The sequence below is a fragment of the Zootoca vivipara genome, chromosome 4 (assembly GCF_963506605.1).
Source record: "Zootoca vivipara chromosome 4, rZooViv1.1, whole genome shotgun sequence".
In the NCBI taxonomy this organism is placed as follows: domain Eukaryota; kingdom Metazoa; phylum Chordata; class Lepidosauria; order Squamata; family Lacertidae; genus Zootoca; species Zootoca vivipara.
In genome coordinates, this window is record NC_083279.1 from 74976857 (window position 1) to 75048448 (window position 71592).

Genomic DNA, 71592 nt, shown 5'->3' on the forward strand with positions numbered 1-71592 from the left:
CAGTGACATAGCATGGATAGGGCCACAGGGGCAGTTGCCCTAGGTGCAAAATTCTTAGGGGTGGGAAATTTCAAAAGAAAAAAAAAGTAGTAATGATAAATAAGAGCACACCCTCCCCCTCACACAGAAAATCTCCCAGTGTTTGCATGGGCGGTTTTGGATGACGGACAGCTGCTAGGGCACACTCTGCATGGGCTTTAGCTAGATACCCATTCCCGACCAATCCCCCGTCCCACTCTCCACCATCCTGGACGCTCACGGGGCACCACAGCTGCCACTCAGGTAGCTTATTGAGCTATTGCCCCTCCCTTCATTCCAGCCTATCATTCCACATATCAGCAGGTGGTACCAAGGATACTTGTCTTGCCCCAGGTTCTGGCAACCCACGCTACACCACTGAATATATGGCACAGAAGAGTGAGGCTGGTTCTCACAACACAATAAGCCAAATTGGCAGGGGTCTTTCCATCCCTGGCCCTTTTTGCTCCTGGCCATGTTGAGCTGAGTCAGAAGTTGTCCTAACATGTCATCCAAGTGTTGAGCGAGGAGATTTCAATCTCAAGCCCCAGTTTGGAAGGCATGCTAAGCCAAACCCTGGCACAGAAACGGAAAGGATTGAGGAGAACAAAGCAGCTGAGGGCTCCTCTCTGGGGGCCTGAATGTTTGCTCAGTTCCAGGAAGCCATATTTTGACTTACCACGTCATGTGAAAATGTTCTCCCTCTCTCTGTGTTTTTATTTGCTTCTCTATTATATCTTGTTGTCAACACATACTATGTTACAGTCATACATAAAATAATAAGAAAAAGATATAAAGCAAGAACAAATGATGATAATAATATTTCAATATTCCTCCAAAATTATTTCAATCCCATGGGAGAGGGTTACAAATGTGAACACCTTTGTCATGGGAGGTTAATCAAGGAAATGTTTGCTGAGTCATTTCCACTGGGCCTTGGCAAGCATGGAGACATCTCAAGCACAGTTAAGCATGTCAGCTAAATCACTACCGGTAAGTGCCAAACCCTGGCATTCTCTCAATTTGCCATTTCTGCAAGCCAAAAAGAATAACCGCTTTAAAAATAAACAAATCTCCATTTATTTGAGTCTCTCCTGGAAATGGCAGGAACAAGTCCAGCTTAACACTTAAATTGGGAAAAAACACACAAATACAATTCCTAAAATCTTGATACCAGTTAGACATTCCCCCCAGCTTCTGTGAATGCTCTGGCCAAGAGATTCTCACAGTTTGTCGAAAGTGAGGTTCCTTAGGAATTGACTACTCTGCAGCTTTCCACACACTAAGGTGCCCAGTGTTGCCTCAAAGGCTTTGCACTTGGTTGACTATACTTCCAACTACTTCAGCTACTCATTTGTTTAAGGCATTTTTATCTCACCATTCCTTCAAAGATCTCAGAGCAGAATACATGTTGGTCTCCCTCCTTTTTAATCATCAGCTGCCCTCAGTGGTGACACTTGCAGAGTGCCTTTCTCAGAGAAGTTTGCCTACCGCCTTGTTTATTACCATTTCAGGCCGCATGAATGTGCATGTGTGTGTTGTAAAGCGGAGGACTAAGCTGCAGTTTCCCAAATATTGCTGGACCACAACTCTCTGACCTCTGGCCAGGCTGGATGAGGCTGATGGGAGTTGGAGTCCAACAACATTTGGAGAACCATGTGTTTCCCATCCATATTTTAAACCACTTATCACATGTTGCAATTTTGGTTATATTCTTCTCTTTGTTGTTTTAATTGTAATTTCTCATCATTTATGTTTGTGAGCACCCGGAGAACAATGTGATTTGGTGGCTTTATAGAAATATAGTTAAGAATGAATGAATGAATGAAGAGAAGGGAGGGAGGAAGATTGCCTTGTGCAGTAGTTTAACAGAAAGTTACTAGACAAAAGTTGGAAGCGACTGTGTGGAAACCCGATCTTTTGTGCAGTTCCAAGTGTAGGTTGGAGGCTCATGAAACTTAAATCAAAGACCATGAATGTGTCCTCAAGGTGTCTTCAACTACAACACCATCATACCTGACCATTGGCCATATTGATAGCAGCTGATGAAAGTTGTAGTCCTAAACATTCAAAGGACACCAGGTTGAAGGAGACTGATGCAGTCCTACAGAATGGGAGGGACAGCCTCTGGCGGCAACCTCCCAGCCACCCTGGGTCCTGTACCACCTGAGCGAAGGTGATGTGGCTGACCACCCTTTCCCTGCTTACGTAGGAACTCGCTGCCCCAAGGTAAAAGGGGAATTTTAAATAAAATTATAAGGCTTCCCTTATCATCCCCAGTAGGGATGATTTAATTGGGAAGAGTTGGCATCAGTTGGCATTCTGCATCCTGGTCTCATATTCAGAAAGGCTAGGAAGGCTAATTTGTTTAATGTTTATGGAAAATATAAACAGTTGAGTCCTGTTAATTTCGTGCCTATTGTTGAGAAAATCTGGCCTTGGGTTTGTTCTCCCTCAACTGTTGTGGGTTTTACTATATACAATTCACATAGCTGTCACTTCCCTGGTTTATTATTCCTTTGCTTCTTTTAATTTCTTTCATACAACATGTCATCTCGTGCAGACACTTGCTAACCAAGGTGTTTATTTAATGTTTATGTATTCTAAATATTTAAGAATAAAAATCATTTCCAGACATTTCCCTGCCAGCATTTTCAGAGGCCAACCTAACAATACTTGTCTGTCTGATCCCAGACTTTTGTGTTTCAAGTTCCTTGTTTCAGGTGGGGTGGGGGGATCTATGGATCCCTCCCTCCACTCAAGAGAGCTTCACTGGAGTTGAAGGGTGAAAAGTCCATCAGCTCTATCCAGTGCTATAAATCTGTCTCTGGAATAACCAAGTTTGTCTTCATTCTGCATTCTGATAAGATGTCATTACAGGAGTTATTTTAATCAAATTTTCAGTTATTACATTAGTGCATACTTACATGGGGCTTCTCTCAGCTAGCATATGGTGCTTTAAGTCTTGTGGCGAGGAAGAGGATGGAAAACATTTGCTTTTTTAATTATCATTTTTTTGCTTTAAAAAATGGAACCTCCAGCCAGACAATAAAATGGTCTGGAAGCTTCAGCCAGTTCATAACTGTAAAATCCATTGCCTGTCTAAGTTGGGTCAACATAAGCACATCAATGCCCTAATTCTTTTATGATTTTATTATAAAAATGTTTGAATTGTTATATTGGGGACAACGTTTCCTATTTTGCAGAGGGCAACTCCCTATTTGAAGGACTCTCATATACTAGTCCTCTTTTGAAGAGCTGTCTGGTACAAGTATGGTTTTAAATTGAAAAACCATAGAAGGGAGAGTAGAGCCTGGATATTTTCAATCGCCAGCTGGGCTATAACCGTGTACCTATTGCCATGTACTCTGGTTCCACAATAGATACCAATTTTGCAGTTTCTTGAGCAATACTGCTGCTTGGTGCATTTCCCCTCCAACCATCTTCCATCTAGTTTGAAAATGTAAGCTACAGTTAAGCTGAAGTGTGTACATTTGAGAGAACAGCGGCATACTCTGAATGAAACCCAGTGCTTTAATGTTACCCAGTTTCATTGGACTCAACCTAGCTCAAGCACTTTAAATACAAGACGTACAAATATAATCTTGTACAGCTTTCATTTCATTTATTTTCATGGTGCTCAAGGAGGAAGAGTGCCTGGGAAATTCTGACCAAATGGTTTTATTTTCCCAAAGTAGGGTGGACTTCTGAGTCACAAGGCGTTGGGTGTGTGATGGAAGATTTAGAAGTCAGGGGAGGAGTCAAAGTTGGTCTCTTATGACTCTTGACAGAAATGAGCAAATGTACCAGTACTCTTGCATAATATTGCTTTTAATAAACTGACACCTCATTGCTGCGAAGGGTTTCCTGTGAGATGTGTTATGATGTGGATTAGCCTTCCAGGGCAAATGACATGGCTTGCAACATTTGAAAAGCAGAGATTATTCATTAAACCAGAGGTTGCCAATCTTTTGGCATTGGTGAGCATATCTGCAAACCGGAGAAACTGTTGTGGTCACCACAAGCGTAGTGCAATCCAAGCACACACCGCAAAATATTGGCTACAACAGAATGCTTATTTCATGCCTACTTTCAGACGTGGAAAGGCGGAACAGGGAGAACACACTGCAGACATCAGGGGAGGCATCTTGCAGGTGCATTAATTCCCATAGATGCCACATTGATGTTTCCTGCATTGAACAATATACTCTAGGGGACAGTCTGGTATTTGACAGGACCTAGACTTGGTGACCTAGTTAGACTCTATTGTATCTTGTTCCTCCACAATATGCCCAGAATCCATGTAGTGATCTGAATAATACTTCTGAAAAAAAGATTCTATCAAGCTGTCCAGCTATCCACATCTACTTTCCTCTAACAATAATGCTGAGAAAATGACCTGCATATATTGTTGACCAGAGAGCAAATAAAACTGTCTATAATCTGGCAAAAGTCGGAAATGTGCAACAGGCAGCAAGTTGGCCACTAGCATGGATTAAACCAGATACCCCCAAACTTTGGCCCTCCAGATGTTTTGGACTACAATTCCCATCTTCCCCGACCACTGGTCCTGTTAGCTAGGGATCATGGGAGTTGTAGGCCAATGTAGGCCAAAACATCTGGAGGGCCAAAGTTTGGGGATGCCTGGATTAAACCACGGGTAGGCAAACTAAAGCCCAGGGGTCGGATCTGGCCTAATCGCCTTTTAAATCCGGCCCGCGGATGGTCCGGGAATCAGTGTGTTCTTACATGAGTAGAATGTGTCCTTTTATTTAAAATGCATCTCTGGGTTATTTGTGGGGCATAGGAATTGGTTCATTTCCCCCCCCCCCAAAAAAAGTCTGCCCCCCCACAAGGTCTGAGGGACAGTGGACCCACCCCCTGCTTAAAAAGTTTGCTGACCCCTGGATTAAACTAAAAGTGGTTGTGTAGGCCACATTCCTACAAGTTAATTCATCAGGGGCCACATACTACCAATGGGTGGGTACAGAGTGGTAAGTGAGCAGGGCGGGAACCAGAAATGATTGTGGCTACTGCTACCCCTTTGAATTTCTCTGTCATGGGCCCTGAGGGCTGTGGTTGGCTGTGCAAGGAACGAGGAGTTGCCAACACAGATGAACCCGGGAAGGGATCCAGTGGTCTGAGAAGGTCTCTGGTTCTGATCCTTAGACTGGGAAAGCAACCTAACAATTCTCCCGGAAGGCTGAACCAGTCCTGTCTGTTCATGCCGGCACTGGCATCTCTGTGACCTGAGTGATGGAGGAGGCATTACTGCCCTCTCAGAGGAAGATGGAACAGGCAAGGAACAGGAGGGGCAGGAGTAGACATGATTTCTGTCAATGGTGGAGGTGGTGGCATGATAGTACCAAACCATGCCCCTCTCATTAAGTCAAGGTACCTTGTACCCTAAGGCCAGTGGCAGAGCTTCATGCTCTGGCACTTGGGGCGGGGGCTGGTGCCTGTTCTGGGGGCGCGCTTCCCGGAGGGCCATGGCGTGCCTCCCAGGGGCACGTCGCGCCTCCTGGAGAGGCATGACATGCATTCCGGGGGCGGGGCGGTGCTCCCCCCACTGTGACCTGCCCCCACTGCCCCTATCTTCCTACGCCCCTGCCTAAGGCCACTCAAGTTACAGTGGTACCTTGGGTTACAGACCCTTCAGGTTACAGATGCTTCAGGTTACAGACTCCGCTAACCCAGAAATAGTACCTCGGGGTAAGAACTTTGCTTCAGGATGAGAACAGAAATTATGCTCCAATGGCGTGGCGGCAGCAGGAGGCCCCATTAGCTAAAGTGGTACTTCAGGTTAAGAACAATTTCAGGTTAAGAATGGACCCCCAGAACGAATTAAGTTCTTAACCCGAGCTACCACTGTATTTGGGTGCCTGAGGCAGGCAATCCCAAAAGTGTCTTTTCCCATTTCTGGCAGTAAAATATTAACATATTTTAAATACATATAAACACTTGTGTGTGCATAGATAGATAGATAGGTAGGTAGGTAGGTGTCCAGATACTATGGTGTCCAGATCAAGTGAAGTAATATTACCACTCTATTTTGCCTTAGTAAGACCACACTTGGAATACTGTGTCCAGTTCTGGGCACCACAATTTAAGAAAGATGTTGACAAACCGGAACGTGGGCAGAGGAGGGCAACCAAGATGATCAACGGTCTGGAAACCAAGCCTTATGGGGAGGACCTGGGTCTGTTTAGCCTAGAAAAGAGGAGACTGAGAGGAGATATAATAGCCATCTTCAAATATCTCAAAGGCTGTCATATGAAAGATGGAGTGAGCTTGTTTTTTCCTGGCCTGGAGAGGAGGACCCAAATTACAAGAGAAGGAGATTCCGACTAAACAGCAGGAAAAACGTTCTGACAGTAAGAGCTGTTCAACAGAGGGACGGTCTCCCTTGGGAGACTGCGGACTCTTCTTCCTTGGAGGTTTCTAAGCACAGCTTGGATGGCTACCTGTGTGGATGAGATTCCTGCATTGCAGGGGCTTGGACTAGATGTCTCATGGGGTCCCTTCTAACTCTATAATAAATATTTCATAAGTTCCAGTCCTTTCAGTTGCCCAAACCCAGTAGCCTGAGGCGGCAGCCCCACTCTCTGCCTAATGGTAGAGCCGGGAGGGACTTTAGGGCTAGTGACTGCATGGCACAGGCGGTGGCGGAAGGGGGGTGGCGCCAGGGGAGAGACAGGGGCCACCCAAACAAAAGCGAAAGCACTCGCTTTGCTCCTCAGGGTCAGCCAAGCAGCCAGGAGGACCTCCCTCCTCCCTCCTGGCGCTGCCACCCCTCCCTCCCCCCCCCGTCCCTTCTCCCGCCTTCACGGGCCAGCCAGACTCCGCCAGCAGCCAGCAAGAGAGAGAGAGAGAAGGGATTCCTGGCCGGGTTCCAGGTCGGCGCACTAATACAAGCTGCGAGGCTCCCGCCTGACTGACGCCGGCGGAGGCTGCCTGCTCGCTTGCTGCTGCTGCTGCTGCTGCTTTCGCGCTGGCCCTTGCCGCCGCCGGGTTACTGCAGCCGCGTCCCTTTGCATGGTGAGTACTCTTGAGGTTTTTGTTTTTTTCTTTTAAGCGAGAGCAACTCGCTCCAGAGAAGTTGGGGCACCAGCAGCCGCCAGCAGGGAGACGGCGGGCTAGGGAGGAAAAGGAGAGGCGTTCGCCCCACGGGCAGGTAAGAAACTTAGGCTTTCCTTCCCCTGCCCTGCCAGAAACACAAAACTGGTTGGAGTTGGCATCTTCCCCTGCAGACTTTCTCCCCACCCCCGCCCGGGGTTTTCTTTTTTGATTTCCTTTCCTTTCTTTTTTTTGGCTCTTCGTCTGAGCTCTGCTCTCCCGACTTTTTGCTGTCTGCTCCCTTCCTCAGATGAGCTGCTGCTTGCAAGCTTTTCATGTTTCTTTTTTGCATTGCACTTCGTTTCATTAGAGGCGGGAGCTGCATCCTGCCTAACCTCGGCTCAGCAGAAGGTGCTAAGCCCTGAACCAGCCCCTCGAGGGGACTTGCGATGATGGTGCGTGTATATGTGTATCATGCGCGCGCGCGAGAACACAAACACACGGTCTCTCATTTGATCTTGCTAGACGAGACCCGTCTATCTTGTGCCTATAATGCATGCATAAAATACATGGAGAGATGCTTAGGCTGCCATCCTGTGCCCGCTTTATTGGGAGCAATCCCCGCTGACCTCGGTGGCCCATACTTCTGAGTAGACATGCCTAGCATCGCACGCATGGTTAGCCTGCTCTCTCCCGTGGCGGGCTGCAACCCTGCGCGCACCTACTCGAGAGTAAGTCGCAGTGAGCGCAGCGGCAGCCCCCGCTATCAACAGAAGGGCGCGCGAAGCGCTCTGGAACCGGAATCACCAACAAAACAGTATAGTGTAAACTGACCGCGCGGTGACATCGCCCTTGTCTATTATTAACCTGCTGCCACTGCTCCTTCCTTGTTGGCATCGTTGTAGAAGCTCACACTATTTGTGCCAATAAAGGGAATGTGCTAAGGACGAACCTCTCTCACTCTTTGCGCCGGAATAATTCTGTTTTATCTTCCCCTCCCGCTCGCTCCCTCCTCACTTCGCTACTCTCTTAAGTTTACAACGTGAGGTCCTTGCAGAAGGCGGTTGGGGGGGGGGAGAGAGACTAGAGACAGGAGACAAACTGACGCCAGCATTGTGATGGGAAGGAGGGTCGCCAGGCGAAACGTTTTCACGGCTGGTTAAACGCTGTCAAGCCTTCCTCAGTCTCTTTTATTTTGATTCCTCTCTCTCCTTTGCGAATCAAAAGTGAATCCGGTTCATTTTTTTTATTTCTTACGTGTTTTTAATAAAAAAAACCCCAACCTTTTAATTTCTTATGTTATGGATACATTTTGTTTAAGAAAATGTATCCGTACAGTCTCATCATCAGAAATAAAGGAGCACTTTAAAAACTACCCACATCATCATCATCATCATCAAAATAAAAGTGACTCTTTAAAAATGGAATAGATTTATTGTGCCATAAGGATAATACCCCCACCCCTTCCAACTTGGCATAGCTGCCAAGTTATCCCTTTTTTAAAGGGATTTTCCCTTATGCTGAATATGCTTCCTCGCGAGAAAAGGGAAAACTTGGCAGCTATGCTTCCAACCTGCTTGGCCCCAGTTTGAGGTTAAGATTTGCAGTATGATCTCATGCATGTCTACTCAGAAGTAAGCTTGCTCCCCGGTAGTTGTGTCCAACAGTGCATAGTTAAAACTATGGAACTCACTTCCAAAGGGGACTGACAGCCACCAACCTAGGTGGCTTTAAAAGAGAATTGGACAAAGAGATCACTATGGAAGACTTCTAGCCTTGATGGCTGTGCCCTGCCTCCACAGCTGGGAGGCAGCAATGCTTCTGAATTACCAGTTGCTGGAAACCACTGGACAAGAAAGTGGTCTTGTGCTCAAATGCTGTTTGTGGACAAGCATCTGCTTGGCCACTGTGAGAACAGGATGCTGGACTAGATGGGCCACTGGCCTGATCCAGCAGGCTCTTCTCAGTGTTATTACATTGCAGCCTGACGAGGTTACCCACCTAGAATTTGTCGCCATCTAAAGGGAATTTTGGGCCGAAGTGTAAAACATAACTTATTAAAATTAAATGGTCATGTCCAAGCCAAAGGCTTGCAAAGAATAAGCCACTGGCAGCCACTGATGGATGAAACCCAGAACTGGTGTTGTCCTGAGTAAAGTACCAGTTGAAGAGAAGGTAAATTGCAGGTGCCGTTGTGCTTTTTAAAAATATCCAACTTTATTCCTGTTACTGATATGTGTGGAAGTGACGAATTTGTAGTTACTAAGTGTTTTCAGGCTTGTTCCCAGCGCTAAACATTCAATTTCATAGTTAATAACTTTCCCCTTTCTACGAATAGTAATACATGCATAATCAAATGTTCATATTCTAAAGGGCAAAATCATATTCTAAGGTGGGGTAGCATGCCCTCAGGGAATGGATTTTCTCATAGCCTGGAAATGATATGCGTGTTTCTTGGAATGTAATCAGGTTTGTGACTGTCCAGGTAGGACGCTGCAGATAAGAGAGAGAGATGTCACAGTGAAGCCTGTAAATACATGCTTTTAAAAGGCAATCTTTAAGGATAAGCAGCTATTGTCTTCTGCAATGCAATCTAAAGGTACTGCTGTAAGATTATTTTAAGAGCAGTATATCCCAGAGCAATGGGTAGAACAATGGTCACCATTCAGATTATCTTTATAGTCCACCCACACAGAGCTCTTCTTTCTGATTTGATAATTGCCTCAGCTGCTGCCAAAGCTGCTGTTGTTGGGCTGATTTGTGTTTGACCTTTAAAATGAACATGCCTTCAACCGAATGTCTTAGTATGTTGTGTCTTCTTACCCTGCAATCCTGCATATGGTTTCCTGAGAATGAGCCCTACTGAAAACAATGGCATGTTCTGTTCCATAGCATGTTCTGTTCCATAAGTTATACGAGAGAACATTTGGTTAATCGGCTGCAGAAAATACACTTAATTTCAAATACTAGAGATAAGGTTCAGATATACTTTTTGTCATTTTTGGGTACTAATCCATGCGCTGGAACAGTTCACATTAATTTTAATGGAGCCCATGTTGAAAACAGTTCATTGTAGATTCCCAGTGGATTGTTCCCAATTTGATATCCTTCAGATGTCGTTGGACTACATCTCCCATCAGTCTCAACCAGCCTTTGAGTCCAGCAAAATCTGGAGGTCACCACACTGGTCACTCCTCTAATAGACTTCCTTGTATTGCTACATGGGGTTCAAAGCAGCCTGCAAATTATCCCCGCCTCTTGAATTACTGAACAATTAACAGGGAATCTAATCATATTTTATTTTGGGACACAGACTACGTTTGGGACACAGACTACGTTGGACACAGACTACTGACAGTTCCGCAGTGTGGGCCATATATTGTTCATTGGTAACACTGGTAATCTTGTCCCTTTTTTAAGTCAAAATGGGGATGTGAGCTTAAAAAATGCAATATTTATAGACTTTTGCCTCGAGCTGGGAGAACGTAATGCTGAGAAAAGCTGTGGAAACATATTGCGAACTTGCGGTTCATGACTAAGTTGTGTGGTGAGGACCACACTGTGATGAGTTCTCTTATTATGTGATGTTTCAGCTTCAGGGAAGGCAGGAGAAGGATGCGCTTACTCTGCTAATGACTCAACTGAATGGAGCGGTTCCAAGCTGCATCGCTGGCAGGATGATTTCTTATTACATGCAGCTGCTCTGGTCCTGGTCTTTCTCACACCTCCCCGAAAGTGGAGGTGTGTTCCTTGGGTGAAGGAACTCACACTTGGGCACACCTTGGAGTTAGGTGTTAAGCCAAATCTGAGTTGGGAGTAAACATGATGATAAGCAGAGGAGAGGGAAGGCCGACTTGCACTTCCTGTTTCACACGCTTGCCTACCTAATTCAAAATCCATTGTGCATTTCCTTGCATTAGGAATATGTCCTTAGTTTACTAGGAAAGAGATACGAGATAAAGAAATGCAGCGAAGGTGAAGTGCAGTTGTTCAGGCTCCAACTCTTCCACTGCCCCCTTTTAGTTGCGTCTGAAATAATTCTCAGTTTGTACCAAACTTATTTATTACATTGGGGGAAAAACAGGTCATTTTGGGTGGTCAAAGCAGCATGTATCTATCATCATTTTGTCCTGGTAAGTTAGGTCCATGGTTAGGTCTGTACGGCTTCATGGCTATATAGAGACTTGAACTTGCGGCTCCACAACTCTAGTCCATCACACAGTAATGACTTATGCCCCGCTGGCTGCCAGGACTTGGCTGTGCTCCTTGCAAAAGTCTTCACTTTCATTTTGGAAGCCTGAACTCTTGGAGAGATATAAAAACACCATTGTCCCCAGAGATTCAGTGTCTCCCAATCTGATGCTTTTATTCCAGTGCCTTAACTATTAACCACCCACTGCTTTTATGTCCAACTATAATGCAACTATAATGCAGTTTGACCAAACTGTGGGAGGCAGTGGAAGACAGGAGTGCCTGGTGTGCTCTGGTCCATGGGGTCATGAAGAGTCGGACACGACTAAATGACTAAACAACAACAATAATGCATGACTGAAACAAGTTTGCTAAGGCTCAGGAAGGACAATTTAATAACAAAATAAAGTAACAGTTTCCTTCTTGTTTGCAAGTTGAGAGGGGGCTGGGATGTTTCTTTCCTTATCTGTATCTCAAAGGTAGCCCAACCTCTTTCCTTTTGTTGCTGAAAATAATGATTCCTTGCTATCTCTTGGAAAGCCCCCTTTGCTAAATCAGTTCAGGCTGACCATCTCCTCAAATACTATAAATCTTGGTCCTTGGCTGGAAGGGAGCTAGACACTGCTATCAGTTCTTCATTTGCACCTTGATTGCTATCTGGGGTTAGTATCCAGTCACTGGTGAGCTCTATGAGAAGTGAATGTGTGATAGAAGAGATGAAAGGAGGAGGGTGTGCTTAGGTTTGTTGCTCCATCCTGATCAAATCATGCTTTGGAGGAAGAGGAATGTGGCATCTGAATAAAGTCTGATTCAGGGGTAACTCTAAAGTATGGTTCAGTGTTGCATGCATGCACCCTGGGCTTCTGGCCTCTCCTCCCAGCTTCTGGAGTGGTTCCAGTGATCAGAAGCATTGCTTCCATTTCAGTCAATGATAGCTTATTGCTGCCTGTAAACCTGAAGCTGTGCTTAATCTTAGATATTGCTATTATTTACTGCATTTATTTGTCACTTATTTATACATACAGTGGTACCTTGGTTTACGAACTTAATCCATTCTGGAAGTCCGTTATTAAATCAAAATGTTCTTAAATCAAGGCATGCTTTCCCATAGCAGCGGGGGACTCAATTTACAAATGGGACACACTCAACAGGAAGCGGAACATGTTCTGCTTCCAAGGGAAAGTTCACAAACCAAAACACCTATCTCCGGGTTTGCAGCGTTGTAAATCCAATTTGTTCATAAACTAAGCTGTTCTTAAACCAAGGTACCACTGTACAGTGTCTCAAAATGACTATGGTGTAGGGCACGGGTTGTCAACCTGGTGCCCCTCAGATGTTGCGGACTACAATTCATATCAGACACAGCCAGCATGGGCAATAATAGTCAGGGATTACAGGAGTTGTAGTTCACAAGCTTTGGGGAGTGTTATGTTATTGGCTAACTCTGGTTTAGGGAATCAAGCCAACTTCATAAACAATGGCTTGAAGATAGCTTCTTTTAATAAAGCACCCTAAAGACTAGCAACATTTTGTCTGGGTTCAGGCATAATTATAAACAGCTGTTAGTTAGAAACAGAGGTGAAGGTTTCCTACCGGTATCTCTTCCTCATTGCCCACTAAACTCTGGCAGCATCAATCACCTGTTTTTCCACCTCTCTTGATGGGGAGCTTTAATTCAGCCTCCGCACCCAAGCAGATTGCCTACACAGGTGGATGCGACAGCACAGGCACCTGTCCAGCAGGGAGGGGAAGTTTGTTATGTACATCAATCCTGATTTGGAAACATCTTTCCATGTCACTCTTTGCCATTTATTCTGATGGCCCTTACATAAGGATAACCCGGTTTTCTATTCAAGAAACAGGAAGCCCTAATACTGAGATATAGGAGTAACATTGCACGCTATTCATATTTGCAACCATGTACTTATATTAGTACATGGTTCCAGGGTTTTTGAATCCCAGTTAAATAATGTAGAGGGTTAAACTGAACCTATGCCCTGCAAGGAAATGTTGCTTATATTAATTACATTAGAGATAGGATGATAGGAAGATGAAATAGAATTAATTGTTTTAGTGTAAGTTGGAGAGCTTCTTTCTTTTACTCCTGTTTTGATACCATTGTTATAAAATCATATTGGGGGGGGGGGGTTTGCAGGACACCATTATTAATGAACAGAGAGGGGTGACAGAATTTGACAGCTGCAATACCCAGAATCCTGTTCAATGCCATCTTCCCTGTCTCCCCACCCCTCCAGCTAGGACGCAACCCTGCCTGAAGGAAGGCTTAAGGATCTGCATATGCACAACAGTTAGCATAAACTCACACATTTCCCCTCTCCACCTCCCCTCCGCCCAGAACAAAACAATGTTTCCAGAAGAAGGGGGGGGGGAACCGCCCAAATCCAAAGTTAAACTTTTCTACTCAAGTTAATAATACAGCCTATTATATGTTCTCTTACCATGAAATCTCTATCCGCTGCCTCTGTATTAGAATTGCTGTTTTATATCTTAGAACTCTATATGTCAGGACTGCTACCTTTTAATTAGAAATCCCTGCATTAGGTATGTTTTCCAGGTATATTTTCTGTATGAACCCTGTATGATCCCAACCCACCTGAACCTTGCCCTACTACCACCCTATACCCATTCAAGGACACACGGACAATAGAGGGATTAGCTGGAACAACTTTATTCAAATAAATTGCCATCCTCAACGTAGCCCACCCTTCCATGGCCTGGAGGAAAACACTGCCGGGGGGACTTCCACCCCATGGAAATCGCCAGGAACTGCCCCACCTCTGCACCCATCTCGACTGATTGCCCTTCCTGCCAAACAACAGGGAGCACCATCAGCAACAGGAGAAGAGCGATTGACATCTCTCCATCTGAAAGGAAAAGTCATCTCCGCACCCAGCTAATCCGATCCCCCACCCGTCGCCCTTGTCTCCCCCTCCCTCCCAGTACAGAGATTTCCATGCAGGGACAGGAGGGTATATAAGGGGACTTTACCATTTCCCGAGGTTCCTTCCTTCTTTCCAGAGGCAGGGACCCTACAGCTGTAGCTTTGCATTCTGCAATAAAGGGATCAGTTTGTTTTTCCTGACAGCATCGTGTGGTCTCTGTCATTTTCCCGGCGGAGCTGAACTTAGCGCAAATTTTGGAGCTTCCGACCTGCGTCTGTCCTTCTTAAAAGGCAACGCATTTTGGGGTACATTTCTCATAACAATATGGCGAGCCAGGGCAGGAGACTCCGTTTAGCCGTACTCTTGGGGCGCCGTGGTTGGGGAGCCCAAGCGCACCCAGCCATTTGCAGGGGGGATCCCCTTCCCCGACTGTCCCTGGAGTTCTGGCCTAACTGGGATCCTTAGCGGGACCACACAGGGAAAACAAACAGGATCCAGACGGCCGTGGGGGTTGTTTTCCAAGATTTTCTTCTCCTGTTGTCGCGAGGTGATCAAGCTTCAGGAAAAGAAGGCAGCGCGCTGCGACGTGAGTATCAATAGGGAAATTGGCTTTTCGGGGTGGGAATTGTCACAGCAATCAAACTCTTTCCTATTTTTCATAGCCAAAAAGCCCAAAGCCCGTCGGAGTCTGCCCAGGCTGGAAGTTTTGCGGCTGCCCTTTCCCTCCCCAAGGCTTGTTGTCCGTCGGAGTTTGCCCAGATAGCGAGCCTTGGGTGACTTTACCTTCTCTCGCCTGCTAGCTATCCCGGGTGAAGACGCCCCTCTGCCATGGCGACCTTGTTAGGTATGACCCATGACCAGAGATTGCAAGTGCGCCCGTTCCCTCTTCCTACTTTGCATTTCCTCAGGTCCGATCTGGCATTGCGTAGGCAAGCGTTCAGTAGGATCTGAGTCTAGAGAGCAAGAGGCAGGGAGATTGCTGTGGCACTATTAAATTGTGGGTGGGAATAAGAGTCCTCCTCGGAGTGTGCCCACTTTCCTAGAACGTTTTCCTAAGGAGACTTTCCAAACCCCATTTTCCCTTAGAGAGCCCCTTAGCAAACCTTCCCAAGCCCACTTTCCTATCGGAGTCGGTCCACTTTCCTATCGGAGTCTGTCCACTTTCCTTAGACGTGCCCCAGGTTCCCAAGGAGTCCCCAGAACCCCGAGAGACCCCACAGCCCCGTCGGAGACTGCCCAGGGCTAGAACTTGCGCAAGTGCCCCTTCGGAGACTGACCAGGGCAAAAATGGGTGCACCCCTGTCCAAAGAGACAACTCTGCAGGCTTCAGGGGAGAAATAAGCCCAAGGAGAGCTTACTTCCCGTCTGAACTCTGATAAACGCCTCCAATTGTATTTAAGAAATGTTTCAGGGTCTAAAACAAAAGAAAAAAACCAAAACAAAATGCAAGCTTGCTTAAATAATTTTATGTAAGGGCTTGATCAACCCAAAAACATGGCAAATATTAAAAAGAGTGGACGTAGTGTGTAAAGGTTTATTTTAAAGAGGCTGTAGAAGACCATTTTTTCCTCTCCAAAAGTAAAAAGAGGGGCAGGATGAAGGAAAATAAAGAGTTGTAACTTTGAAAATGCTTGCTCAATGCTTTGAAAATATTTCGAAACTTGAAAATGTTCACTTCATAAACTCCAGCTATAAGTGGATAAGAGATGTACTCAATGTTTAGAAATGTTATGGGGTTGTGTTTAAATTGGCCACAACATCCATAGACTGCCTTCTTAAGTGTGCATAGATAAAACTGCCAACTTGTTTTAAATTTCTAGTATAAAGAAACAATGTTGAACCAATCAATCTTAAACATGATAAATATGAGAATGAGGTGTGCAAATGTTGTTATTGAGAGAGGCTACAAAGGGGAGTCTTTCTCCAAGTGACTAGAGGAATATTGACTAAAGGAAAATTGAACAGCTATTCCTATAAAGGTGATTTGTTTGTCAAAAGTAGAGCTTCCATAGCCAGGAATTGTCTATCTGAGTCTAGTTTAAACTTTGATTGTGTTGGACAGAAGGGTTATTGTCGGGCTCCTGATATCAGTCTCTTAAGGAAAAAAACTCATCTGCTAAAGGGTTCTGTATAAAGTTGGTATTTTCATTCAAATCTTGTGAATCCTGTATCTTAGAGGGTTAGACTAAATGACCTCAGGGTCCCTTCTAACTTCCATTTTAGAGCTATGTGAAAGGCAATGTGTCTGATGTGGTGATGGGTTGAAATTCAGCCCAGCTCTGCTTTCTGGCAAGGAAAGATTATTGGTTTTCAGAGTTGGAACAAGAGTGTCATTGTTGTTTTTATGGAGTGATTATATAAGTTTTTATCACTTTCTCTATTAAGGTTTAAAGTTTAAGCACATATGAAAGTCTTGAACATTTCCCAATCTTTATCCAATCTTAAGATTTGCTAAAGGCTTCTATATAACGTTGGTACTTTTAATCTTCCCCTTCCTTATTTTTCCCTTAGTACACACGTGTGCTTCCGTGATAGGGCATAGCCCGTGTTTCCTTCCCAGTCAGGCATCTGTACTCAAATGTATGTGTATCCTAAGGGCGGTGATAGTGTTGAGATCCCCATATTTCAGAAGGGGTGGACTAGATTACTCAAGCACTGAAAAGTGAGTTTAAACTCTGGTGGCTTAGTGAAATGGCCTGAATTCAGTCAAGCTTTACTCTTTGGTGGAGAAGGATGGAAAGACAGATTTTTAAAGTTTGGCATGAAGAGTTTGAGGTGCCACTTAGAAAGAGGTAGAGATGGTATATCATACATTGGAAATGAATGTCTGGTGTTTCCCCCCCCCCCATATTGTCGGCTATTTTTTAACTGCAAAACTCCAGCCAACAGTTCAAGCACATACAAATTCATAATCAAGCAGAATGAGCCTTGACCATCCCTGTACATAAAGGCCAGAAGAATTAGTCTGGAAGATGGTGAGGCCGAGATGAGTGAGAATGTTGAATATCATTAAGTCTGCTCTGGCCATATTACCCATAGATAAGGGGGCAGAGAATTTAGTCTGCCATGGCTGTAATAAATTAATTAAAAACAAACGAAAACATTTGCAATTACGAATTCACCCCGAACCCTGTAGATAAAGGGGGCAAATCAAGATTTATTTTGCCTGGGGTATGAGATGTTTATATAGTACAGTAAACATGGCTAATTAGTGCCATGACTTCATTAAGGAGTTTAATTTGACCAAACTTTTATTGCAGCTTTCTTGTGAAAATATTGGGTTGGGTTGTCTGTGAAAATATTGGGTTGTCTGGATGTTGAAGTTTTATATATTTAAAGTTTAAGATTTATAAGCCTGCTTCCTAAGCAGCAAGGAACAGGAAGTAAGAGGTGTCAGAAATATCTCAGGACACAAAAGCTATAGAAATGGATTTAAACTGACCAAAAATAATTTAATTTGACCACTTTTTGTTGCTGGTTTGGTGGAAGTGTAAATTGTTGGGTTTCTGTGTAAAATCTAACCTATTCACCCTTCCCTTCCTCTATTCAAATGGTAATTTAGCCAACACCAGCAACACTTTCAAATGGTAAATGGATTTCTGAATCATGAACTTTGTACATGCACAGAGGCTATGCCAGCTTGAAGAGAAAAATAGAGAGAAAAAGGAGGTTGAAAACAAAACAAAACAAAAACAGCAACCAAATGCTGAAGGGCCTGTGCCATGCAGGGGAAAATTTGTTTAAATTTCCTTATGTGTCTTTGACTCCAGGGGGTCACTTGAGAAAACAAAAGGGTCAAGTGTTGGACCATCATTCCAAATCTAATATGCAAAATTCTTTCCAGAGGTAAATATCTCAGCACTCCCACTTTGAGTTCATCGCTTGAGTACTTTCATCGCTTGAGTACTTTTTGTTGTTGTTTGTTTCCCCTTTCAACAGGATACTGATTGTGATTTTAGTCAAGGGCTTAGAAAAAACTCCAGACTATGCAAACCAAGGGTCTGCTCCCCCTTTCCAATGGGTATTCAGGAAGCACCTTCAGATACTTATCTCGCATTTGCATTTCACCCCAAGCATTAACTCCTGCATAACCTCCCCCCTTGCAAAGTTCCAACCTAACATGCAAAAATTATTCTCACAGCTTTCCCAGGAAGAACATTTCTAAAGGATATGTGAACCTTTAAGAAGACTAAACCCCAGTAACAAGTGTTTATTTTTTCCTTTCTCCCACAGCAAAAAAAAAAAAGGGGGGGGGTAGTGAAGAGATACAAACAGTAATTTCTTTCCTTACAGTCTGCAAAACGAGCTTAAATCCCTGCTGTATTAGTTTACTTCCCGCTATAGTTTTATATATTTCCTTTACTTTGATGCTTCTCTTTAGGTTGCAAATAATCTGCTTTCATTTATTAAATCAGTTTTTCCATTATGTCTATGAAATTAATCTAACCATACTTGTACAACTTTAGATTGCTACTCTTTATTTTCATTTGAGATGCTCATTATTAGAAATTGTGTGTTTTAGCATTTATTTATTTATTTTGGTTCCTCATATGTCAGTGTTTTGTTTTGTTATATTTTGGGGCATGTCCATCAGTCCATCACGTGGAATGAGGTCTTTCATTCACTGTGTCTCCAAAACTTATTACTGATGTTTATTCAGGTACCATCTGTGTTTTTCCCCATAGAGTTCTCTTTTATCAGATAGCACATGATGACTTTTAAGGTTTTTTCCCATTATTTTACCATTCACCTTCAAATCTTTAGGTTACAGTCCAATATTAACCTGTATGGTCTTTATAATGTCTTCATATTATTTGATAATAATTTTTTTTTTAATCTGAGATTTTTGTGTCAAGTCCTTCTAAAAAAAAAATTGTTGTTTGAGTGGTAATCTAAATATCATTTTGTTTTTATTTATGCATTTTTTTCTATTTCTACTTTTTCTTCCTGTACATACGAATGTAGCATCTAAGTCATTCTTTCCTGTAAATAATAATAGTAATACTAATCCCTTTCAAACAGGATACGCGAACCTCAAAGAGAATTCAGAACCACACATGGAAAATGTTAATAACTTATCAATTGTGTCCTAATTAACAAAATTGTTGTCCTCCACAGCCAAACTAGGTGAAGTAAATTAAACAGACTGAGTAGACAATAACAGCAGTAATTAAATATGAATGATAATAATAATATTTAAATGAATAAAATGCTTAACTATGATCACATATTATTTGCAGCTTCCCAAGAAGAACTTTATAGAATATTTTCCCCTTTATTATTATTATTATTTAACTAATTATATCTTCAGGCCCCAACCCCCTACAGGCCTATTTTCAAAAGGATGTTTTACAGGAAATCAAATGCTAATACCATCCCCTCACCACCTTACCAACCTGCCAATGCATCACAGTGGCCACAACAATTTATTCCCATAAAAGACTTGAGAAACTAAGTAATTGAATTATGAAGGACATTTTATCTCTTAGCTATAATGTTTCAGCAAGGTTTAGAAGTGCTGTTAACTTCCTCCCAGTGACTCAAAGGCAGACAAGAAAAGCCCTTGTGCCCAAGGTTGGAAATACATGCAAAAGCAGCAAGAATTATCTCAAGTTCACCCAATTGCCTCAAGATATACAAATGGTGTAGACTTAACAATGTGAAGGTTTTATGCATTATGTGTTATTATGTAGGAATGCTGAAATGTGTCAAATGGGACGGACAAGGGGGGGGGAATGAGTTACAAGGATATTTCTTTTTTATTTTAGACTGTGCCCTCAAGACTGTGCAACTGATATATAATTATGTTTTATGTTACGTGATATTCTGCAGAAACCTTGACCTATGTCTGACAAGTATATGTTATTTCCACAAAGGGGGGGGCATTTTTGTGTGTAATTGTTTTCATGTTTTATGTATAGTAAGTTATTGTATAGTGTAACATTCCTTATGCACCCAATGGTGGTATTATTCCTTATACGCCCAATGGAGGACTCGCCCAATGGAGGACTCATGTTTTCTAAAAGATCAGGCTATTGCATAGTCCATTGTTGAGATTTAGATCAATTTATGACCACATTTCCTTATCTCACCTGGCACTTTGTAGTGTGCCAGCCTTCTTTTTACCAAGAAGCAGTTTCAGGATTCATGAAACCAGCAGATACAAGAAGGTGTATATGCCTTGATTTACCTGGAATGATTCCTTATAGAATTAAATTGACCAATTTGGACATGTGCCCTTTTCAGAATGGTTTTTATGGGGCTGTATAAATTATAATTGGGTCAGTTCTAATTGGGCAAGTGTATCCAAGGTGCAAGTAGCTTTCTCCCTTTAAGAGTAACTGAGCAACTCCCTACTACAGTGCAAGACCAGAGCCTATAATAAAAAAAATCCCATAGAAAGCCCAAGGCAAAGGCATCTCTCTCATGACATGTCCAAACCTGTGGCAGCTATGGTGAGTGCCAGGTGACATGGTCAATATGAAAGCCCTAAGGGGATTCACCAGGGATTGTTGCTGCTGTGCCATGATGGAGGTGTGGGACCAGAAAGCTAACTTTGACACCTAAGAACACACAAAAGGCAAACTCCAAGGAAACTGCATTTTTCAGTCATTGGTGGACCTTCCCGGTAAAAGCAAGGCATATACCATTTCTTATAAAATGCTTCTCCCAAGCCCCCCTTTGAGCCGCCACCACATACCCCGAGGTTGTGCCAATGTACCACCTGGGAAATGGAGAATACGTCACTGTCGATTATGTGAGGCAATGATTGGTTGTTACACAACAATATTGCCTCAGAGAGGGGGCTGTTATAAAATCATATTGGGGGGGGTTTGCAGGACACCATTATTAATGAACAGAGAGGGGTGACAGAATTTGACAGCTGCAATACCCAGAATCCTGTTCAATGCCATCTTCCCTGTCTCCCCACCCCTCCAGCTAGGACGCAACCCTGCCTGAAGGAAGGCTTAAGGATCTGCATATGCACAACAGTTAGCATAAACTCACACATTTCCCCTCTCCACCTCCCCTCCGCCCAGAACAAAACAATGTTTCCAGAAGAAGGGGGGGGGACCCGCCCAAATCCAAAGTTAAACTTTTCTACTCAAGTTAATAATACAGCCTATTATATGTTCTCTTACCATGAAATCTCTATCCGCTGCCTCTGTATTAGAATTGCTGTTTTATATCTTAGAACTCTATATGTCAGGACTGCTACCTTTTAATTAGAAATCCCTGCATTAGGTATGTTTTCCAGGTATATTTTCTGTATGAACCCTGTATGATCCCAACCCACCTGAACCTTGCCCTACTACCACCCTATACCCATTCAAGGACACACGGACAATAGAGGGATTAGCTGGAACAACTTTATTCAAATAAATTGCCATCCTCAACGTAGCCCACCCTTCCATGGCCTGGAGGAAAACACTGCCGGGGGGACTTCCACCCCATGGAAATCGCCAGGAACTGCCCCACCTCTGCACCCATCTCGACTGATTGCCCTTCCTGCCAAACAACAGGGAGCACCATCAGCAACAGGAGAAGAGCGATTGACATCTCTCCATCTGAAAGGAAAAGTCATCTCCGCACCCAGCTAATCCGATCCCCCACCCGTCGCCCTTGTCTCCCCCTCCCTCCCAGTACAGAGATTTCCATGCAGGGACAGGAGGGTATATAAGGGGACTTTACCATTTCCCGGGGTTCCTTCCTTCTTTCCAGAGGCAGGGACCCTACAGCTGTAGCTTTGCATTCTGCAATAAAGGGATCAGTTTGTTTTTCCTGACAGCATCGTGTGGTCTCTGTCATTTTCCCGGCGGAGCTGAACTTAGTGCAAATTTTGGAGCTTCCGACCCGCGTCTGTCCTTCTTAAAAGGCAACGCATTTTGGGGTACATTTTTCATAACACCATCCAACTACCGTATTTTTCCATGTATAAGATGCCCCCTATTTTTTGGGACTCTAAATTAAGAAAACACCCCTCAGCACTACCCCTGTATAAGATGAGCCCCAATTTTAAACCTACTGTATTTTTTTGGTTTAAAAACCTAGTCTTATACACAGAAAAATATGGTACATTCAAATAAGCAATAATGTGTTGGAATTAATAGTTATATTGAGCAACAGAAATAGCATTTGTGTTTCAGACCTTTCACTTGGTTTGTGCATGGATTAGGGTTAGAGTTAAGTACAACAACAACAACAACAACAACAGAGTGAGGACTGCAGTAAAAAGGAAAGAGAGTAGACAAGTGTCTTAACTATTTAGGACAGCCTTTCTCAAACTTGGGTCTCCAAATGTTGTTGGACTACAACTCCCATCATCCCTAGCTACCAGGACCAGTGGTCAGGGGTGATGGGACTTGTAGTCCAATAAACAGCTGGGGACGCAAGTTTGAGAAAGGCTGACTTAGAACATATCACAGGCTAGATGTTCAAGAAAAGGAGGCAGGAAGGTGCTAATAGGTGTTCTAGTCCAAAACATAGGCCGTCATCTGGTTCGGGGAAAATTAATGAAGGGTTATGGGTTTATTCTCTCACTAGTATCTTGAAGCCCGTTAAAAATAACGGGTGCTAGAACATATGTGGTGAAACATATGTTGTGGAACATATGTACGGTAGGTAGGTATGACTGAACTGGGGAAGTGGGTAGCCTTGAGGCACCACAAAAAAAGCCCTTTTGGCATGATGGCTTCACAGCAGGGAAACACAGGAGCAGTGAAAGGATGACAACTTTTTTTTTTGCAAGGGAGGAGAGTCAGCCAGCTAGCTGTATTTGAGCTAGAGGCCCTAAACAGGAATGCCTGGGGTTAGGTATCCACAACAATCCCTTGAAGGTAGGGGTGGGGAACCTGACAAATACATTCTCTGGGGGAAAAGGTTTGGGGAGCCCGTTCAGGTGGTGGGCAGGGCCAAACCATACCCCCTTCTTACACACACACACACACACACACACACACACACACACACACCTCTCTCTCTCTTAGCCCTGAGCTCCATAGGTAGAACATGAGACTCTTCCTCTCAGGGTTTTGGGTTCGATCCCCACGTTGGACAAAAGATTCCTGCACTGCATGGAAGGGTACTACAGGGCTCTCCAGGTCCCTTCCAGCTCTATAATTCTGATTCTCTCTCTCTCTCTCTCTCTCTCTCTCTCTCTCTCTCTCTCTCTCTCTCTCTCTCACACACACACACACACACACACACAGCAATCTCACACAGTCTAAAACCTGAGCTAGAGTGCAAGAATATGCTGGGGATGAAATGGGGGGAATAGAGAGGTGCTTAAGAGCTGTAGATTCTTATCCCTTGGGGCTGAGTGCAGGAAGGGTCGAGTTCATGCCCCAGAGAGTTATAGGTAAGGGCTGGTGTTAGCGCAGGGGAAATGCCGTGGGTAGCATGGAGACAGGATTCAAAGAGCGCTGCAGGCAAGAGCTGGAGAGGGTGCTTGCTGGGAGAGCCACCTCAGGCACCGTATTTGCGCCTCAAACAATGCCTACCTATAGTGTGGTGGGGAGGGGGGGCGTTGAGGCAAAGCAGGCAAGGCGAGAGAGGGAGAGGAAAGCACCCCTTTCTGGAGGAGCTTGTTTCTGCGAAGGGAAGCCAGCGCGTGCGGGAAAGCTCTCCATGGGAGGCTGCAAGGCAAAAAGCAGCGAGCGCCTAGAGCTCTCTCTCTCCCGGTCTCTCTCTCTCTCTCATTCTCCAGGGGAGGCTGGGCTGGGGGAGGGGCAGGGGTGGGTAGAAAGCGGAAAAGCCTTTCCATGAGCTGCCTGGTGCAGCCAGGCTGCTGCTGCTGCCGCCGCTGCTCCTCCTACCCTCCCTCTCTGCGCTCGGCTGCTGCGTCTGGGAGGAGAAGGGGAGGGCAGCCTTCTGAAGCCCGCTTCCTCCCGAGTAGACCTGCCCGGCGGGGTGCAGAGAGGGCCGAGAGAAAGAGAGAGACTATTGAGTCTTTCCCTGACTGTCAACTGTATTTCTTACATCTGCAGCAGTTGCTTTTTAAATAATATGATTTTAATGTATCTTGCTATGTTGCAAACTGTGCTGTGCTGAGCGCCTCACTCCCCCTCACTAAATGAGGTGGGAGCGGAGGCAAGGTGCCGTCGGCGAGCTCCGTGGTGGCTGCTTATGTCCTCCCTCGTGTTCGTTGGCTGTGTGGGCTAAGGGGCTGCGGCTTCTCTAACGGCAATGCGAGAGGCGAGGGCGAGGGCAAGCTGCGGTTGGCGGGGGGGGGAGCGTGTGTGTGTGTGCGCGGGTGCAGTCTCTCCGTCCAATCCCTGTGTCTCTGGGGGACATGCGCAGTGACCCAGGGACACACGGGACAGCTTGGACGCAGGGACAACTTGGACATTATTATATAGGATGCCAAAAACTCATTGTCCTCTCATTTTGATGTGAAAACAATTGTTAATGTTAATGTAGACAAATCCTAGATTCCGTATGGTATTTTGCATTGAGCTATCAAGGTGGTTCTTTGCATTCCTGTTATTTTTAGCTTTCCCTCCAGCTCATTCTGAGTATGTATACCAGTTATTATACAGTACTTTGATGGAGGAGACCCACAGACGACTGCACTGTATTTATAAACGGATGCATTATTTAGGTGTCACAGGAGACTTTGAGCCCCATCTCTCGTTGGTTCACACGTCACCATAAGCCATAGTTTCAAACTGTGGTTTACTGTGAAGGAGTAAAAATGTACCTGCAGTAGCACGCAGCTCAGTTCTGGTGGGTAAGCTTGAGTTTGTTTGGAATTATAGCGTACCATTACATTGAAAATGGCATGTTGAAATGCTCAGGACCACAAAATCACATCATAGCACTTACAAAACAAAAACAAAAACCCTTAACTGTGGATTGTTCCAAATACATTGGTGCTGCTAGTCTTGACAGAGAAACCTTAGCAATTTTTCTCATGAAATTTACTAACGTGACTTTATTGCCTGTCCTATATTCCTGCCTCTTCTTTTAAATATTCAGTTGTCAAGACATCAGCAATATTCATTTTTTAATGCCTCTTTGAACAGGAACTTTGTTTGAATCCACTCTGTAGCTGCTTTTGAAATTTGTCCATTTGCAATTTTGACCACTTGCACTTATTGCAAAGTACATTAGTAGCCCAGAACTAAACATCTGAGGAGGCAAAACCTTATATTGGGAAAAGGGAAAGAAATAACTGTTGTGTACAGCTTCTTTTCAGACGGGAAGATCTGCAACACTTTTCTTTAGCTATAAATTATGCACAGGACATTATTTTCTTGCTGGATTTCATAGTGTATGTCGTCTCCCAATTGAAAGCCTCATGGCCCTTAACTGGAAAGACATGCCATGCATCATTTTAAGCTGCACAGCTAGACCTTGCCAGTGAACATGAGAGCCTCGGTACCTGAAACACACATGGCCTCTCCCTCAAAAATGCTGCCATTTCAATGGCACACTGACCCTGTTGCTGCCCGGTGGGCAGATATTGCTTAGAAAAATATGTGGAGTGATGTCTTTCACCATGATCATCCTCCTCTTGTGTGACATTAAGGTGACACATTACGGCTGGTCTGATGTGTTGGGGGAAAATCTATGTGCAAGACTGCTCAGCCACCTAGCCTAACTGGCAGAGCCTGTGGATCCCTGCGGAGCAAAGAGGAGACCAACTTTATATCACTGACATGTCACAAAAGGGGAGGGGTAGACAGGGGTTACACTAGTTCGACCTTTGCAAACGTGTCCAGACAAGTCCTTGGTTCAAGATTAGCATAAGCAGACATGTCAGGGCAAGACCCAGGTATAAGATTAGCATAGGCAAACACCTCTGAAGTCCCACCACACAGAGTACAATAGAACTTCCTTTGCATGTCTGGACCCCTTGGCAAGTCTGGTGATGGGATTAAGCTTTCCTTGGCCAACAATCAGCTCAGCATAGTTCTAGTTACAGGTAGGTAGCCGTGTTGGTCTGAGTCGAAGCAAAATAAAAAAAATTCCTTCAGTAGCACCTTAAAGACCAACTAAGTTTATATTTTGGTATGAGCTTTCGTGTGCATGCACACTTCTTCAGATACACTAGAAACAGAAGTGTCAGACCCTATATATATACAGAGGGTGGTGGGGGTGGGTGGGAATGGGTGATGGGCTGATGGGAGTGGTAAACCTGTAGATGGCTGTTAATGGCTGCTGATGGCTGCAATTAGTCCTGGGCTGAGGTGCTAAAGAAAGCTTGATCATGCATAATGAGATAAGAATCCGATGTCTCTATTCATCCCAGGTGCTTCCATGGTTTTAAGCTTGGTAATGATTTCCAATTCAGCAACTTCTCTTTCCAGTCTGTTCCTGAAATTTCTCTGTAATAAAACAGCTGCTTTGAGATCTTGTATAGAATGTCCTGGGAGATTGAAGTGTTCTCCTACTGGTTTTTCAGTCTTATGGTTCCTGATGTCAGATTTATGTCCATTTATCCTTTGGCGTAGGGTTTGGCCTGTTTGTCCAATATAGAGAGCTGAAGGGCACCGTTGGCATTTGATGGCATACACAATGTTAGAAGATGAGCAATTAAATAGTCCTGAGATGGTATGTTGGATGTTGTTGGGGCCAGTAATGATGTTGTCCGGGTGTATGTGGCAGCAAAGTTGGCATCTGGGTTTATTGCAGGCTCTGGTACCAGTGTCCATGTTAAGTCTGGTGGTTGTATTACTTAAATTGCTTAAATTGCCTCTTTCTCGCGCTGTGCAACCTGAAACAACCATTTCTCCTATTATTTTGCAAATTTATAAATAGTTGTATGTAAGGAGAGCTGTTTCAAGAAAGGCTGCCAGCTTTGCTTGGCCCGAAGGAGAATCTCCGCATGCTCTGGACTGTGTCAAGTCAGTAGTTTTCTAGCAGTTTAGCAGACAGGAATTGTTGGGAGAAAAACAGCGTGACAGTCTCAGACTGTAAGAAGGATGCCAGCTAAAACATGCTTAAATAGCTATTAACAAAAATATTTGTGGGCACCACAATGCTATATTCTGAAAATACCTCTGCAAGTGTAAAACCAAAATATTATAGGGATACTGTTTTGTGTGAGTAAACACTCACTAGCTTTGGTATGGCTTGATCTTTTGCAGTTGCTATTGATGGATCACTAAGATGATTTTATCAGCTACCCCAGGAATGAGGAACTGAGGGCACACCAATGTTTTTAGATGAAGGTGTGGGGCTTGTTCTCTGCCTAAGAATGTTTGTGCCAGGAGATCTAAAAGATTAGTCAGAATTTGGCAAGAGGGAGAAAAAGTAGGTGTAAGTTTTTGGTGCTGTCTCATAGAAGCAGGGCTGTAGGGGTGCTTTCTGTTTGGGTTTAGAGACTGTTTTGGGATAGTTACAGGTAGGTAGCCATGTTGGTCTGAGTCGAAGCAAAATAAAAAAATTCCTTCAGTAGCACCTTAAAGACCAACTAAGTTTTTATTTTGGTATGAGCTTTCGTGTGCATGCACACTTCGTCAGATACACTGAAACAGAATCAACCAGACCCTTATGTATATTCAGAGGGTGGGGGGTGGGGTGGGAATGGGTGATGGGCTGATAGGAGTGGTGAACCTGTTGATGGCTGTTAACGACTGCTGATGACTGCAATTGGGATAGGCACTACTGGCCAGTTTGTCTGCTTGTAATTGCAATTGCAAACTCTTTGTGCTGTGAAACCAGTGCTTTACCAGTGGAGTTTTGTTGTGCCCCTGAGAAATGTGGGTGCACAATGTCAGCATTTACAACAAAGAAAATGTGTGATGGAACCATTCGGGTGGATAGGGAGTCATTAGGTATTGTGTTGGGTAGCAAAGTGTACAAGGATGATGAATGCATTGCCAATCCCTTTTCCTTTTGTGTCATGATGTCTTTCAGGTTGTAAGCCTGAGAACAGGAGGTGACTTATTACTGATATGTGTAAGCTCCTCCAGGAGCTCTTTAGCTGTTGCTTTTTGGCTGAAGAGTGGAGTGAAAATGCTTTAAATAAATACACAAGTGTATAAGTGGTGTACTTGTTGGAGTGTGCGTGTGTGGAGGTTTTGAAACTTTGATTTTTATGTTTTTTTTAAAGGCACAGGGTGTTCTCTTCTTTACGAGTGAGCTAATGGGCATTTTACAGGGCTAGTAAGGTTTTATTTTTTTCCATTCTATCTGTATGGCTGTACAACAAGTGAGACTTTTTATACCAAGATAGAAAAAGGCTGCTGGATGATGTCACTGGTCTCAATGTCACCGAAAGTGCCAAATCCATCCACAGACTCGAGAGAGGGCTGTCTAGACAGATATATATGGGTAGATAATAAGAAAAAGCCCACTGTTTCAGTTCTACTGCTAGAATCTATAAAGGATTGCAATTTTGTTCGGCTCGAGAACTACAAAGATTCTAGTCCCAGCCCATTATTCTGTACTGTTGTGAGTTTAGTGAGGGGTAGTCAGTGTGTTGCCTGAGTCCCTTCTAATTCGTGAATCCTGGATCCAGCATGGTTAAAAATCAAATGGAGGATTCCATGCTTCTCTGTGTGAGTTAGTCCTAAGGACAAAATAAGTACCGGTAGCACTGTGGCAGAGGGCAAATAGCAAATAGGTGAGCCCCTCCCTTACCTGGCTGGTAGTGAGAAAAACAAAAGCCAGTGTGTGTGTGAGTTGGGCAAGAAGCAGGCAGCGACCAGAGAGGCAGACCCATTCTTGATTTCTCCTTTATTCCAAGGCTGTGAATACTGTATGGGAGAAGCCAGAACTTTTGTTGTATAAATGCTGTGAGCCCCTTTATCGTAGGCTCAGGTTGTACATATGTGAAATAAACCATATAGACACCACAGTCTCCACTGTCTCTCATTCCAAGGAAATGGAACCCTGGATTATGGTAGTTCCTGGAGCCTGTAACAATACTATTCTATTCGATGCCTTTTTGGTGCAGTATTTATGTCACTGGACAGATGCACCGCACTGGAATCCAACATAGCTTTCTCAGTACGTATGGCCTGCTTCCTGAAAGTTGTGCAAGGTTGTCCCAATGCACCAAGGCAGTCCAGAGGAAAAAACGTTTGAGAACCACTGCCTTCAAGGATATGACTTGCACAACTATGGACCTCAAGATTTGTTTTGCATTGTACAGCTCCTATGCGCCAAGGCTTGAACTCTGTTCCTGCAAATTGCAGGGTCGTGTCACCTCCGTTAAGTTCAAAGGAACAGCAAGGCAAAACTGTTTGTTCTTCCAGGCACTTACATCATCGGCGTGAGAAAATAATCTCTGAAAGCACGTCCGTATCGAGTATTGCTCAAACTATCTAATATCTTGTTGCTGTCATTTATTTCCCACTGGTGCTATTATGCAGATGGTGTATCTTGCTTCTTTGTGCTGACTCACTGTGGCAAATTGTATCCTAGAATATGATAAGGGCCACATGGCTAAGGCCCCCCCCCCAAAAAAGTGTGGAGGATCAGTGTTGGTGACTGCCCCTGGTGGCCTTCAGTGTAATTCCAGCCCTGAAATTATGCATTATGCTTGGTGAGTATATGTATTTGCCTCACCCAAGCAGAAAGGAGGGCTAGGCCTTTTAAAACGGAGCAGCAAATCCAGAGAAATGCTTAGGCTAGGCTGCTGAGCAACATTTTGTATTAGGCACTTTAGAAAACACAATGCTAGAATCTTCCCGAGACTGTGGCTGTACCACAAAGTGTTTCCACTTTTATTATTTATCATCACAGTTTGATCCCAGTGGTGATCTTATGTGAGGAATCTCATTTTATCCTTGCAGTAACCCTGTGAAGTAAAGATAGGCCCTGAGAGACTTCCTGAATCTTTCTAGGGAATGTCATAGCCAAGAAGAGATTTATACATGGGATTCTCATATCAAAACAACAATAAATTACACTGATTCTCTCACTGCCAGTGGCATGGCTTTGAAAAGTGTCTATTGATATCACTCCTGTCATTTCTGAGAGACTCTTAATTCTGTTCATGCTTAGATCATAGCTGCCAAGTTTTCCCTTTTCTCACAAGGAAGCCTATTCAGCATAAGGGAATTTCCCTTAAAAAAAGGGAGAACTTGGCAGCTATGGCTTAGATGGGTCGGGGTTTTTTAAAGTGACCACTGCCGGTTTTTTATTATAAAAATTGCTCCCTTTCATTTGCATCAAACAGCAAGCCTGCCTATTTTTCAAATATAATTATTTTTGTATAAATGCCTATCGCCCACCAGCAGTAACAGCATTGCGGAGTCATGCTGATGTCACAGGTAACTTATTTAATCTGACCGAAAGAGATAACAATGTTTATTTAAAGCCTTGTTTTAAATGGGGAGCTGAGGTAGGGGAACCACAAGACAGCATTCCGAAATGTTAGTTTTAAGATCTGGTGATTGCCTGGCTATAAAGTTACATTAACTTGTCAGGAGACAGATAAGAAGCCTAACAGTAAAATGGCAGGCATGTGTTTTGGTTGGACTTGGGCTTCACTGAGGTGAGTGGAACACTCCCAGATACCTGTGTCTAGTATTGCAGCCTAAGTCTCCCCAGTCCCTCAAGTTCATGCAGATAGACAGACAGATTTGCTACTCTCCTTTTTGCATCATTGGTTTGCTCTTTAGCTCTGCATAGCACCTCCTTCTTCCATCACATTTTTTGAGTGTGAGTGAGATAAAGAAGTGAGCCTGATGGGTGGACTTCCTATCGCCAAATTGTCCTGTCTGAACTGTTTTAAAGAACTGCCTCCTCCCAAACCATCCTTCGCACTCCTGAAGCCAGGTGTGGAGAACCTTTTGGTTCTGCCTCTTGGTCAGAACTGTTTTGAAAGAAAGGAATCAAGGCAAGCTTTTAATTTGCTTGGTTAGGTTTTTAATAGCCTGAAGCTCAACTTGGTTTTTAATTGGTTCCAGTTGGCCTTTTGCTGCTGCTTAACTTGTTTTTTATGAAACATTGTTTTGCTTTCAAACGATGTAATCTTCCCTGAGAGCTGTAATTTTTTCTTAAATCTTTTAAAACTGCAGACTGGAAGGATATCCGTTTTCTCAAACAGATAAAATGAGTGTGGAGGAATATTTCATTATTATTTTTTTAAGGAAAATTTACTTTTATTTCAAAATTTTAAAAATTACATCAAGTCTTCACTTACAGAAACAAAATGTAAAATACGAAGCAAGACAAAACCAAAATCATACATGCCGAAACAATGTCTCAAAATGCGTTCCACTAATAAACAATGCTTCCAACCCTTTCCATTATATCTGGTTCTTTTTGTTGTTGTTTCTCACATTGTTGTTTCTCACATATCGAATTAAGCTTTATGTTTTTTCCACTGTTTTCTTTTTTGCTTTTTTATATTTTACAGATATCGTTCTAATTCTGCCAATAAAATGTTGTTGTTGTTATATGTTTTTAAATACTCCCTGAAGATTATCCATACTTTTGATATTTTTTGGTTACCTATGTCCCGCACCCAGCCCGTTAGTTTTGCTAATTGTAAATATTCAATCAATAGGGCTTGCCACTCTACAGTGGTTGGAGGTATTTCATCTTTCCATTTCTTTGCGATCAGTGTTCTAGTGGCAGTCAAGCTGTACATCATAAGTGTTCTGGTTTCCTTTTTAAAATTGTCAGGTAGAATACCCAAGAGGAATGTTTCGGGGGTTTTCTTAAATCTTTTTAAACTGCAGACTGGAAGGATATCCGTTTTCTCAAACAGATAAATAAATAATTGAGTGTGAAGGAATATTTCAGTGGAATGAAGACATGTTTGTGTTCCTACAGTAAGAGGAGTAGGTTTATACAGGCAAACACAGAAATGCAGACAGATCCCAGCTCCAGGAATTTGGAGTCTTGCTTTCAGAAATGGCACAATAATCTGTGTACTCGTCACACCAAGCTTTGATGGCTGCAATGCGTTATATGCATCTTAAAGCCCGTTCAAAAGCTTCAGCTGGTTTGAAATGCAGCCCCCCCCCCAAGACCTGATGGGGCAATTAGGTGGTTGTATCTTGTGACACCATTGTGACAACATTGTCACAATGTGACAACATTGGTTCCCACTTTGCTTCCATTCCCAATTTCATGGAATTATAGCGTTGGAAGGGACCACAAGGGCCATCCAGTCCAGCCCCCTGCAATGCAGGAATCTTTTGGCCAACATGAGGCTCAGACTCGCATCCCCGAGATTAAGAGTCTCATGCTCTACCGATTTGAAGTGGTGGCTCTAACCTTTTAAAGCCATTAATGAAAGCAGCAGATTTAACCCTCTCCTTATTAACTGATGGTAAAGGTAAAGGGACCCCTGACCGTTAAGTCTAGTCGTGACTGACTCTGGGGTTGCAGTGCTCATTTTGCCTTATTGGCCAAGGGAGCTGGTGTACATGTGGTCATGTGGTCAGCATGACTAAGCCACTTCTGATGAACCAGAGCAGCGCACGGAAACGCCATTTACCTTCCCACCAGAGCAGTACCTATTTATCTACTTACATTTTGACATGCTTTCGAACTGCTAGGTTGGCATGAGCCGGGGCCGAGCAATGGGAGCTCACCCCGTTGCAGGGATTCAAACCGCCGACCTTCTGATCGGCAAGCCCTAGGCTCTGTGGTTTAACCCACAGCGCCACCCGCGCCCCCTTAAACAGCTTGGGTCCAAGTTATTCAAAGAACCTACTGCGCCTGTACCCCTTTTGCCTGCACATTGAAATAAACAGTGGAATATCTTCTCATTTTATCCACCTCTGAGGTCAGTGAAGAAGTGCATGAGGAAGAAGCTTTCTCCATAGTGGCCATGTGGCTTTGAAGTCACTGCCAGCTGACCTTTATAAAGCTTTTGGGCTTTAGGTCTTCGGAAATGGCTTTGGCCCACTTATTTAAACTGGTGTAGTGATGACTGGTACCATTGGGGCCGGACTTTGGACCTGCAGTCCAGGGCCTGCTCAGCAGAATGAGCAGAAGGCCTCCTAAATGCATCATGGCTGCCCTACCACATTTTGAAGTAATTACCATCTAAAGAGGGAGGCCACAATAAAAGCCATTTAGTCCAGAGTCTAAAATTTTCTAAGTCTGCCTGCATGCTCCCTGTCAAGGGCACGTCCCCAGTGTACGTCTACTATTCATACAGAGCAGTACATAATTTTTATTCTTCTTGATCATGTCATCATCAGAGTCCTTTTTTCTCCCTGCCCGCAGGCATCTTCTTGGTTGTAAATTGGCAAGGCTGATAAAAGTACTAATGCCTCCATAGTAGGATCTTCCTCCAAAGTCCAGCTATTAAGAATGGATTGCATTGAAATCAGAACAGCTCCAAGAACACAAAGTGAAATTTTAAGAATGAAATGCTCCTTCAGCTTTACCCGTTCCTAAGAGAAATAGTATAGAATCCATCTAGCTTCATTTTAAACTGTTGTTTCAACAAGTCATCAGAAATCTGTGCTGGTTAACACACAGTTGGGGGAGGGACTCCACCCCCCCTTCTTGTCTGAGACCGAATGCCCCACCTTTTGTCAGGGCAATGACTATGATCATGTGATCACGTGTTTTTGTTCCTTGGTGGCCCCTCTCAGCCAATCTCCTGAGGAAGCTGGCTTGACTTATCTGTTAAAGGTAAAGGTAAAGGTACCCCTGACCATTAGGTCCAGTCGTGACCGACTCTGGGGTTGCGCGCTCATCTCGCATTATTGGCCGAGGGAGCCGACGTATAGCTTCCAGGTCATGTGGCCAGCATGACAAAGCCACTTCTGGCGAACCAGAGCAGCACATGGAAACGCCGTTTACCTTCCCGCTGTAGCGGTTCCTATTTATCTACTTGCATTTTGACGTGCTTTCGAACTGCTAGGTTGGCAGGAGCTGGGACCGAGCAACGGGAGCTCACCCCGTCACAGGGATTCGAACCGCCGACCTTCTGATCAGCAAGCCCTAGGCTCAGTGGTTTAACCACAGCGCCACCTGGGTCCCTGACTTATCTGTTAGGCCTTGCTAAATCCATTGGTCAAACCAACACATTTCCTAAATTCAGAAATTATGGGGAGAACCTGGCACCCAGGAATTTTTGGGGATCCTTGCCCCCTGCCAACACCCATAACAATATCATAACTGCTGGGTGTGATGCACATGTATGTCCAGCAGGACCCAGATTAACATTAATATAACCTTGGAATTATCATTCCACCATAATAAAAACAGTGCCAATTTTTTACACGTTTATTCTCTGTTGCATGTATTGCATCGTAATACTCAGGAGTAGATCTGGGGAGGAGAGGGAGAAGTTCCATTGCAGAAATGGAAGTCCTTGTGCAAATGAAATGGATTTGTTGGATTCAATCCAGTGGGCTTTTAGATATCTAAAGACGTGATACTACTGTACTAGCTTAGCAACTTCACAGGCAGAACTATAGCGTTCCAAGATCCTTTCTTGGCTCTCCCTGCTTTTGTTTTTATGAGGAAAGACATTAACTACATACCCAGTTTATAGTAATTTACATAGTGAGTAAAGTTTATTTTAAAGTGGCTGCAATCCTGTGCCTGTTGAATTTTGCTAGTGCTGAAGAGTCTGGTTGTGATATAGATGCTGTGTCTCTATTTATTTTACTCAAGTGAACAAAACGCAGAAAAATGAACAAATAAAATTGGTTCTGTTTCAAGATGAGTTTTTAAAAAGAGAGATGAAAAAGTATCTGTATTATGTCTGACAGAACACTGTTCTTTTATTGCAGAATTGTTCGATATTGGGAGACGCTTGCGATGAAATATCTCTAACAACACCTTGGGTATGTGTGGACGAGCCTGATTTTGAAAGCAGCTGTCCTCCCAGTGCTGAAATTTAGGCCTCATTTTTTTAAAAAAAGAAAGAAAGAAAGAGCTACATATCTGGTGTCTTGCTTTGCAATCATACGTATTATCTCCGATTCATATGCACTCCAGCACCTCGATCAGTTCTTTGTTCTCCTTCACCAGCCCGGCTGTGAAGAGACTGCTGGGCTGGAAGCAAGGAGATGAAGAGGAGAAGTGGGCGGAAAAGGCTGTTGACTCCTTGGTGAAGAAGCTAAAGAAGAAGAAGGGAGCCATGGAGGAACTGGAGAGGGCGCTCAGCTGCCCCGGGCAGCCCAGCAAGTGTGTGACAATCCCGCGGTCTTTGGATGGGCGGTTGCAAGTGTCTCATCGCAAAGGGCTGCCCCATGTCATCTACTGCAGAGTGTGGCGCTGGCCTGACCTGCAGTCTCACCATGAACTGAAAGCACTGGAATGTTGCGAGTTTCCGTTTGGCTCAAAGCAGAAAGAAGTGTGCATTAATCCTTATCATTATCGACGCGTGGAAACACCAGGTAAGCAAATCATCCCAATAATTTTTTTTAAAGTTCTTAAGTTTTATTGGTTTTCAACAGTAATGCCATAAACATAAACAAAACAACACGTGGAGTGCCTATTATTGGATTGTCGGTTACAAAAAGTAACAGGTACGGTACATACATGGTAAAGTTCATTGATTAATCTCCAGAGAGATACCATGTGTTGTAACAACTGGGCTGACTTATGGATGTGACCAGTGAACAAAGAGCGCTTGCCTAAAAATTTGTCTCTCTTCACCTGTCCATGAATAACTCTCTTGCATTGGGTCAAGCGTTCCGAAATTGCTTTTTCCCATAGCCATGTGTACTGTGAAGGCAAAATAAGATTTCCCCCTGTGTCCCATTTGGCAGCTATCGCCATCTTGGCAACAGCTAAGAGAAAAGAGACTAGGGTTGGAGGTGGAAACGTAGGGTTAAAGTTGCTCTCAGGTGACAAAAGTGCTAATTTGGGATCCAAGATCAAATTATGATTATCAGAGAAATTTCAGAGAAAACATTTCGTTTCCCCATAGCATTGCACCCTCTCCAATCTAAAAATAATTTTTGATGCAAAGGCTACCACTGCATTGGGTTTCATATTTTGTATGAAATCTCATTATGAAACCATAAGAATAAGAGAAAAATATGGACTCCTTGATGAGGAAATAAAACAATCAGTTTTCTACATGAGAAATCTACGTTGCTGTTTTTAACTAGGAACCAAGTTTTGCTGCTTCAGGATAGAAACAGCCTTGTTAAAGCTTGTGATTAATCTGACTATACTTGGGTTGGAAGTAATTTTAAAGGCTACTTTGTGATAGTGTGTAAGGGTGGTAGTGGTGCTCTCCTCAAGAAATGGTGCTGATCACTCAAAGCTATACATATTTCAGTCTTTATTTACACATGTCCAAAGGAGCAGACATCACTCAGCCATCTGTACTGTTGGACTCAGATCCAGGAAGTAACTTTTGGCGGCTTTTTCTCCAACATAAAAACTTGGGAAGCCCTACTCTCCGCCTCTGCATTTTACGTTTCCACTCCCGCGTCTCCCTGGCTGACGGGACCTGCATAATTCTCCCCTCTGTTCCTGAGCTGGTAGAGCGGTGCTGAGGCTCCTGCTCAACATCCCCGAGCCCTTTCACTCCCTGGCTACTTCCTGCCACCCTTTCCCCTTCTCCTACTGCTATTTCCTGTCCTCCTTCTCCCAGTCGTCCCTGCCCAGCCTCCTCCCTCTCTACTCTTAAGGTCTTGCTGGGCAGTGCTCTGACACAGTGGTAGCAATCAAACATCATGGTTTTTTTTTTAAAAAAAAGCCATCAGGTGAAATAAGCTGTGCTGTGATTTGTTGTGATACAGCGTTTGTTTTTATTTATGGGATTTATTCTTTTGAAGTGTGTGAGCCAAGTTCAGAGTCACTGATGAAAAGGCAAAATGTTATTTTTATTTATTGATGTGTTTCTTTGTTTTAAATACCCTGCCCTTCCTCCTGTTTGGAGTCCAGGGCGGATAACAACAGTCCTTTGCAACCATGAAAATATACAGAATCATAAAACAATTGAAATTGAACAAATTCATATCAATTCTAAAAAATCCTGTAAAAATGTAATAGTGGGAGAAGAGAAATACATGACTAATTTTCCAGAATAAAGGGGAGACTAGACAAGATGCTGGAGATACATTACATTTTAAAAAAGCCAAGAATTGGGGATTGGATTGGGACCACTACACTGGGGAGGTAAGATTCATAGAATCATAGAGTTGGGCCATCCAGTCCAACCCCCTGCCAAGCAGGAAACACCATCAAAGCATTCTTGACATATGCCTGTCAAGCCTCTGCTTAAAGATCTCCAAAGAAGGAGACTCCACCACACTCCTTGGTAGCAAATTCCACTGCCGAAGAGCTCTTACTGTCAGGAAGTTCTTCCTAATGTTTAGGTGGAATCTTCTTTCTTGTAGTTTGAATCCATTGCTCCGTGTCCGCTTCTCTGGAGCAGCAGAAAACAACCTTTCTCCCTCCTCTATATGACATCCTTTTATATATTTGAACATGGCTATCATATCACCCCTTCTCTTCTCCAGGCTAAACATACCCAGCTCCCTAAGCCATTCCTCATAAGGCATCGTTTCCAGGCCTTTGACCATTTTGGTTGCCCTCTTCTGGACACGTTCCAGCTTGCCAGTATCCTTCTTGAACTGTGGTGCCCAGAACTGGACACAGTGCTCCAGGTGAGGTCTGACCAGAGCAGAATACAGTGATACTATTACTTCCCTTGATCTTGATCTATTACTTCCCTTGATCTAGATTCAACCATTCTCCCCCGCTCTCTCAGTGTAAATCACACACCAGGTTATACTTGCGCTGTTAGAACAGTGCTGTGGTCTTGTAATGAAATAATTTGCAACTAAGCTCATAATGTTCTGTGTAGTTACAGAGCTACCCTAAATTGGTCAGATGTGCCATGGCAGATTTGGATTGTGCTTCTGTTCTGCACTTAGTGAAGCAGACAAATGACTGCTTTACCTCACTTTGCTGCTGTGGTTTTGCAAACTCTTGTCTCCTCCTTCAAGCGCTGCCCTAAAATCACAAATCAGGTGCGAAAAAAAGCTGTTGTGGTAGTGGATTCCTGGAATGTAGGTGCCTTAATTGCATTTGCTTCTCCAAAGGTTTCTCTCTCCTTGTGGTTCTTGCTCATATTTGTACTTGTCCAGGGTGCTGAAACTTCAGAGGGTTTTTTTTTGGGGGGGGAGCTTCTTTCTTAAAGCCATACTAGATGTTATGCAAGGAATACTGTAATTCATCAGTCACCCAACACATAGATACCCATTGAAAAGCACCCCTAGGGCATGGACTCATTAACCCTTTACTGGGGGTACCCTGACACCATTTACCCAATCTACAGTATGTCCTCCCAGCTGCTTTTTGCCTCCCTGGTACTGTGGACGCTCATGGAAATTCACGACAGGATGTTGTAGGAGGGAGCACAGGAAAACAAACGAGACATTTCATTAACAGAGCCTAAGGTGGTGGTTGTTTTTTGTCCTACAATATTGTCACACCTGCACTCTGAAAGGATTGGAAAATCCTGTCGATGATGTGGAGAGGATTAGGTCCCAAGTGAGCTCACCTTCCCTCACATTGCTAGGATAATTGGGATTTACAGTGTTGGCCAGCCTCACCTTCTGAAGCCAGTACGCAAGACTGGTTCAGGGAGCGGCCATACCTGAACACTTCTGGAATTAGGCTCCTCTGCCAAGCAGTATGTCAAGCCTATGCTTTTGGTCTTCCTTGTTTTGCTAGTTCTTGCCCTTTCTTCTGAGAGAGCACTGGGGGAGCATAAGAGAGAAAGCATGGATTGTACCTGGTATCTGAGACTATGGGCAGAGACGCCTGCCCAAATCTGGAAATACAGTATGTGCATTTGAGTGTTATGAGTCAATGGACAATGTGTATTTGTAAATTGATCTTCAGCTACAGTCTTTGGAATTGGCCTCTAAAATGTTCAACCTGCTTTCCTGATTGCTTGCAGTTCTTGATTAGTCTCTTCCAAAGTTATTTATACACCTCATGTATCAGCTTTTTGGAATTTAACCTCAGTTCCTGTCTGGAAATATTTTTTTAAAATTGATACATGCACAGACATTTCCTTCAACTAATATCTTTTTAAAAATATGATTTAAAAACCCTAATTTTGTGTAATCTCATATGTCCTATAGGTTGCACAGGATAGTAGGGAGGGAAATGGAGGCATTTGTTTCACTGCATAATTCTGACCCACCTAGGATGTTAATGTTTTAACATCAAACATTAAGGGCATCCCAATACAGGCCTGCCTTCAGTTGTGTTCGGAAAGTTGTATAGTTGTTTATCTGTTTGACATCTGTTTAACTCAGCAATAAAATTGTCCACTCTTGAGTAAATGATTGTTTACTTCCGTTTGGCTGTGGCATTGCTCCAATGGACTTTCCTCCAAAGTAACAATAATTGCATCTATTCTTATGGCAAAAAGATGTGTTTTTGTCCTTCAGCCAATCTCTTCCATTGACTCATTTCCAGTGTAGTGCAGATATAGCCACAAAAAACCCCTTTCTTTCTTGCATTTATGTATCTTGAGTTTAAGATTATTCAATAAGATTCAAGTTGGGTGTGTGTGTGCGCAGGAAGCCCTGACAGAGTCAGACCATTGTTCCATTTGGCTTAGTATTGCCTAGCCTGATTGGCAGAGGCACATCAGGGTCTGAGACAGGGGACACTTACCAGTTCTTAACTGGAGATGCTGGGGATTGAACCTGGGACCTTCTGCAAGTGGTTGGGATTCCTCTTTTAAATAAATAATTTAAAAAAATTTCTGGTTTGCTGCAATCTGTGGCGGCAGCAACAGAGCTCTTCTGGGTGTCCATTGCCGCCCCCAGAATTTCATCATAGCATAGCATCATGCCAAGGAGCCATGTGACTGCCACGTTCCCCCACAGAATGACACTACAATGTTCCTCTTTCCTCCCAACCCCATTCTCTTTCATGTTGTGTATTTTAGATTGTAATCCTGAGGGCAGGGACTGCCTTACCACTGATATATGTAAGTTACACTTGGGTGTTGCTGTTTAGTTTAGCAACTTGGGTGTTGCTGGAGACCAGGGGGGGAATGAATATTGTGTCCTTTAATTATTTTAAACCTCCTTGCTAATACTGTTGCCCTCACCTGGTAATCATAAATTTAATAATGATATTGGTTGATATGATGATTCATTCCTTGGATCCTTTCCTGGCTTGCCTATTATTGTTCTCCTTCCTGGCCAATTGCAACTTCAGGGCAGGTTGTGAATTAGATTGGGGAAAATAATTCAGGGAGGGAGACATGAAAACACTTCTTCCAAGTCCCATACCCCTTTCTTAGTTAAATTAGCACTCCCTCTTCCTCATGGGTGTGTTTAGTTGGGTGGGGGAAAATGTTGGGAGAGATCAGTCAGTGTTTCTAGACCCATGAGTCAACAAATATTCTGTTCTCATGTATTTTTTATTACATCTGTTAATGGAGTTAACAATATGTTGGGCAGAAAGCATTATCATATTCTGGGGAAAATAAAAAAATTCCTTCAGTAGCACCTTAAAGACCAACTAAGTTTATATTTTGGTATGAGCTTTCGTGTGCATGCACACTTCTTCAGATACACTAGAAACAGAAGTGTCAGACCCTATATATATACAGAGGGTGGTGGGGGTGGGTGGGAATGGGAGATGGGCTGATGGGAGTGGTAAACCTGTAGATGGGTGTTAATGGCTGCTGATGGCTGCAATTAGTCCTGGGCTGAGGTGCTAAAGAAAGCTTGATCATGCATAATGAGATAAGAATCCGATATCTCTATTCATCCCAGGTGCTTCCATGGTTTTAAGCTTGGTAATGATTTCCAATTCAGCAACTTCCCTTTCCAGTCTGTTCCTGAAATTTCTCTGTAATAAAACAGCTGCTTTGAGATCTTGTATAGAATGTCCTGGGAGATTGAAGTGTTCTGCTACTGGTTTTTCAGTCTTATGGTTCCTGATGTCAGATTTATGTCCATTTATCCTTTGGCGTAGGGTTTGGCCTGTTTGTCCAATATAGAGAGCTGAAGGGCACCGTTGGCATATTCTGGGGGTAATTCCATCTGGCCCTTGGGATTTATTGCCCTATAATAGTTTCTCTGACTTCTGTAATATTTGATATTTCAAATTTCTGTCAACATTTGGTAAATGTGGAATGGGTAGGTTTTTATTTTAAAGACCCCCTCCATTTGCAGTGGTGGGAAGGTGGCTCTTTCATGTATAATGGTAAAATTCTCCAAATATATGTGTGATATCCCTAATCACCACCCTAATATTATTATTGCCATACAGTGGTCTTTGTTTCTGATGGGATAGATACAGTAGGGTTTTCTCTTGTTGTTGTTGTTTGCTAGTGTGGAAGCCAGTTATTTCCCAGCCAGTCTCATTTCCCATTTCATACGTAGCATGTTTTTGCACATTTTCTCTATTTGTTGACCTGACGTTTTTAATATTAATTGCATCACATTCATGATTTTACTTTTAGAACTTGGGAAACGTTAATTTTCATTTTCTGAATATTTATATTAATTATATTAATTGGATGCTTAGAATAAATATGTTTTGTTATTTGATATTTTGTACCCTATAAATTTTGTCTTAAAAATATATATGCCAAGGTGATTTAGATTCTGCATTGAAGCCTTGCTACTTGCACCACTGAAAATTCTGCGTAGTGCTCTCCCTTCCTTCCTTCCTTCCTTCTTCCTTCCTTCCTTCACTGAGAGCCAGTGTGGTGTAGTGGTTAAGAGAGCGGTAGACTCGTAATCTGGGGAACCGGGTTCGTGTCTCCGCTCCTCCACATGCAGCTGCTGGGTGACCTTGGGCTAGTCACACTTCTCTGAAGTCTCCCAGCCTCACTCACCTGACAGAGTGTTTGTTGTGGGGGAGGAAGGGAAAAGGAGATTGTTAGCCGCTTTGAGACTCCTTTGGGTAGTGATAAAGCGGGATATCAAATCCAAACTACTTCCTCCTCCTCCTCCTCCTCCTCCTCCTCCTCCTCCTCTTCTTCTTCTTCTTCTTCTTCTTCTTCTTCTTCTTCTTCTTCTTCTTCTTCTTCTTCTTCTTCTCCTTCTCCTTCTCCTTCTCCTTCTCCTTCTCCTTCTCCTTCTCCTTCTCCTTCTCCTTCTCCTTCTCCTTCTTCTCCTTCTTCTCCTTCTTCTCCTTCTTCTCCTTCTTCTCCTTCCTCCTTCCTCCTTCCTTCCTTCACCACCTGTGGTTTCTGAGATTTCAGTGTCTTTCGCCCACCAATTTTCAGACCTTTGCAGCCTTAAGGACAAGGAGTTTTCACAGGTCTCCACTTGTGAAATTCCTAATTTGCATTCACAGGTTATTTAATTTGAATTTGCATGTTCCCCCACCACCACCACCATTCCAGGAATTGCATACGTTCTTGCATGAAAGTTTGGTAATGTGAGTGACATGCCAGATCTCGGGAGAGGCATAGCATGTAACTAGGGAGAGGTCACAGTTCAGTGGTATGGTGTGTGCTTTGCTGCAGGAGATCTCAGATTCAATCCCTGGCGTCTCTTAAGTGAAAGGATCAGGAGATTCTGGAGAGCTGCTTCCAGACTAATTGGGCAAGAGAAGCAAACGGGGAAACTGTCTGACACCAGTTCAAACTGTGTCCCTAACTGCTTTTAACACCGCACATGTTTTCCTTCTTGTTCTAGTGTTGCCTCCGGTTCTGGTTCCAAGACATAGTGAGTTCAACCCTCACCTCAGCCTCCTTGCCAAATTCCGGAACGCATCTCTTCACAGTGAGCCGCTGATGCCTCATAACGCGACCTACCCTGATTCTTTTCAGCATCCTCCATGCCCCCCTCTCCCGGCGTCCCCCAACATGTTCTCTCAGTCCCCTAGCAGCATGAACTACCCGGACTCCCCCAGAAGTTCCTCTACACCAGGAAGTCCTTATCAACTTACAGGTAAAAAATAAATGTCAGTCTCCCTGAACACTTTTCCAGTGCTGATGAACGAGTCTACAGTGACTTCTCTTTTGGGGACAAGAGGGTTGAGGGTGGCGCTATGGTCTAAACCACTTAGCCTCTTGGACTTGCCAATCAGAAGGTCGGTGGTTCAAATCCCCATGACGGGGTGAGCTCCTGTTGCTCTGTCCCAGCTCCTGCCAACCTAGCAGTTCGAAAGCACGCCAGTGCAAGTAGATAAATGGGGGACATGGAATATCAAATTTTGTGTGGTATTTGGTTCATACGAAAGCATACAGTCCGTACTATTTTGGCGCTGGCAGTTGTATTTCTTTCATCATTTCATGTGACGTGCACTGTCGAAATATTTACAAGGGATGCTTAGGCCCTGCTTCTGATCCTTCATCTGAAACAAAAACCGTTGAAAATCCATCTTAATTTGGATGAGACACGGATTCAGTTTAAGTCAGAACCAAGGTTTTGGTCCTTCTCCAGTGAACATAAACTAGTCAGTTAATGAAATGGCAGGCCCAGTAGCTTTCTCCTTTTCTTTCTCCCCTCTCTAGTCGAAACGCCACCTCCGCCTTACAACGTGAGAGAAACACCAGGAAACCACCATGGACGCTCTGTGCATGCAACCCCAGAGAATCAGTTAGTCCTGTCATTGCCCAATGGAGGTAAATCTGCCGATGGAGGACCTGAAAGTATGTAAATACTTGTATTGTTTTCTAGGGGGAAATGACACGAGCTATGCCTGATTTATAGGCCTCTGACAGGAAAAAAGAAAAAATCTAATCCTTTACCTGGATTAAAAATGATGCTTAACAAAAATTGCTTCCAGTGCTGAACCAGTAGAATACAGTATTATTGGAATGGTTCTAATTGATGTGGCTGGAATATTGGTAAGCTAGATAGTTGTTTGAAGGCTACCTCTGAGTTTAGAATAAAAATAAAAAAAATCCTTCCAGTAGCACCTTAGAGACCAACTAAGTTTGTCATAGGTATGAGCTTTCGTGTGCATGCACACTTCTTCAAATACACACGAAAGCTCATACCTATGACAAACTTAGTTGGTCTCTAAGGTGCTACTGGAAAGATTTTTTATTTTTATTTTGACTGCGTCAGACCAACACGGCTACCTACCTGTAATCTGAGTTTAGAAAACAGCCATTAGGCTGATAAATGAAAGCCCAAGGAAGCAGAATCATTCTAGTCCATACAAAATAAAAAAAATCCTTCTAGTCCATGTTCAGGTTGTGCTTTCTATGTATGTGACAACCAATGATCCCATCAAATCAAGGGCTGCATGAGGCACTCCTTTACATTCTTAAAGCATTAAAAAAAAATCTCCACAGACTAAGGCCACTATTCCATTGGTTAGTATCTTGTAGGCCTATTGGCCTATCCAAAGAACCCCTATAGGCATGCTGCTGTTGAGACACCCCATATTTTCCAAATCTGTTTGCCATGCAGCAGCATGAGGCAAACATAATCCAAAATCCCACTTCAGCAGTGTCAGGGGAACACCCTACAGAGAGCCGCCCCCTGTCATCCTGACAAGCTCCTCACCCAGCGTCAGCACGAGCAGCGAGTCAGGAGAAAGGAATGAGGAAGTGAATGGGGAGGAGAGAGGGCTATTTCAGGCACTGGAGCCCCAGCGTCTATGAGAGAGGGCTAGGGGAGGAGGAGTCTGGAGAGATGTCGGACGCAGGGCCGCCAGAAAGGAGACCGTTCCCTCTGACGCCCGAATTGAGGTGCACGCCCACCTGTAGGGCTAGGGGGCGGCGCTTTGGGGTGCCCAGGCTTTTATGCTGGTTGAGAACCCGGAAAAAGCCATTGCAGGGTTCTGACACGGACTAGGCAGTCATGTTTGCTGATTTCTTGCACTGTAAATAATATGCACAATCAAACTCTGAAAGACAAGACATAGTGGAGCGTCTTTACTCAAGAGTAGCCGCAGACACCTCTGACAAGCAGGTAAGGAAGTGAAGCCGTGCAGCATCCTTTGGCAGTGAATTTTCCAGGATATCGCCCAAGTAACTTTTCTTTGACTTAAAGCTACTGCCTATCAGTTTTATTGCAAAAGCTGTGGGAGCTTACATTTTGAGAGAGCAAAGAATAACTTCACTACCCGCTGCTTTCCAAATCAATGTGTGTGCTACCTCCTGCCCTGTAAGCTAAAACACTTTGCTTTCCATGCTCCTGATTACAGCTGCGGTTTTGTATGCTAAGTCCATTTTTTAATTGATAAAGTGAAGGTTAATTAATGCATTTGTCCTTTTCTGAACTTACCATCTCTAACATTGTTTTTGAGATAAGACAATTGGAACCGCATACAATATTTGATATATTGGAAGTTCGAAGGCACCCTTGCAGTACCGCTGTTGCTGTCTCTAGTTGCAGTGGTCAGTAAGGTTGCAGCCATCCATCCTCAACACATAGGAGACCGGAGGTGCCAAAGTACACTTTGCTTTTTCATTCATCACCATATTATCACATCTGAAAGGAGGACGTGCTAATGGTCCAGTTCTCCTTGGAACATCACACTTACAATGTGTAGTGGAGAAAGCGACTGCGCTGGTGCCTGCTTACGTCTGCCGTAAATCATACCTTGTAATGTACAAAGCCACTCTAATGCTTTCTGTTCTGGCCTCTGTTCCTTTTCCAAAGGCTGCTCAAGTCGTGTTTGCCCTTTCCATTCCGCAGCTCAGCAAAGTGGATGTTTTCAGGGTGCTTTGTGATCCCTTAGACCCCTTTCCTGAGTTTGCTATAATTCAAATCAGAACAGAATTACTCCAGCTGCTTCAGGACATGAGTTATTCCTTGTTTTTACCACATGGTAGGAGTGATAGTGACTTGCAGCCTTCAACTTGAGGGTGGTGGATTTGATGTATTGCCAGGCACTCTTTAGCAGTGTCAGAAGTGCACCGTATTTAATGTTTGGGGCTGTCACCAATCAGAAAATAAAAGCAATATATTACATTTTATGTGCACAGAAGGATCAGATCTGCTTCAGGACAAATCTGCCGAATACACGTCATGCCAAGTTAATCAGGGTAGAATCAGGTGACATGGTGGGGGCATAAAAGCTCACCTCATGGTGCCCAAACACTTATCAAACACTTTCCTCATAGGTCAGTTGCTCTTCCCCCTTGATCAGTATCCCTTTTGTCATTTACTGCAGCCAGAACCAGAAAAGGAACTTGCCATGGAGGCAACTCCTGACAGCATATGTGAATAGACATATTGTTGTGAGGGAAGGGGTGGCCCTGCCTCTTTTCTTCATTCTTGACTTTCCTTCCAGACTTCCGGCCCGTTTGCTACGAGGAGCCGCAGCACTGGTGTTCGGTAGCGTACTATGAACTCAACAACCGAGTCGGAGAGACTTTTCAGGCCTCTTCGCGAAGCATACTGATAGATGGCTTTACAGATCCGTCGAACAATAAGAACAGGTTCTGCCTTGGGCTGCTGTCTAACGTGAACAGGAATTCCACTATAGAAAACACCAGGAGGCACATAGGAAAGGGTGAGAGCAAGCCCCTTATTGCAGTGGTAGCAAATAATGTTTAGGGCCGCAGGCAGCTCCCCATTTACGCTGGGGTTGCGTTCCAAGGCACTCAAAGGTTGGGTTGTACACTTGAATATGGGTCCTACACCAGGAGGTATAAAGAGCAGGCCACTCAGGAGCACTTTGTTTGTTTTCCAAAGAGTGAGAACCCTGCAGCGAGTAGGCTCCTTGAAAACCTAGCACAGATTTTTTAGGATGGACTATATTTTAAGACTATAATGTCTCTCTTTCTCGAAAAAAGTGTCATTTTTTTTGTATTCTGTATATCACACAATGCACTGTTAAGCAAATAGTATACTATTTTGAATTGGCAAATTTAATTGGTGAAGGAGGCAGGCACAGACTACATCAGGATCTGCTGCAGGTAGACTATGCCCCTCACCCCCAATTTTACATGCACCCAGTCAGATGGGTGGGGTATACGAAAATAATAATAATAATAATAATAGTGTTCCATCTTTTGTCTTAGTACTTCAAAAATTGTAAACTGCCTTAGGTGCCTTGGCAGAAAGGCGGTACATAAATGCAGTGAATGAATGAATGAATTTGCTTTTATCTCTGTTGAAACCTTGTCTCTTTTCTCCCTTTTCCCCCACCCCACCCTTTTCAGGTGTCCACCTGTATTACGTGGGGGGAGAGGTGTACGCAGAGTGCGTGAGCGACAGCAGCATCTTTGTACAGAGCCGCAACTGCAACTACCAGCACGGCTTCCACCCTGCCACCGTCTGCAAAATCCCCAGCGGCTGCAGCCTGAAGATTTTCAACAACCAGCTCTTTGCCCAGTTGCTGGCCCAGTCTGTGAACCACGGCTTTGAGGTGGTGTATGAGCTGACCAAGATGTGCACCATCCGAATGAGCTTCGTCAAAGTAAGGACTCCATTCTGTCTTCTCTACCCCCAACCTCATGGTTGTGAGCTGCCAAAGTGGCACGATTAATTGTTAGCGGAGCTTTTTTTTTTGAACAGCAGTCAGCAAAGCAAGTTCTGCAATTCAGACATGGGGGAGAAGGTGTTGCTTACGTGAGGCGCTGCATGTTAGTTCCTTTCTACCCAACCCTCGCGTAGGATTCAAGTAAGAGTGACTGGGGAAATTGCCACATGCCTCTGTAATTTGTCAAGGTGGCCCCTCCTATTCCTGGCCATAGTTATTGGAAGGCAATCGAGGAAACGTGGGTGGCTTTTGTTTAACCCACGTAATAGCCACATCTTATACAGGTGCACACTCTTCTGTGGCAATCTTCTGGTCTAATTATACACAAGGACATCTAGTTATTCAATCTGCTTATTTGGGTGAACAGCCTGTACGAATCGGATACTCCTGATATTTACCTAGAATCCTTTGAAACGGAGCAATGGATTCAAGCTACAAGAAAGAAGATTCCACCTAAACATTAGGAAGAACTTCCTGACAGTAAGAGCTGTTTGACAGTGGAATTTGCTGCCAAGGAGTGTGGTGGAGTCTCCTTCTTTGGAGGTCTTTAAGCGGAGGCTTGACAGCCATCTGTCAGGAATGCTTTGATGGTGTTTCCTGCTTGGCAGGGGGTTGGACTGGATGGCCCTTGTGGTCTCTTCCAACTCTATGATTCTATGATTCTAGTATCTTAATCATATAAGTTGGTGGCACACCAGCTTTTTATATGAAGGGTAGCCCATGGGTAGCCCAGTGAAGCAAAACCAGTGTGTTTTGTGACTTGGGCATAGTCACCTTTCATATACTTGTCAGTGTTTTTAAACTACCAGCAGAGGGGGTTAAAGAACCACTTAATGAGAGGTGATATGCTGTGTCAGACACTGTTTCGTTCATATAAAGTCAGACGTGAGCATTATGCTGCATAACAGATGCCCCCCCCCCTCTCTCCAAAGTCTGATTTCTTCCTTCCGCCACCTCTGTATCCTATTAGCACAAGGGTCAGCAAACTTTTTCAGCAGGGGGCCGGTCCACTGTCCCTCAGACCTTGTGGGGGGCCAGACTATATTTTGAAAAAATAAATAAATGAACGAACTCCTATGCCCCACAAATAACTTAGAGGTGCATTTTAAGTAAAAGCACACATTCTACTCATGTAAAAACACTAGGCAGGCCCCACAAATAACCCAGAGATGCATTTTAAATAAAAGGATACATTTTCTACTCATGTAAAAATACGTTGATTCCCGGACCGGCCGCGGACCGGATTTAGAAGGCGATTGGGCCACATCCGGTCCCTGGGCCTTAGGTTGCCTACCCATGTATTAGCGGCTTGTGATTGACATGTTGAACTTAGTAACAAATAGAAGAGCCTTAAAACAAAGATTTTGGGTGATTTACATAGGAGTGATTACCTGACATTAATGTACGCATTAAAAACTATAAATATGTTCGAGGTTTGCACCTTACACCAAAACAAGGTAAGAGAAAATATTCACTTGAGTGGGTCACAAATCTGATCTCTCTTCCTCTAATAATATACGCCTTATGAAAGAAAATGTGTGCTTTTGTGATGGGTGAAGATTTGTCACTGAGTGATGATTTGTCTGTGCGAAACAGCAACTCACAATCTTATCGCCTCCAAGCACAGTGCTGCTCAGTGAATGCAGTTCATATGTTCATTTGTGAATCATTCAGGTGTCATTCAGGTGAGTCATTCAGAAACCACCCTCAAAGCAAGTGCATTTGAGCTGCAGACCTTTAGCATCCTAGATAATGACCTAAGAGAGTGTAAAATCTGTTCAAAATTGAGACAATGCAATGGAGCTTTTTGCTTTACTGATCAGTTTCCTTGAATGAACGAATTTATCTTGCTGTGATTAATTTTATACTTTATTGCTCAGCCATTGGCCATCACAAACTTCTATTGCTACAATTTGATCTGCCTTGACAGAAAGAAGAATAAGATGGCAAATACAATGTGAGTGTTTGATGTTTTTTTAAAATCCTTTGGCATTTGTCCATCTGTTTTGTAGGGCTGGGGAGCGGAGTATCATCGGCAGGATGTCACAAGTACTCCGTGCTGGATCGAGATCCACCTGCATGGACCATTGCAATGGCTAGATAAGGTGCTGACGCAAATGGGGTCACCTCATAACCCAATCTCCTCTGTTTCTTAAGAACCCTCTACCAACCACCTATGGGATGCAGAACTTTCTCACGTTACAGCCAACCTAAATTTCTGTATGTAGCTGTAAATATATGAAGGTTTATGTATATAGTATATTGTTGGTGGATTTTTGTCACGCTATGTTCAGTGTTTTTCAGTTCATAAGATGGTTGTATGATCCGTTGTGTTGCTGCCTGCTGACAAAGGTATTGATGTTTGGGTTTGGCAGGCCAGTTTGTGGTTAATGGAATAAGACCAGTGTTATTTGTATTATTAAAGGTAAAGGGACCCCTGACCATTAGGTCCAGTCACGGACGACTCTGGGGTTGCAGCGCTCATCTCACTTTATTGGCCGAGGGAGCCGGTGTACAGCTTCCGGGTCATGTGGCCAGCATGACTAAGCCGCTTCTGGTGAACCAGAGCAGCGCACGGAAACACCGTTTACCTTCCCGCTGGAGCGGTACCTATTTATCTACTTGCACTTTGACGTGCTTTCAAACTGCTAGGTTGGCAGGAGCTGGGACCGAGCAAGGGGAGATCACCCCGTCATGGGGATTCGAACCGCCGACCTTCTGATCGGCAAGCCCTAGGCTCTGTGGTTTAACCCACAGCGCCACCCGCAACCCTCATTTGTATTCTTAATAAATAAATAATAATTTAATAAAATTATGCACTAAGCGAAGTTAAATTCTACAGGCCCATATGCATTTTGCAAATCAAGCAAAGTTGGCTTGTAAAAACCTTGTTAGAATAGATGAAGCTCCATCTAGTCGACTTTCTGCAATAGTCAACCAGTTGCCTCTGGAAGCTCAGCAGTGGACGGCTTTGAATACCCTCTGTTTTGCCCCTGGCAGGGCAGTACTCAACACAGAATGTGTTGCCTCTGATCGCAGAGATTCCATTTATTTGTCACAAATAAATAGCATTTGCAGGCCTGCCCTCCATTAAATGGCCTATTTGTCATTATTTGGGGTAATTTATTGCACCTTTGTCAGTCATGGGAAGGGAACAAAACTGTTTGGCAAGGAAACCCCACCCTCCAATCTCATAGAAGTTGTGCCGATTCTTCACACAAACATAGCACTGTCCCCAAGTTTTCAACCATGCTGTGCCCACATCATTTCAAGCCTTAAGTTTTAAAATTTGCTTTTCAAAAGAAGGATAGTTCCAGTGCTGGAACTATGTGTTATACTAAACAGATGGCTGGTGCTTGCACATCTAATTCTCACCTCCCGCGCCGGGGTTTGTTTGTTGTTGTTTTTTCATGCGATGTATTATGCCTATTTAGTTAAGAAGACAGTACTGTAGTGTGACCAGTAATTTCCCTAGAACAATTATCCTAATACGCTCGGCCCTGGGCATTTCCCCATGCTCCCCCACATCATCCAAGGCACATGTAGCCGCTGCTGAACACAGCCAGTGTTTTTAGTTCTCCCCCCTGCAGTGTTGTGTAGGACAAAGTTCCTGTGTCGTGGCATCAAGAAATTGCGCAACTCCTCCTCCACACCCTCTTTGTTTATGTGTGTGTGGTGGGGGACATGCACCATCATATCAGGACATGAGTACAGTCACACCTCGGGTTAAGTATGCTTCAGGTTGAGTACTTCCGATGGGAAAGTTCGCTTCAGGTTAAGTACGCTTCAGGTTAAGTACAGACTTCCGGAACCAATTAAGTACTTAACCTGGGGTACCACTGTTTTCAGTACTGGGTATTAACAGGTTTATGCATTTTCTTTAATGCCCTAAATGTTTCCGGCAACTGCTTCTTGCTTACTGCAATATGTAGTACCTTCCTTGAATTCTCTAGATAACTTTTTTCACGTAAAATGTCCAATTCTGCATTTTTGTGTATGTGAAAGGGAGAATTAACATAATAGTGAAATGCAAAAGAACAGATTTAAAAGGCTGTAATTGAGGGGTGGGCAGAAAGTAGATTGTTTAGTCATTTAGTCATGTCTGACTCTTCGTGACCCCATGGACCAGAGCACGCCAGGCACTCCTGTCTTCCACTGCCTCCTGCAGGGTCTTTTCCAGGGAGTCTTCTCTTCTCATGATGTGGCCAAAGTAGTGGAGCCTCAGCTTCAGGATCTGTCCTTCCAGTGAGCACTCGGGGCTGATTTCCTTAAGAATGAATAGGTTTGATCTTCTTGCAGTCCATGGGACTCTCAAGAGTCTCCTCCAGCACCATAATTCAAAAGCATCAATTCTTCGGCCATCAGCCTTCTTTATGGTCCAGCTCTCACTTCCATACATCACTACTGGGAAAACCAAAGCTTTAACTATACGGACCTTTGTCGGCAAGGTGATGCCTCTGCTTTTGAAGATGCTGTCTAGGTTTGTCATTGCTTTTCTCCCAAGAAGCAGGCATATTTTAATTTCGTGAGTGCTGTCACCATCTGCAGTGATCATGGAACCCATGAAAGTAGATTAGGATCTGCTAATAGATCTTGGGGCGATAGGCAGTAGATCAGAAAGGGACATGGAGAAAGCTAACAAGGAGTAGACTTTTATGGGAAAGGACTGCGAGCTCCGTTCATTTCTACCGGTAGTACCTAAAACAAATTCCTGGGCTCAGAATGTGTTCAGACAGGAACTCTTGTGTCTTTTGCACCCGGCTCTGACTAGTAGATCTTGGGGCTTTAGAAAAAAAGTAGCTCCAGCAACCCTGAAATGTGGTTATCCCCTACTCTATATTCAGTTGTCACAGTCTTTTTTTTGCATTTCATTGCCAGTTAGCTCCATCTTTCTGAATCGGACAGATTATTGCTATTGCTACAAATGTGCATCTCTGCTGCTTATTGGGATTTTGAGGGAATAGGAGAAAAGAAACAGGTTATCAAAATGTACACAAGTAGAAAAATAGATATGGACAACATTTAATGGTATCTTACGAGTGCACCTCATCTTCAGACAGAATTAGTTATACCTAGGATTGCTAGTCTCTACCTCAAAAAAGTAAAGATGTTTCAAAAAATGGCAGGATGCACATTGCTTTAAAATATAGAAACCTCATAGTTTCCTGTATTTGATGCAAACATGGTGGATTCTTTCTCTCACCAAACAGTATCTAGGTTACTTGTTTCACAGTCTAATTAGTGCAGGATATATTTTGGGGGGGTATCTTCTTACACTTGCTGCGCTAAGAATCAAATGAGTGTTCTTTTTGCACCTTCCAGAAGTTGTGTAGCACATGACAGCAGTGGTAATTATGAGCACAGACTCTGAAATATCACTGGACTGCCAGCATCCTTAATTTCCAATGTTTCTAATAATGGACAGTTAATGACTATTAAATCATCCTTAGCTTCTAAGTCTGAGGCTCTCTTCAGCCACTAAGAGCAGAAGTAACTGAACCCAGCACATAGAAATCAACTAATTACTGCCACAGTGGAGCTGGGGGGTTGGGGAGAGCCAAACCATTTCCTTCAATATTCCGTTCCGGCTCGTCATATAGAAATGGCCCCTTTAAATAGTACTTTTTGTACCAAGTTATCAACCAGTATAAAAATTTATAGCCTTTCAATGTTCTCATAAATATGCCATCTGTTGAGATGTGCTGCCCGATTTAAAAGCCGTTTACTAGAAAAGCTATTTATCGATGGCCAGTTTAAGGAAAAGACATGTTTTAAGGCAGTTATGTGTGTGTCAACAATTCCAATCACATCAAAGCCTCTTGTGGAAAATCTTTTATCATTGTGGAGCTATGAGTGTTCTGTCATTATTATTTTTTAATGCACCCTAGTGTTCAGGCCTATTAAGAAATTACCTGCACAATAATTCTCACAGGAAGGTAGTGGATGAGTTGCTGCTAGTATTTTATTGGTGTTCATTGAATATTCCTAGTGAATATAAGGTGGTCTAATAGGCCTTTTATTCTCAGGTTTTGTTTTAAGTTGCCTGCATGGCTCAGTGAACTAGCTTTGCTGGAGTAAAAAATTAAACTTGTAATGCATAAATGATGGAGGTAAAATGTCAATGGTATCGCAGGATAATGTTGGCTGGATCTTGTGGTGGTGAAGCATAAACATTGTTTTATGAGTAATAAAGCAGAGGGCTTTTTTCTTTTGCATTTGAAAAGAGTGCTTACCTGCAGCCACCAGTAACCACAGCTAGAGGATCCTTTGGTCAGAACACGTGCCTTTCAGGTTTGAGATCCGGCATTGTACATTGTAGAAATGAAGGGCCACGCTACAGCCTTTGGGGAACACTCCCACATAATGAACTGCTGTGATCAGAAGCATCTCATCCCACTGCCTAAAATGAAGGATTCCTAGACACAGATTACCAGACCATAGTTTTTAACCAAGAGGTAATTGTAGCTGAAACGTCATATGGAACAATGAACACATGTCAGTTTTCATGGGCAGACCTTTAATGTACCATGAGTGAAGACAGGTTCTTCAACTAACTGCAAGGAGTTCTGTTGCATCGAGCCAAAAGTCTAATCCAGTCCAGTATCTTGTTTCCAACCGTGATCCGGCAGATATTTCCAGGATGTTTCCAAAGGACATGAAGGCAGTCTTCCTCTGTCGTTTGTTGGTATTCAGAGACATTCTGCCTTTAACCATACTGCTTCCATTCAACAGTACAGTTGGCAGTTTTGAACTCTGGGGAATGGTCTCCTTGAGTGGGCTTTTTTTTTTAAAGCTAGCAATGCATGTTACTTAAAAGTGGTCTTCCGAGCGGGTCTCTTCAAAATGTGGTCAACCAGCCTTGCACTGCACTTTCTGCTAATTTTGCTGAGTGGAGCTCTTAGCCTTTTGGCTTAGAGTCGTGCTCTGAGTGCCCCATGGCTAATACCGGTAGTTGTTGGTCGCCCTATCCCAGGCATAGGCAAACTCTGGCCCTCCAGATGTTTGGGATTACATTTCCCATCATCCCTAGCTAACAGGACCAGTGGTCAGGGATGATGGGAATTGTAGTCCCAAACATCTGGAGGGCTGGAATTTGCCTGTGCCTGCCCTATCCAAAGCATTTTTAAAAAGCCATTTCTACAGTCCATCCCCTTGTGGTGTGACAGCTGGATGTAAACTACCTGTGGAAATAGTACTTCATTTTGCCTAAGCCAATTGTCCAAGTCAATTGTGGGAACAAGCTCATAGTGAAAACCTTAAGAGATGCTTCTTAAGTCTTCCTCCCAAAGTCACAAATGTAGACATTAAAAGATGCATACTGGACTGCAATCATCACACTATATAGATTATTTCTTCCAGTTTATGTGAATTTTACAGTCAAATACCATATTTGGATTCTCAGAACTAAATCCCACTAAATTCAATGGTGCTTACTCAAATAAATAAAATAAAATAAAGCTTCGACTTATTCAAGGTTGTAATTAATATCAGAAAAGCTTATTAAGGCTGCAGTTTTATACACAGCTGGAAGGCAATCCCAATTAACTACATGACACTTGCTTCCAAGTGGACATGTAGAAAATGTTACTACATAAATGTTCCTAAGTTACCGAAGAGGTTTTATTTTTTCTTGTGCAACACTAATTTTCAAGAATATGTAATTTTATGCAATTTGACAATTTCCATCAACTTCATTTGAAACATTGTGAAATATATGCATAACAGTAGTGTCTGGGTAGATGGGCATTTAAATCCTATATTGAATTATTCAGTACTAAACCCATACATCTAACATGGCAAGTAAAATTGCTTCGAGAATGTAGGAAATTGAGAAACGTTGCTCATAATGTGTATTTGTATAATTACTGTTTTGTAATTTATTAAATGCTGTGTGTGCCTGACTTTTCTGGGAGATTCCTTAGGCTGGCTGAGTGTGTAAACAGCCATGCATCTGAATAGAGAAGTAATCAATCCCTTTCACTGAACCGTTTCCAGGAATCCCTTTACTAATAACAACACAAAGGATTCTGCAGATCACATTTTCCATATGCTATACATTTGGGTGAGGAACCAGAAAAAGCTGGTGCCTCCAGTAGGTGACTCAGAATACTGGATGCACTAAATTGGTCAATTCAATCCCCTGAAGAGGCACAAACAGAAGCCAAAGAACAAAGATCTCTCTCATCCTTGAAGATTTTGACTTAGTTGTCCAAAATACTAAGAAAAAAATATAACTTTGCTAAGCATGGTATCAGGCTTCCAATAAAACAGAGACACTTCTGTAGCTTATTCCCATAGCACTAAAGGAGGGGAAAGGACATTCTTGCATCGCTCTTCTGGAAATAGGGACTAGGTGAGCTTCTGCCCAGTCAGGAATTCTCTGCCTATTAGTGACCCTAAAATATAGCAAGTGGATAGGGTGAGAGCACTAACAGCAGCGGCCAGTGTTTAATGGGCCCAATTAGGTACAACTACAGCTGTGGTTTGTCATGTTAATAGCTACCCAAATATAAAGAGACCATTATTCCTCCTTCAGACATTACCCTGTGGAATATGGTTTAAAAACAAAAAGCTGGATAGTAATCTGTCTTGTAGATTTGGTGGTGCTTCCCTTACTATAACTTGAATCTAGACTGTTATTTGTGAATATTTTTAACGTGCAGAACATTTCATTGTTTCCCTTGATTTTGTCTCTCGACTGAGTAAAACAATCACAAATAAGGTTGTAAATCAGTTACACATGACAGCTATCTGTAACAAATCCATCTTCCTTGTAGCAGAATTTCATTCGGGCCCCAGTATCCTTTGATTAGTAAACAAATAAATATATACTGATAGATAATTGCCAGAGAGATTATCTTCATTCAGGATATGACCTATGGATTTGTAACTAATTCGGAAGGTATAAGTAGATGTACTCAAGTATACATGATAATTATGAGTCCGAATACATACTACTACATCTGATATTTAATCTAGAGAAGCAGGAAGAAACCACAATTCACTTCTTGGGTAAATTAAAGCATACCTAACACCCCAGAACATAAACTCACCTACCTATGCATGTGGCTTTGCAAAGGTTTCATTTTTGACACCCAATAGTCATAGCCAAGTTGAATGTGAAATTGCAGCTGGAAAACAATGCAATATAAATTGTTCTCTCTGATTGGTTTCTTTCTGCAGCGTCCTCCATCACTATAACAGCCAGATCAAAAGCTGCTACAAGAAATGTTCCTTAGTTCTTGCAGACAGGTTGCAGCAGACAGCTCTACAATGTTGACTATAGTGTTCCTAGTAACTTTGCCTAAGGACTTTTAAGGGAGCAACCCCAATCTCTCTGAAAGCTGGCTTATGGGGCCTTGAGAAGCAGAGAAAGCGCTGCTCCACCAGCAGGGAGTGATACCTCTGTAAATGAAATGCTGGAAGAAGCCCCCTAATATACCAGTGCAAAGTTCCACCAGGGCAAAATGTTCTCCCAGTAGAGTAGGGGGAAGCAGGTTATGTTAGGGTGTGCCCAGAGCTCCTTTGTTTCACAAACAAACAAAGGGACACTATACCCTCACTTTGACTAAAATGGAAAGGAGGAAGAAAAAATGTCCCTACTTTCTGCCTTGCCACAGAAAAAAACTGCAGGAAAACTGATATGGCAGCTGCTGTGCCCAGACACAGTCCTTTACACTTACCTAGAGATAAGCCCTATGGAATTCAGTAGGGCTTACTGTTGAGTGTTACGCAATTGCAGTGTTAGTCAAACATTGTTTAACCCCAGAATTCAAAGCCACACTCAAATCTGTAAACAGGCACTGAAAAGCTCTACTGTCACTGTGGGCAGTTAGACTAGTTGAGTAACAAAGCAGATGTTTGTTTCCTATAGCTTCTTGTTTAAAGGCTGGCCAGTTAATAAATTTGACACGCTGTCATAAACAACTTAAATTTTGTTGGCTAGAATTGCCCTGCTGTACCAGTGATAAAATTTTGTCTTTACTGTTAATAAAGTTACTCTATAAATAAGTGCAGCAGCTTTACTTTCATGTCTAGAGTTGACAAATTTTTAGACACAAGTTTATTCCGTTTGAAAAGCAGTAACATACCAATAAATGGGTCAACAGCAGAATTAGAGTAGGAGCAACTCAGAACAACAAAAATAAAATGTACCTACAGAAGCAGAAGGGTGCCATTAAAGAGAAAATAGAAAGAACTATAATGACAATTTGCTTATACAGTACCTTATCACTGTTGTTCAGAGGATTGCTAAGGCCAAACTGGCCTCTCCATCTTTCAGAGCTGACACACTTAAACCACTACCTGCAAATTTGCTTAATCTGCATGTAAAGTAATTTTGCTATAGGACAGTATAGAACACAATTTATGACATTGATGTAGGCAAAGTAACGGGTAAGTTCTTCCTTATACCACACACAAAGTCCACTTTTCCACTCAAAGGTCCTAGTGAAAGATCGGTTTAATCCTTATCTTGTTTGTAGTACTATAAAATTTCATTCTGAGGTGCATGAAGTCTTTATAATGACATTACCATATCTGTGATTCAAGAGCCTCACCAAAACTTGCATACAAATTCAAACTCTTAATTTTCAAATTTACATGACAAGAGTAAATAGGTTTCTTGATAGTTCAAATTATCTGTTTAAATTCTGATACTGTAAACAGTCAGCTGCTCCAAGTGAAGTGGCAATAAGGTGGAACTCAACAACAAACATAAAAAACAGCCCAATTCTTGTGTGTCCAGCATAAATGAACAAAATGGCTTTAGAATGCATATTCATTTTCATACCTACTAATCATTTTACAAGCTTGAATGTGATGTGCTCTTTTATTTCCCATTAACATTACTACATACAAACAAAAAATATGCACCTGTCACTTAAGGGTGAACATGTCAAAAAGCAAGTACAACACATGAAGCTGGAACAACTCAACTTCTCAAAAGAATTAATGTAACAAAAGCTACTTGAACTGCATTATGGCTGAATTCATTAAACAGGCTAAAAAAAAAAGTTTGAAAAATAGCTGCACATGGCACCAATTCAGGGGGGGAAAAACCTGGCCAGTTCGCTCTCCATACTACCAAAGTCATGGTTGGCAGTAGTCATATTATTGGAAACAAATCCATACAAACCTAATTTGTAGTGAGATTTACATTGCTTCTATATCCATATAGATTAGCTACATTGACAGCCATTGTCTCTTCCAGCATGATTTTTAGCACTGGTTATAACCCCCACCCCAAATTTAAACACCATTTGTAAGAAACCTCAAAGCAGCTTACAAAAAAAAGACAAAATCAAGAAAAAATACAATCCTACAAAACATACAAAAGCTAGCACACTAAAACAAATTATAATTACCTCAACTAAGCATCTGGGTGGGCTTGTCTAAACAAGAATGTTTTTAGCAGGCACTGAATGTACCCATAGCTTCCACGCACACAAGGGTTCCCCCATCAATTTCTTATGTACAGGACATCTGCTTCCATCTTTGTAGTTAACAGAGGTGTGTCTGTACAAATGAACTATTGCATGTTTGGAGTGCATATACTTCTCTAGGGCAGGGCACATCACTGTACACTATAGGTAAGAAGTATTCAATTGTATGTTCAAAAGAAATGTTTATTTTAATCTTGTCAACTCGGTATACCAAGCACCACTTCAAATATGATAATTGCATAATGATCCTCTCACATTTGTATTGCAATTTTCAACTGAACTCAGGTATATATTTCCATCTATTTGACTGCTTCCAGACCAAGCACCCTTTTTACGTGCGCATTTGATCTCAGATATTCTCCTACCGGTAATAAATGTTGTCTTTCCTGAAGCTTCTTTGCTTTGTTAGCTCCAAAGTAGCTTCTATTACGACACCTTGCACTAACTGTAGGAGATTGCAAGGGGCATGTGTACAGAAATCCTCACTCAGTACAATGGGTTATATCAGGCATAGGCAAACTACTTTGGGACTAGTTACAGGTAGGTAGCCGTGTTGGTCTGAGTCGAAGCAAAATAAAAAAATTCCTTCAGTAGCACCTTAAAGACCAACTAAGTTTATATTTTGGTATGAGCTTTCGTGTGCATGAGCTTTTGTGTATCTGAAGAAGTGTGCATGCACACGAAAGCTCATACCAAAATATAAACTTAGTTGGTCTTTAAGGTGCTACTGAAGGAATTTTTTTATTTTACTTTGGGACTACAATTCTCATCATCCCTGACCACTGGGTTCTGTTAGCTAGGGATCATGGGAGTTGTAGTCCCAAAACATCTGGAGGGCTGAGTTTGCCTACGCCTGGTTATACGAAGTACAAGAGCAGTTTATCTCATACGATATAATTGCAAGGTAGATAATGACACTTTTGATGAGCTAAGATAAGCACTCTTAGCAAAATGCTGGAATATTTCATTCATATTTTACTGCACTAGACTCAATTATGTGCCCCATGAGATAATAAATCTGACAAGGAAGGTTACTGTAAACAGTTAATTTCCTTCATGCAGAATTGAAAACAGCAAGTCAAGGTGAAAACATTTAATTTGCAAATGAAAAAACGTGAACAGACAAGTGACATATCTTTTAAATTTGTATCTCTCAACACAGCTTAGAGCAGGGGTCAGCAACCTTTTCCAGCCATGGGCTGGTCCACCGTCCCTCAGACCATGTGGTGGGCCGGACTATATTTTTTTTCGGGGCGGGGGGGGGGGAATGAACGAATTCCTATGCCTCACAAATAACCCAGAGATACATTTTAAATAAAATCACATTCTACTCATATAAAAACACCAGGCAGGCCCCACAAATAACACAGAGATGCATTTTAAATAAAAGGACACATTCTACTCAAGTAAAAACGCGCTGATTCCCGGACTGTCCGCGGGCTGGATTGAGAAGGCGATTGGACTGGATCCGGCCCCCGGACCTTAGGTTGCCTACCCCTGGCTTAGAGTTCTTTCTCTAAAAACAGCAGCCTAGAAAACCTACACATTTACTTCAGCTTATCAATAACTAGTCAGGAAATTGCTATGAAAGAACAGGACACCAATTATATACAATATGTACAGTTCTAAAATGCTTTAAAAATCTGATGTACAAAGTTAACTTAAATGACGTTTTTCAAAAAGTTTCAAAAAATCCTTGAACACGTTCAAAAATAGCCTGAAAATTACAAAGATACAAAATTGATACTTTAATGTATCCTTGTATGAACAATTTAGTAAACAATTCATTAACAAGTCATTAAAAATATAAAATTAAATAACCTCAAATGGATGCCTCTTTATGAATCATGTCAGTAATATACTGCAATACTCACACTAATACTTAAATCATGTTTACAAAAATGCTCATGAAATTAATACCAACTGAGTATACATTATTTTATAATGCAATATAGAAACTGATCAACTAGATTGGCCAGAGAGTCACACCAGTGTTAGAATGGTGGGCCAAATCTTGCTGAACTTCCCTCACAAAGCTGTAAGCCCAGCATTCCCCTCTCCTACATCCCTGAGTAACAGAGGCTACTAGATTGGCTCAAAGTTTACAATTTAAAACTTCCATAGAAAGTAAGTATTGCTTATTCATCGAAGAATAACTTTATGCAAGATATTAAAAATTTTCACTTAGTAAAACACTAAAATAATTAAATTGGTTTTTAACTGATCTCTTAATTTCTGTCTCACAGAACACTAAAACTTGACTTCCAAAATATTAACAGAAGGCTTCAGTGGGCAGAGAGAAGATGTATCAAAGCTAACAAAAACAATTACAAATAAATAAATTCGGGGGGGGGGGAATCAAATAGGTTTTCTTACTTGTCCAATAAACAGAAAGTAAAACCACAGCATAAAACAGCTAGAGCAGCTTGTAGGCCTCTGTTAGTCAACTTCTTTCCTTCATCCACTATTCCAACATGAAACTGAGCTGAGGGTATTTGAACTACACTCCCATCCTCACACTGGTGCTCCTGGAAACTGTTGCTGCCTTTGCTCCAATGCTTGTTGACTTAGTAGCTGCTGTCGTTTCTGGAGAAAATGTACAACTTCTGGACTTCTCAGAAGTGACTAAAAAAAGACAAAGACACCAAATTAGACAATGTCTGCAATCTTCCCCTTCCACACACCGAGTACAATGTATGCAAGGATTTCTTAGAGCCAAAATACACCTCCCACCTCCCAACATAATAGATGTGGTGAGCATGCAACACACCTAACCAGGACCAAAAGATAAGGCCCTCTGCTCTTCATTTGATGCATTCAGCATTCTCATGAGCTGGATTTAAGTTCTGCATGTAGGGCCTAAAAAAGTGGTACAGAGGATGTGCCAAGAGAAAACATGATCACTTATGTTCAGCATATGAACTGACTTCTTAAACATCATCATTATGCAGGAATCCTCCGGACACTTTCTGTTTCAAAGGCCAGAAGCACTTACCAGTCTTTTCTGGTTCAACACTTGTTCCAAAAGTGTTGGTTTTGCTGGCCGATCACCAATGTTTCCTGTTCTTTGCTTTGATATGGAAACTGGACTTTCAGTGCAATCCTGACCACAGAAAACACAGAGGGAAAAGATGTACTTATTCTCACTAGAAAGCACTAATAGGAAGTTTCAATACAAGACTTCTCAATAACTTTTCCTGAAAAATTATGAACACAGTGCAAATTAGTGCTGGCCACTGGGGAAGTGGGAATAGCTAAAATTATTTCCCTCCCTATCCTATTGATGGAAACAACTGAGTGGCAATTGGATACAACCCTCAGCTATTAATATGACACTGACTAGAAAGTCAATATAAAATGGCACAAAAACAACAGAATCACAATTATTGTAAAGCAAATGATTAATAATGTTTCTTGGCAAGAGTAACTAAAGACAGATTTACATTATACTAGGGGTTGGCAAACTACAGTCTGGGGGCCGGATGTGGCTCCCCAGGCTCATAAATCCGGCCCGTGGACCCTGCTGCCCGCTGAATCAGACCGTGTGCGCTGCGGACGCCTCACCACACAGGGACTGAGTTCTGCGATGCTGGCACAGCTTTTGGGTGGGTGGCAATGCTGGTGCGGCTTCGAATTGGCTGCGAAGCTCCTGCAGCCAATCCAAAACTGCGGATGGCTCTGGGCAGGCGGCGATGCTGGCGTGGCTTCAGATCGGCTGCAGGAAGTTCCTGCTGAGGTAAACCCGGTGCGGCCATGGACAGAGAGGCCGGGCAGCGGGTCTGGGCCATGCCATGGGCATCATGACGGGCACGTCGCAGGGCTTCAGCCAGAGCTTGGCGCGCCTTCTGGCCCCGCGCCTGGCACTGCTGCTGGTGACGCACTCGCCGGCCGTGCTAGAGCAGCTGAATGGCGAGCTGTGTGCCGTCTGCCTGCTGACCTGGCCTTGGACTGACCGCAGCGCATGGTACACGCTGCCTGGGAGCTCCGCGGGGATGGGCCGATGGAGCAGTTGCTACTCGTCAACAACGCCGGTGAGCGGGTGTCACCGAGACACACTCCTGAGCATGTGCAGGGTGTGTTCCTCCTCCAGATCTGGAGGCAACTGTGGGACCGGCTTGCAGGGTACTTATATTTTTCAAAATATAGTCTGGCCCCCCACAAGGTCTGAGGGACAGTGGACCGGCCTCCTGATTAATGTTGTTGTTGTTAATTAAACTTCTATACTGCCCTACATCCAAAGATCACAGGGCGGTTTGTAGTATAAAAACACAAAATATATAACAACAATAATAACAACACCCCCTGAGTGATGTACTCTGATGTTTTAATTTATGTTTTTAATATGTAGTATGGGTTCTTTAAGCTACTCTGATACGTGGTATTAAGTAATGCATAAACGTTTAAACAAATAAACAAACAGAACTATGTGCAAGCTAACCTGTGGGCATTGCACCAGTGCAGCAATGTTGTCACAGAGGTGCTGGTGCTGGAGGAGACTCTTGAGAGTCCCATGGACTGCTAGAAGATCAAACCTATCAATTCTTAAGGAAATCAGCCCTGAGTGCTCCCTGGAAGGACAGATCGTGAAGCTGAGGCTCCAATACTTTGGCCACCTCATGAGAAGAGAAGAATCCTTGGAAAAGACTCTGATGTTGGGAAAGATTGAGGGCACTAGGAGAAGGGGACGACAGAGGACGAGATGGTTGGACAGTGTTCTCGAAGCTACGAACATGAGTTTGACCAAACTACGGGAGGCAGTGCAAGACAGGAGTGCCTGGCGTGCTCTGGTCCATGGGGTCACGAAGAGTCGGACACGACTAAACGACTAAACAACAACAGCAATGTTGTCACAGAGATGGTAACTATATACAGTATATAAAAAAGGAACCACAAAGGGGCATTCTGAAGTTATTTCAGCACCTCAAGATATACCTACTCTTAGAACAGGGGTGAGGAGCCTGTGGTCCCCCTGGTGCTCATGGCCTCCCCCTGCCATCAAAGCCAGCCAGCCAGCCAGCCAGCTGGGGTCAGGAATGATCATGCTAGCCATGGTCCTGCCACATCTAGAAGGCCACAGGTTCCCATCCCTGAGGTGGTTGCCCATGTTCAAGTGCCAGTGATGGTAGTACAGCTACACTGCTGTGCAAAAAGGGAAAGAACTCATTTTCCTGCTTCACACACCTCACGACAGAAAACAGCCTGTCTGTAGGTGCGACATGGAAGAGGGAACAAGCTTTTTTTTTGTCCTTGCTCTGGAGCACTAAAACCAATGGCTTCAAGTTACAGGAAAGGAGATTCTGACTAAACATCAGGGGAAACTTTCTAACTGTGAAGAGCTGTTCGAGAGCGGAACTGTCTCCCTCGGGAGACTGCGGACTCTCCTTCCTTGGAGGCTTTTAAGCGGAGGTCGGATGGCCATCCGCCATGGATGCTTTAGCTGGGAGTCCTGCCTTGAAGGGGGTTGGACTAGAGCAGGCATCCCCAAACTGCGGCCCTCCAGATGTTTTGGCCTACAACTCCCATGTTCCCTAGCTAACAGGACCAGTGGTCAGGGATGATGGGAATTGTAGTCCAAAACATCTGGAGGGCCAAAGTTTGGGGATGCCTGGACTAGAGGACCCTTGGGGGTCCCTTCCAACTCTACGATTCCCAGCATTCCAACCCAGAGCAGCTCCAGAAATAAGCTCTTTTCAGAGGTTTCCCCGTGCCCCTTTCCTCACCTCAATTCTCCCGCTGCCTCCGGGAGAGATCCCAGCTCCAGCCTGCGCGGCGGCGGCGGCAACAGCAGCTGTGGCAGGACAAGGGGCGCTTCCTCCTCCTCCGCCACTTCCACCGCCGCCGCCCCCCAAGGCCTGGTCGCTCTTCTTGCGCTTGTACTTGTCCTTGTACATCTTGTTCCGGTGCCTCTTGCACATCCAGGGCTTGCGCTGCTTGGCCACTTGCGTGGTGGTCTCGTTGCAGCCTTGGTAGGTGCAGCTCTTGCAGCCGCCGCCTCCTCCTCCTCCCGACTGGGCGCCGCCCTCGTCCTCGTCGTCCAGATCCTCCAGGCCTCCGCCGGGGCTGCCGGCGCTGTCGCCTCCGCCCCCGTCGCCGTCCGCGTCGCCCCCCGCGGGGCCCAGCTCGTAGAAGACCATGAGGCCCGAGGGCGTCTCCGAGGCCCCCCGCGACGGCGGCTGCTGCGGCTGCCGCACCACCTGGGGCTGCAGCAAGGTGCCCACCGCTTCCCCGTCCCCGCCGCAGGGCTGCATCACCAGCAGCGTGAGCGACTGCGGCGGGGAGGGGGAAGGGGACGACGAGGAGAAAGCGGCCGAGCTGCCGCTCGTGTTCCCGGAAGGCTCCGTCCCTCCGGCAGGCCTCGCAGCCAGGGCCTCCCGCAGGGCCCCTCGGCTGCCACAGCAACGGCAAACGGGCGCCACGGACCGGGCGCTGACAGGTTGCCGGCTACTGCGCACGCGCGGGGAAGGCGGCGCGCACGCGTCCTTCGCCGGAAGCTCACTTAAGCGCGCAAGCGTAGAGGCGGCGACGGCTGGGCTTCCCCCACCCTTCCTTCCCCGCGTGCGCGTTGCAGGCCCGACGTCGCGCATGTTCAAAAAAGGCCGCTAGGGTAAGCTGTCCCCTTTAAGATACTGGAGTAGCGGAGGATTTGTCGCGCGCATGCGCCGTTACGTTGGCAGCCTATTCGGTGGGCGGATGGGAGGCGACTGGGCTTCTAATAGCGGGGTCGGGGAAAATCGCTTACTCGGAAATAAGTTCCACCTTACTTCTGTGTGTTTTACTTCCCGGTTACAATGTAACAGTTCTAATCAAACAATCATTTTTATTTGTATGCCGCCTTTCCATAGTTCGAACCATTCTCAAGGCGGCTCACAACATTAAAAAATAACATAACTGCAAATATAACAAAAGAAGTCATAAACAAAACATGAAAGTACACGACCAGATTGAACAATTTTCACATAAATGGTAAAACCCAGAATAAAGATACTAAACATTGTTGTATACTAAATATACAAAGATACTAAACACTGTTGCAACAACAGCAACAGCTGCACAAAAAACAACCAAAAGAAAACACAACCCAAACAACGCCCCAGCCAAGAGCCTGTTCAGCAGCTTTAGCTTTTGTAGCTGGAGTCAGTCAGGGACTTGCTCTCCCAAGCTTGGTGGGAAAAGGCCTGCAAGGCAGGGAGCAGTCTTCCAGGACGTACAGAACGTAAGGTTTATTAAACAGATGCAAAGTTTACCTATCATGAGAAGCAAAAGTGAAAATGGGACTAGAGGGGGGGTCTTTCCAAACTGACTGCAGTGGAGAATGCACAAAACGTCTGTAAAAAGTATAAGAAGTTCTGAAACCTCCTGAAATGTTAAATAAAAAAAATTCCCTCAGTAGCACCTTAAAGACCAACTAAGTTTTTATTTTGGTATGAGCTTTCGTGTGCATGCACACTTCTTCAGATACACTGAAATAGGAGTCCCCAGGCACTTATGTGGAGAAGGGGTGGGGAGGGGGTGGGGTGGGGAGGGGGTATCACTCAGAAGGGTGGTGGAAGTGGGTGATTGACTGACTGATAGCTGTTGATGACTGAAAACGACTGCAAATGGTTTTGCATGAAAAAGCAAGGGTTGAGATGGCTGAAGATCGCTTTATCATGTATAATGATATTTTACTTTGACCCAGACCAACACGGCTACCTACCTGTAACCAGAACTCCTGAAATGTTGACACAGCTCTGCAGAGATTGGGGGTGGCGTCCAACCTTTGTAAAGGGCAAAGGATTCCTGGATGGTTTAGTCCAGTCAAAGGCAACTATGGGGTGTGGCACTCATCTTTGTAACAATATAGAGCAGCAGGTTGGTGTCATAATGTTTCCTAAACTGTGGGTTCACTCCTGGGCAGAATATGTATCTTGTTGCATCCCTTTAAAGCCAACAACAGCTTTGTTGCAACACCACAGAAGAGAATAGGCATGCTATATGTGTATAGAGATTTAGTTTCATAATTCTATTATATAACAGCTTTATCAAACAATGACTATAAAATTGAGTGGATCACATCTCAGTCAGTACACTACTTGGAAGTGATCGCGTGTCATCTTGTCTAACAGCAAACACTAGATGCATTATTTTATTTAGAGAGCTCATGATTTGCTTTACGGGTTACGAATCTTAAAGTGGGCCAGAGGTTCTCCACCCCAGTTTTAAGGGTCAAAACCAGTTGGGCCTAGAAAGGCACTGGTAAGTAGTGCAGCTGATATATAAATCCAACAGGATTCCAGCAGCCGTGTTGTGAACCAGCTAGCCTTTCTAGATCTTCTTTCAAGGCAACCCCAAAGAGACTGTGTTGCAGTAGTCTAGTGTGCACATGATGAGAACATCGGCCACTGTGGCATGGTCAGCCCTCTCCAGATAGGGGTGCAGTTGACGTAACTGACAAAGCTGGGATAAAGCTTTCCTGGTACTGAAAGTTATTCTACTGAAATCTGGCCACAGTTTTAAGAAACAAACAAACTTATTTTATCATATGAGCTAGTCAAGAAGAGAGAGATCTTAGCACAATAGTAGAGTTTTGTGGATAGAGTAACTTAGGTTCACCCTTAGCATCTCTAGTTAAAGATCTCTACATGAGATCAGGGAGAGAAACTGCAAGCACCCGGTGTAGACTGACAATTGGCAAGAGGAGCCAATTTGCCTGACTGAGTATAGAGCAGATTCATAAGTGGCAAATTCCCTGGCCATAAATTATTATTTATAATTTATCTGTAAATGGACTATTGTGCTTTTTATCTTATTATATATATTTATTTAAAAGTACACAAAGGAATTTGGGGTGAGTGGGTGGGTGTTCTATCAGATTTAGCTTTAAAAACGTCATTGTAAAGCAAGACTAAGAAATGTGTGCATCTAATGGCATGCTAACCTTACAGAAAAAAACCATCTAAATGCAAATTACCTTACAACTGTTGCAGTATTATAAAATGCTTTTAAAAACCCCACCAAAGATGACAATATGGGATTTTAAAATGCTGCTTTGAAAGATATGTGAAGATGTGATCATATACAATATGAGTAGCATTTAGAACAGTTCTACATCACAATCCATTGCAGAGTCAAGGCACACCCAATAAACTCACTTATTGGTGCCTAACTTTGCACAGGATTGGGCTGTTAAAATTACATTTCACAAAGGATTTCAAAAGGCTTTTAATTCTACTGCTTCTAGAGGTAAGTAAGAGCCACAAATCTAATCCAAACCTTTGTTTAGCTTACAAGCAAGATATATGCAGAGTCAAATATAACTTTTTGCTTTATTATGTGAAGTTATCACATGAAGCTGATTATGCTGGGGAAGGAAATACAGGGCCTGTATCCCTCCCTCCCCCCATCACCTTCGGTTGCATATGTCAAATTGCAATCTTTTGCCCTAATGTTCATCACTTTATGCTTGTTTATGTTGAATGGCATTTGCCATTTTACTGCCCATTCACTCAGTTTGGAGAGGTCCTTTTTTGTTTTAAGGACCCTGAACAACTTCATATTATCAGCAAACATGGCCCCTTCACTGCTCACTAAGTCTAGAGTATCTGAAGAAGTGTGTATACACATGAAAGCTCATACCTAGAAAGCTTATACTTAGTTGGTCTTTAAGGTGCTACTGGAACATCTTTCAATAATTTTTTAAAAAATCTTTCATTATTGTTAATAAGTCTCGACTGTTTATGAACTAGTTAAAAAGCACAGGTCCCAATACTTTTTCTTAAGGGATTCCACTTTCTACATCTCTCCATCCAGAAAACAGTCCACTTATTCCTACTCTCTGCTTCCTGTCACTTAGCTAGTTCCTGATCCACACAAGGAGCTCACCTATTCTTTCATGCCTGCTATGCTTGCTCAGGAACCTTTGGAGAGGTATATTGTGAAAAGCTTTTTGAAAATGCACTGTGTCAATCAGATCACTTCTATGCTTGTTGACACTCTCGGACAATTCTAATAGGTTAGTGAGATGGGACTTACAGTACTCTTGCAGAAGTCATGATGGTCCCACTTCAGGAAGAATTGTTCTACCTGCTTCTGTATGCAAGAATAACTTTCTGACAGCTGTCCAGCCATGGAACGGACTACCTCAGAAGGTGGTGGACTCATTCATTCGTTGTTTTAAAGCAGAAGTTGGATGCCCATCTGCCAGGGATTCTTTAGCTGTGGTTCTTGCCATACAGGGGGTTAGCCTGGACGACCTTTAGGCTCCCTTCCAAATCTAAAATTCTATGATTCTATAGTTATTCAATTTTAAAAATATTTTCCCACAGCTTTCCAGTGCCAATTCTCAGGGAATTCTATCTTCCACATCCCTCCATTGAGAGAACAGTCCATTTAGTCCTGCTTTCTTATATTTAACCAGTTACTGAGGTTCACCAGTTAACCAGGACCTCGCCTCTTATTTCATGACTGCTAAGCATATCAAATCTTAAACCTCAGTATCTTGCAGAAGGAATCTAATTTCTGCTACTGCATTCAACTCCCAAGTGCTCCCACTGTGCTGTTACCCCAGACAGCTGAATTGCATTTGCTCTTCCTGCTTAAAAAATCACTGCAATATGTGTAAAACACAACTATGCCGCCTGATTACACATCAAAGCAGTATCATTTGCCATCCTGGATTTTTATTTTCACCCAGTGATCATAATCTATCCTGTTGGTGCCATGTTTTATTCAGATCTGTATGGAAAACAACAATCAGAATAATTTTAGTATTTGAAAGACCTTCATGAATGTTTGTGACATCATGCTTGAACTTTCTAATGAAACCACCACTTAGCTGTCTCATGAAAGAATGCTATTCCAAACAAGAAACTGTTACTGCTGTAGGGAGGATTCTTCCAAACCAGAAACTAACAATAGAAGCCAGCAAGTGGTCCCAGATTGTGTCTCTTAGCTTTTGTGCCAGGTAATTAAAGCTCTTTAAGGAGTCTTTTCTGGCTGAGACCTGTAAAGAACTAGATATCCTTCTGGTTCATTAAATTAAGAAAGGGCCTTCAAATAATGGCCTTTAAAATGTCAGAAGGCAACTTAGCATAACACTTGACTGGCTCAACATCATGCACTGAAGTCTTTCTTTGAAGTAGTTTGATGGAATACATATTTCTTTTGTTTCCTGCAATCCCAACAATGGCACATTGTGTATCATGCAGTTACAATTCTTGGAAAAGAGAAATATGAGTGTGCCTAAATCATTCTGCCATTGTGCAGTGGTTGAGTACCTGCTTTGCATACAGAAATCCCAGGTTTATTAAGTGTTGAGCATCACCAGTAATTAAAATATTGTGCAGCATGACTGGGAGAAACACAACCCTGACACCCTACAAAGCTGCTTCCAAAAGCTGTAGGCCATTATGAGCTGTGCAGTCCTATGGTCTAACTCACATGGTTCACATGGCTTATCTCACAGCACTTTTGTAAGGATTTCTGCAATAAAGTATGTGAAGCATCTTGAGTACGTTATGATTACTTACAATTTCTATCTCAACAGAGCTAAGGGTAGCAAACACACCATGAAGTTAAAACAAAATCATAGAATTGTAGAGTTGGGATGGGCTTACGAGGGTCATCTAGTCCAACCCCCTGCAATGCAGGAATCTTTTTGCCCAACATGGGGCTTGAACCCATGACCCTGGGTTTAAGCGTCTCATGCTCATCCCACTGAGCTAAAAACATACTTAAAACATTTCAAAACAATTTTTAAAACTCCATCTAAAAGCATTTCAAAATATTCAGAACATTTGAAAAACTTTTAAAAGCAATCACATAGCCTCACAGTTGGTAATTCTGATGTTGCCAATTATCTTTCAGCCATCGAATACCCGAGTAAGCAAGAATGTTTTGAAATTTCTCCTGAAAGGCAATAATGAGAGAGAGAAGACACAAAGTGCATCATGGAGGGCATTCCACAGGTGGGGAACTGCCAATGAGAGGATCTTATTGTCTTAATAATTATAGGTAGTTTTATTAGATAGAATTATAACATAATGTTCTGCCTCCACTGCTGGACACAGTTGGCATCTGAATCCCAGTTTCTGGGAATCACAGTGGCCACACTGCTGTTATGCTCAGGTTATGTTTACAGGCTTCCCATGGGCATCTTGTTTGGCCACTGTAAGGACAAGATGCTGGACCAGATGGGCCATTGGCCTGGTCCACCTGGTGGTTCTTCTTATCTTCTTAATATAGCAACTGTCAGGGAATAGTCTGGATCTGAAGATTGGGGAATGCAGTTGAAATATACTCGGAGTCAAGAGTGAATTTCATGCTCTTTATTCAGCTCATAGTCATCAAGGAGGAGAAGAGAAGACGAATGGCTCTTTTCCCCAAACCATCTGCTTATATACATTATTTACACAATGGGCCTTGCGTGATTGGCTACTTCAGGGCTACACCTGTGGGCCAATTATATTGTGGATTGACTTCTGCCTGCAGCCTGATTGGCTGCTCCTACAGGCCAATCAGGTAGCAGATTCACTTCTGCCAGCCGCCTGATTGGCTGCTCCAGCAGGCCAATCAGGTTGCGGATTCACTTCCACCTGGAGTTGGATTGGGTAGCTCCCGCTGATTCTGAATCCTATTGTTCTAGGATTCAGCTCAGTACATAACAGCAGTCGCAGGCAGATCAGCTTCTGTCAGAACAGGAGGGGGAATATCCCCCTCCCCGG

General features: G+C 43.4%; 2 protein-coding genes across 5 annotated transcripts; one reads left to right on the forward strand and one right to left on the reverse strand.

Moving 5' to 3' along the window:
• Positions 1-6896: 6896 nt before the first annotated feature.
• Positions 6897-57458, forward strand: SMAD9 (SMAD family member 9). 3 transcript variants are annotated; one of them, XM_060273774.1, is made up of 7 exons: positions 6897-7056; positions 34835-35443; positions 42695-42949; positions 43516-43653; positions 46254-46475; positions 47128-47384; positions 49460-57458. In XM_060273774.1, exons 2-7 carry the CDS (start codon positions 35032-35034, stop codon positions 49601-49603), a joined length of 1428 nt encoding a protein of 475 aa, XP_060129757.1. In that variant the 5' UTR covers positions 6897-7056; positions 34835-35031; the 3' UTR covers positions 49604-57458. The 3 variants fall into 3 exon arrangements, with proteins under 3 accessions (XP_060129757.1, XP_034971849.1, XP_060129758.1); XM_035115958.2 differs by having other exon boundaries at positions 6899-7056; positions 43516-43626; XM_060273775.1 differs by lacking the exon at positions 6897-7056 and adding an exon at positions 7064-7192.
• Positions 57459-60148: 2690 nt separating this feature from the next.
• Positions 60149-65325, reverse strand: RFXAP (regulatory factor X associated protein). 2 transcript variants are annotated; one of them, XR_009557501.1, is made up of 4 exons: positions 64612-65325; positions 61887-61994; positions 61662-61750; positions 61384-61516 (listed from the first exon to the last, which is right to left on the reverse strand). XR_009557501.1 is itself a non-coding variant. In XM_035116774.2 (3 exons), the coding sequence occupies exons 1-3, from the start codon at positions 65137-65139 to the stop codon at positions 61406-61408; spliced, it is 747 nt and encodes a 248-aa protein (XP_034972665.1). In that variant the 5' UTR covers positions 65140-65325; the 3' UTR covers positions 60149-61405. The 2 variants fall into 2 exon arrangements, 1 of the variants encoding a protein (XP_034972665.1); XM_035116774.2 differs by lacking the exon at positions 61662-61750 and having other exon boundaries at positions 60149-61516.
• Positions 65326-71592: the final 6267 nt, after the last annotated feature.

Excerpts from the sequence above, each read along its gene's own strand:
- SMAD9 (XM_060273774.1), top strand. The coding sequence starts at position 35,032 with ATGCACTCCAGCACCTCGATCAGTTCTTTGTTCTCCTTCACCAGCCCG. Across the intron at positions 42,950-43,515 it reads AAGTCCTTATCAACTTACAG|TCGAAACGCCACCTCCGCCT; the intron begins GTAAAAAATAAA and ends TCCCCTCTCTAG. Across the intron at positions 47,385-49,459 it reads TCCGAATGAGCTTCGTCAAA|GGCTGGGGAGCGGAGTATCA; the intron begins GTAAGGACTCCA and ends TCTGTTTTGTAG.
- RFXAP (XM_035116774.2), bottom strand. The coding sequence starts at position 65,139 with ATGCAGCCCTGCGGCGGGGACGGGGAAGCGGTGGGCACCTTGCTGCAG. Across the intron at positions 61,995-64,611 it reads GAGGCAGCGGGAGAATTGAG|GATTGCACTGAAAGTCCAGT; the intron begins GTGAGGAAAGGG and ends TTCTGTGGTCAG. Across the intron at positions 61,517-61,886 it reads TGTTGAACCAGAAAAGACTG|TCACTTCTGAGAAGTCCAGA; the intron begins GTAAGTGCTTCT and ends GTCTTTTTTTAG.